Source organism: Ascaphus truei, chromosome 3 (assembly GCF_040206685.1).
Source record: "Ascaphus truei isolate aAscTru1 chromosome 3, aAscTru1.hap1, whole genome shotgun sequence".
In the NCBI taxonomy this organism is placed as follows: domain Eukaryota; kingdom Metazoa; phylum Chordata; class Amphibia; order Anura; family Ascaphidae; genus Ascaphus; species Ascaphus truei.
Genome location: NC_134485.1, coordinates 9,282,218 through 9,354,306, shown reverse-complemented (window position 1 = coordinate 9,354,306; position 72,089 = coordinate 9,282,218). Strand labels below are relative to the sequence as shown.

The 72,089-nt window shown below is 47.3% G+C and overlaps 1 protein-coding gene across 2 annotated transcripts; it reads left to right on the top strand.

The window, feature by feature from the left end:
* Nucleotides 1–22,732: 22,732 nt before the first annotated feature.
* On the top strand, nucleotides 22,733–60,241 carry CREG1 (cellular repressor of E1A stimulated genes 1). 2 transcript variants are annotated; one of them, XM_075593616.1, is made up of 4 exons: nucleotides 22,737–23,054; nucleotides 49,881–50,000; nucleotides 56,521–56,705; nucleotides 59,549–60,241. In XM_075593616.1, coding segments are annotated over exons 1-4 (582 nt in total). In that variant the 5' UTR covers nucleotides 22,737–22,778; the 3' UTR covers nucleotides 59,550–60,241. The 2 variants fall into 2 exon arrangements, with proteins under 2 accessions (XP_075449732.1, XP_075449731.1); XM_075593617.1 differs by lacking the exon at nucleotides 59,549–60,241 and having other exon boundaries at nucleotides 22,733–23,054; nucleotides 56,521–56,706.
* Nucleotides 60,242–72,089: the final 11,848 nt, after the last annotated feature.

Genomic DNA, 72,089 nt, shown 5'->3' with positions numbered 1-72,089 from the left:
TACATTGTGGGATTACCCCGGGGTGGCGCTTGCTGTAATAGTAGTAGTTACATTGTGGGATGACCCGGGGTGGCACTTGCTGTAATAGTAGTAGTTACATTGTGGGATTACCCGGGGTGGCACTTGCTGTAATAGTAGTAGTTACATTGTGGGATGACCCTGGGTGGCACTTGCTGTAATAGTAGTAGTTACACTGTGGGATTACCCTGGGGTGGCACTTGCTGTAATAGTAGTAGTTACGTTGTGGGATTACCCCGGGGTGGCACTTGCTGTAATAGTAGTAGTTACATTGTGGGATTACCCGGGGTGGCACTTGCTGTAATAGTAGTAGTTACATTGTGGGATTACCCCGGGGTGGCGCTTGCTGTAATAGTAGTAGTTACATTGTGTGATTACCCGGGGTGGCACTTGCTTTAATAGTAGTAGTTACATTGTGTGATTACCCCGGGGTGGCATTTGCTGTAATAGTAGTAGTTACATTGTGGGATTACCCTGGGGTGGCATTTGCTGTAATAGTAGTAGTTACATTGTGGGATTACCCTGGGGTGACGCTTGCTGTAATAGTAGTAGTTACATTGTGGGATTACCCGGGTGGCACTTGCTTTAATAGTAGTAGTTACATTGTGTGATTACCCCGGGGTGGCATTTGCTGTAATAGTAGTAGTTACATTGTGGGATTACCCTGGGGTGGCATTTGCTGTAATAGTAGTAGTTACATTGTGGGATTACCCCGGGGTGGCGCTTGCTTTAATAGTAGTAGTTACATTGTGGGATTACCCGGGGTGGCACTTGCTGTAATAGTAGTAGTTACATTGTGGGATTACCCGGGGTGGCACTTGCTGTAATAGTAGTAGTTACACTGTGGGATTACCTGGGGTGGCACTTGCTTTAATAGTAGTAGTTACATTGTGGGATTACCCTGGGGTGGCGCTTGCTGTAGTAGTTACATTGTGGGATTACCCGGGGTGGCACTTGCTGTAATAGTAGTAGTTACACTGTGGGATTACCCCGGGGTGGCGCTTGCTTTAATAGTAGTAGTTACATTGTGGGATTACCCTGGGGTGGCACTTGCTGTAATAGTAGTAGTTACATTGTGGGATTACCCCGGGGTGGCGCTTGCTGTAATAGTAGTAGTTACATTGTGGGATGACCCTGGGGTGGCACTTGCTGTAATAGTAGTAGTTACATTGTGTGATTACCCCAGAGTGGCACTTGCTGTAATAGTAGTAGTTACATTGTGGGATTACCCTGGGTGGCACTTGCTGTAATAGTAGTAGTTACATTGTGGGATTACCCCGGGGTGGCGCTTGCTGTAATAGTAGTAGTTACATTGTGGGATTACCCTGGGGTGGCACTTGCTATAATAGTAGTAGTTACATTGTGGGATTACCCCGGGGTGGCACTTGCTGTAATAGTAGTAGTTACATTGTGGGATGACCCTGGGGTGGCACTTGCTGTAATAGTAGTAGTTACACTGTGGGATTACCCCGGGGTGGCACGTGCTGTAATAGTAGTAGTTACATTGTGGGATGACCCTGGGGTGGCACTTGCTGTAATAGTAGTAGTTACATTGTGGGATGACCCTGGGGTGGCACTTGCTGTAATAGTAGTAGTTACATTGTGGGATTACCCCGGGGTGGCACTTGCTGTAATAGTAGTAGTTACGTTGTGGGATTACCCCGGGGTGGCGCTTGCTGTAATAGTAGTAGTTACATTGTGGGATGACCCTGGGGTGGCACTTGCTGTAATAGTAGTAGTTACATTGTGGGATGACCCTGGGGTGGCGCTTGCTGTAATAGTAGTAGTTACATTGTGGGATGTCCCCGGGGTGGCGCTTGCTGTAATAGTAGTAGTTACATTGTGGGATTACCCCGGGGTGGCACTTGCTGTAATAGTAGTAGTTACGTTGTGGGATTACCCCGGAGTGGCACTTGCTGTAATAGTAGTAGTTACATTGTGGGATTACCCTGGGTGGCACTTGCTTTTATAGTAGTAGTTACATTGTGGGATTACCCCGGGGTGGCACTTGCTGTAATAGTAGTAGTTACGTTGTGGGATTACCCCGGGGTGGCGCTTGCTGTAATAGTAGTAGTTACATTGTGGGATTACCCTGGGGTGGCACTTGCTATAATAGTAGTAGTTACATTGTGGGATTACCCGGGGTGGCACGTGCTGTAATAGTAGTAGTTACATTGTGGGATGACCCTGGGGTGGCACTTGCTGTAATAGTAGTAGTTACATTGTGGGATGACCCTGGGGTGGCACTTGCTGTAATAGTAGTAGTTACATTGTGGGATTACCCCGGGGTGGCACTTGCTGTAATAGTAGTAGTTACGTTGTGGGATTACCCCGGGGTGGCGCTTGCTGTAATAGTAGTAGTTACATTGTGGGATGACCCTGGGGTGGCACTTGCTGTAATAGTAGTAGTTACATTGTGGGATGTCCCCGGGGTGGCGCTTGCTGTAATAGTAGTAGTTACATTGTGGGATTACCCCGGGGTGGCACTTGCTGTAATAGTAGTAGTTACGTTGTGGGATTACCCGGGGTGGCACTTGCTATAATAGTAGTAGTTACATTGTGGGATTACCCCGGGATGGCGCTTGCTGTAATAGTAGTAGTTACATTGTGGGATGACCCTGGGTGGCACTTGCTGTAATAGTAGTAGTTACATTGTTGGATTACCCCGGGGTGGCACTTGCTGTAATAGTAGTAGTTACATTGTGGGATGACCCCGGAGTGGCACTTGCTGTAATAGTAGTAGTTACATTGTGGGATTACCCCGGGGTGGCACTTGCTGTAATAGTAGTAGTTACGTTGTGGGATTACCCGGGGTGGCACTTGCTATAATAGTAGTAGTTACATTGTGGGATTACCCCGGGGTGGCACTTGCTGTAATAGTAGTAGTTACATTGTTGGATTACCCCGGGGTGGCGCTTGCTGTAATAGTAGTAGTTACATTGTGGGATTACCCGGGGTGGCGCTTGCTGTAATAGTAGTAGTTACATTGTGGGATGACCCTTGGTGGCACTTGCTGTAATAGTAGTAGTTACATTGTGGGATTACCCCGGGGTGGCGCTTGCTGTAATAGTAGTAGTTACATTGTGGGATGACCCGGGGTGGCACTTGCTGTAATAGTAGTAGTTACATTGTGGGATTACCCGGGGTGGCACTTGCTGTAATAGTAGTAGTTACATTGTGGGATGACCCTGGGTGGCACTTGCTGTAATAGTAGTAGTTACACTGTGGGATTACCCCGGGGTGGCACTTGGTGTAATAGTAGTAGTTACGTTGTGGGATTACCCCGGGGTGGCACTTGCTGTAATAGTAGTAGTTACATTGTGGGATTACCCGGGGTGGCACTTGCTGTAATAGTAGTGGTTACGTTGTGGGATTACCCCGGGGTGGCGCTTGCTGTAATAGTAGTAGTTACATTGTGTGATTACCCGGGGTGGCACTTGCTTTAATAGTAGTAGTTACATTGTGGGATGACCCTGGGGTGGCACTTGCTGTAATAGTAGTAGTTACATTGTGGGATGACCCTGGGGTGGCGCTTGCTGTAATAGTAGTAGTTACATTGTGGGATGTCCCCGGGGTGGCGCTTGCTGTAATAGTAGTAGTTACATTGTGGGATTACCCCGGGGTGGCACTTGCTGTAATAGTAGTAGTTACGTTGTGGGATTACCCCGGAGTGGCACTTGCTGTAATAGTAGTAGTTACATTGTGGGATTACCCTGGGTGGCACTTGCTTTTATAGTAGTAGTTACATTGTGGGATTACCCCGGGGTGGCACTTGCTGTAATAGTAGTAGTTACGTTGTGGGATTACCCCGGGGTGGCGCTTGCTGTAATAGTAGTAGTTACATTGTGGGATTACCCTGGGGTGGCACTTGCTATAATAGTAGTAGTTACATTGTGGGATTACCCGGGGTGGCACGTGCTGTAATAGTAGTAGTTACATTGTGGGATGACCCTGGGGTGGCACTTGCTGTAATAGTAGTAGTTACATTTTGGGATGACCCTGGGGTGGCACTTGCTGTAATAGTAGTAGTTACATTGTGGGATTACCCGGGGTGGCACGTGCTGTAATAGTAGTAGTTACATTGTGGGATGACCCTGGGGTGGCACTTGCTGTAATAGTAGTAGTTACATTTTGGGATGACCCTGGGGTGGCACTTGCTGTAATAGTAGTAGTTACACTGTGGGATTACCCTGGGTGGCGCTTGCTGTAATAGTAGTAGTTACATTGTGGGATGACCCTGGGGTGGCACTTGCTGTAATAGTAGTAGTTACACTGTGGGATTACCCCGGGGTGGCGCTTGCTGTAATAGTAGTAGTTACATTGTGGGATGACCCTGGGGTGGCACTTGCTGTAATAGTAGTAGTTACATTGTGGGATGACCCTGGGGTGGCGCTTGCTGTAATAGTAGTAGTTACATTGTGGGATGTCCCCGGGGTGGCGCTTGCTGTAATAGTAGTAGTTACATTGTGGGATTACCCCGGGGTGGCACTTGCTGTAATAGTAGTAGTTACGTTGTGGGATTACCCGGGGTGGCACTTGCTATAATAGTAGTAGTTACATTGTGGGATTACCCCGGGATGGCGCTTGCTGTAATAGTAGTAGTTACATTGTGGGATGACCCTGGGTGGCACTTGCTGTAATAGTAGTAGTTACATTGTGGGATTACCCCGGGATGGCACTTGCTGTAATAGTAATAGTTACATTGTGGGATTACCCCGGGGTGGCGCTTGCTATAATAGTAGTAGTTACATTGTGGGATTACCCCGGGGTGGCACTTGCTGTAATAGTAGTAGTTACATTGTGGGATGACCCCGGAGTGGCACTTGCTGTAATAGTAGTAGTTACATTGTGGGATTACCCCGGGGTGGCACTTGCTGTAATAGTAGTAGTTACGTTGTGGGATTACCCGGGGTGGCACTTGCTGTAATAGTAGTAGTTACATTGTGGGATTACCCCGGGGTGGCACTTGCTGTAATAGTAGTAGTTACGTTGTGGGATTACCCCGGGGTGGCGCTTGCTGTAATAGTAGTAGTTACATTGTGGGATGACCCTGGGGTGGCACTTGCTGTAATAGTAGTAGTTACATTGTGGGATGACCCTGGGGTGGCGCTTGCTGTAATAGTAGTAGTTACATTGTGGGATGTCCCCGGGGTGGCGCTTGCTGTAATAGTAGTAGTTACATTGTGGGATTACCCCGGGGTGGCACTTGCTGTAATAGTAGTAGTTACGTTGTGGGATTACCCGGGGTGGCACTTGCTATAATAGTAGTAGTTACATTGTGGGATTACCCCGGGATGGCGCTTGCTGTAATAGTAGTAGTTACATTGTGGGATGACCCTGGGTGGCACTTGCTGTAATAGTAGTAGTTACATTGTTGGATTACCCCGGGGTGGCACTTGCTGTAATAGTAGTAGTTACATTGTGGGATGACCCCGGAGTGGCACTTGCTGTAATAGTAGTAGTTACATTGTGGGATTACCCCGGGGTGGCACTTGCTGTAATAGTAGTAGTTACGTTGTGGGATTACCCGGGGTGGCACTTGCTATAATAGTAGTAGTTACATTGTAGGATTACCCCGGGGTGGCACTTGCTGTAATAGTAGTAGTTACATTGTTGGATTACCCCGGGGTGGCGCTTGCTGTAATAGTAGTAGTTACATTGTGGGATTACCCGGGGTGGCGCTTGCTGTAATAGTAGTAGTTACATTGTGGGATGACCCTTGGTGGCACTTGCTGTAATAGTAGTAGTTACATTGTGGGATTACCCTGGGGTGGCACTTGCTGTAATAGTAGTAGTTACATTGTGTGATTACCCCGGGGTGGCACTTGCTGTAATAGTAGTAGTTACATTGTGGGATTACCCGGGGTGGCACTTGCTGTAATAGTAGTAGTTACATTGTGGGATTACCCGGGGTGGCACTTGCTGTAATAGTAGTAGTTACATTGTGGGATTACCCTGGGGTGGCACTTGCTGTAATAGTAGTAGTTACACTGTGGGATTACCCCGGGGTGGCACTTGCTGTAATAGTAGTAGTTACATTGTGTGATTACCCCGGGGTGGCACTTGCTGTAATAGTAGTAGTTACACTGTGGGATTACCCCGGGGTGGCACTTGCTGTAATAGTAGTAGTTACACTTTGGGATTACCCCGGGGTGGCGCTTGCTGTAATAGTAGTAGTTACATTGTGGGATGACCCGGGGTGGCACTTGCTGTAATAGTAGTAGTTACATTGTGGGATTACCCGGGGTGGCACTTGCTGTAATAGTAGTAGTTACATTGTGGGATGACCCTGGGTGGCACTTGCTGTAATAGTAGTAGTTACACTGTGGGATTAGCCTGGGGTGGCACTTTCTGTAATAGTAGTAGTTACGTTGTGGGATTACCCGGGGTGGCACTTGCTGTAATAGTAGTAGTTACATTGTGGGATTACCCCGGGGTGGCGCTTGCTGTAATAGTAGTAGTTACATTGTGGGATTACCCGGGGTGGCACTTGCTGTAATAGTAGTAGTTACATTGTGGGATGACCCTGGGTGGCACTTGCTGTAATAGTAGTAGTTACACTGTGGGATTACCCCGGGGTGGCACTTGCTGTAATAGTAGTAGTTACGTTGTGGGATTACCCGGGGTGGCACTTGCTGTAATAGTAGTAGTTACGTTGTGGGATTACCCCGGGGTGGCGCTTGCTGTAATAGTAGTAGTTACATTGTGTGATTACCCGGGGTGGCACTTGCTTTAATAGTAGTAGTTACATTGTGTGATTACCCCGGGGTGGCATTTGCTGTAATAGTAGTAGTTACATTGTGGGATTACCCTGGGGTGGCATTTGCTGTAATAGTAGTAGTTACATTGTGGGATTACCCTGGGGTGACGCTTGCTGTAATAGTAGTAGTTACATTGTGGGATTACCCGGGGTGGCATTTGCTTTAATAGTAGTAGTTACATTGTGTGATTACCCGGGGTGGCACTTGCTTTAATAGTAGTAGTTACATTGTGTGATTACCCCGGGGTGGCATTTGCTGTAATAGTAGTAGTTACATTGTGGGATTACCCTGGGGTGGCATTTGCTGTAATAGTAGTAGTTACATTGTGGGATTACCCCGGGGTGGCGCTTGCTTTAATAGTAGTAGTTACATTGTGGGATTACCCGGGGTGGCACTTGCTGTAATAGTAGTAGTTACATTGTGGGATTACCCGGGGTGGCACTTGCTGTAATAGTAGTAGTTACACTGTGGGATTACCCCGGGGTGGCGCTTGCTTTAATAGTAGTAGTTACATTGTGGGATTACCCTGGGGTGGCACTTGCTGTAATAGTAGTAGTTACATTGTGGGATTACCCCGGGGTGGCACTTGCTGTAATAGTAGTAGTTACACTGTGGGATTACCCCGGGGTGGCACTTGCTGTAATAGTAGTAGTTACATTGTGTGATTACCCCGGGGTGGCACTTGCTGTAATAGTAGTAGTTACATTGTGGGATTACCCGGGGTGGCGCTTGCTGTAATAGTAGTAGTTACATTGTGGGATTACCCTGGGGTGGCACTTGCTGTAATAGTAGTAGTTACATTGTGTGATTACCCCGGGGTGGCACTTGCTGTAATAGTAGTAGTTACATTGTGGGATTACCCTGGGGTGGCACTTGCTGTAATAGTAGTAGTTACATTGTGTGATTACCCCGGGGTGGCACTTGCTGTAATAGTAGTAGTTACATTGTGGGATTACCCGGGGTGGCACTTGCTGTAATAGTAGTAGTTACATTGTGGGATTACCCGGGGTGGCACTTGCTGTAATAGTAGTAGTTACATTGTGGGATTACCCTGGGGTGGCACTTGCTGTAATAGTAGTAGTTACACTGTGGGATTACCCCGGGGTGGCACTTGCTGTAATAGTAGTAGTTACATTGTGTGATTACCCCGGGGTGGCACTTGCTGTAATAGTAGTAGTTACACTGTGGGATTACCCCGGGGTGGCACTTGCTGTAATAGTAGTAGTTACACTTTGGGATTACCCCGGGGTGGCACTTGCTGTAATAGTAGTAGTTACATTGTGTGATTACCCCGGGTGGCACTTGCTGTAATAGTAGTAGTTACACTGTGGGATGACCCCGGGGTGGCACTTGCTGTAATAGTAGTAGTTACATTGTGGGATTACCCCGGGGTGGCACTTGCTGTAATAGTAGTAGTTACATTGTGGGATTACCCTCGGGTGGCGCTTGCTGTAATAGTAGTAGTTACATTGTGGGATGACCCTGGGGTGGCGCTTGCTGTAATAGTAGTAGTTACATTGTGGGATTACCCCGGGTGGCACTTGCTGTAATAGTAGTAGTTACATTGTGGGATTACCCCGGGGTGGCACTTGCTGTAATAGTAGTAGTTACATTGTGGGATTACCCCGGGGTGGCACTTGCTGTAATAGTAGTAGTTACATTGTGGGATTACCCTGGGGTGGCACTTGCTGTAATAGTAGTAGTTACATTGTGGGATTACCCTGGGGTGGCACTTGCTGTAATAGTAGTAGTTACATTGTGGGATTACCCCGGGGTGGCACTTGCTATAATAGTAGTAGTTACATTGTGGGATTACCCCGGGGTGGCACTTGCTTTAATAGTAGTAGTTACATTGTGGGATTACCCCGGGGTGGCACTTGCTGTAATAGTAGTAGTTACATTGTGGGATTACCCCGGGGTGGCACTTGCTTTAATAGTAGTAGTTACATTGTGGGATGTCCCTGGGGTGGCACTTGCTGTAATAGTAGTAGTTACATTGTGGGATGACCCTGGGGTGGCACTTGCTTTAATAGTAGTAGTTACATTGTGGGATGACCCTGGGGTGGCACTTGCTTTAATAGTAGTAGTTACATTGTGGGATTACCCCGGGGTGGCGCTTGCTGTAATAGTAGTAGTTACATTGTGGGATGACCCTGGGGTGGCATTTGCTGTAATAGTAGTAGTTACATTCTGTGATTACCCCAGGGTGGCACTTGCTGTAATAGTAGTAGTTACATTGTGGGATTACCCTGGGTGGCACTTGCTTTTATAGTAGTAGTTACATTGTGGGATTACCCCGGGGTGGCACTTGCTGTAATAGTAGTAGTTACGTTGTGGGATTACCCCGGGGTGGCACTTGCTGTAATAGTAGTAGTTACGTTGTGGGATTACCCCGGGGTGGCACTTGCTATAATAGTAGTAGTTACATTGTGGGATTACCCCGGGGTGGCGCTTGCTGTAATAGTAGTAGTTACATTGTGGGATGACCCTGGGGTGGCACTTGCTGTAATAGTAGTAGTTACATTGTGGGATTACCCTGGGGTGGCACTTGCTATAATAGTAGTAGTTACATTGTGTGATTACCCCGGGGTGGCACGTGCTGTAATAGTAGTAGTTACATTGTGGGATGACCCTGGGGTGGCACTTGCTGTAATAGTAGTAGTTACATTGTGGGATGACCCTGGGGTGGCACTTGCTGTAATAGTAGTAGTTACATTGTGGGATTACCCCGGGGTGGTACTTGCTGTAATAGTAGTAGTTACGTTGTGGGATTACCCCGGGGTGGCGCTTGCTGTAATAGTAGTAGTTACATTGTGGGATGACCCTGGGGTGGCACTTGCTGTAATAGTAGTAGTTACATTGTGGGATGACCCTGGGGTGGCGCTTGCTGTAATAGTAGTAGTTACATTGTGGGATGTCCCTGGGGTGGCGCTTGCTGTAATAGTAGTAGTTACATTGTGGGATTACCCCGGGGTGGCACTTGCTGTAATAGTAGTAGTTACGTTGTGGGATTACCCGGGGTGGCACTTGCTGTAATAGTAGTAGTTACGTTGTGGGATTACCCCGGGGTGGCACTTGCTGTAATAGTAGTAGTTACGTTGTGGGATTACCCGGGGTGGCACTTGCTATAATAGTAGTAGTTACATTGTGGGATTACCCCGGGGTGGCACTTGCTGTAATAGTAGTAGTTACATTGTGGGATGACCCCGGAGTGGCACTTGCTGTAATAGTAGTAGTTACATTGTGGGATTACCCCGGGGTGGCACTTGCTGTAATAGTAGTAGTTACGTTGTGGGATTACCCGGGGTGGCACTTGCTATAATAGTAGTAGTTACATTGTGGGATTACCCCGGGGTGGCACTTGCTGTAATAGTAGTAGTTACATTGTTGGATTACCCCGGGGTGGCGCTAGCTGTAATAGTAGTAGTTACATTGTGGGATTACCCGGGGTGGCGCTTGCTGTAATAGTAGTAGTTACATTGTGGGATTACCCCGGGGTGGCGCTTGCTGTAATAGTAGTAGTTACATTGTGGGATGACCCGGGGTGGCACTTGCTGTAATAGTAGTAGTTACATTGTGGGATTACCCGGGGTGGCACTTGCTGTAATAGTAGTAGTTACATTGTGGGATGACCCTGGGTGGCACTTGCTGTAATAGTAGTAGTTACACTGTGGGATTACCCTGGGGTGGCACTTTCTGTAATAGTAGTAGTTACGTTGTGGGATTACCCGGGGTGGCACTTGCTGTAATAGTAGTAGTTACATTGTGGGATTACCCCGGGGTGGCGCTTGCTGTAATAGTAGTAGTTACATTGTGGGATGACCCGGGGTGGCACTTGCTGTAATAGTAGTAGTTACATTGTGGGATTACCCGGGGTGGCACTTGCTGTAATAGTAGTAGTTACATTGTGGGATGACCCTGGGTGGCACTTGCTGTAATAGTAGTAGTTACACTGTGGGATTACCCTGGGGTGGCACTTGCTGTAATAGTAGTAGTTACGTTGTGGGATTACCCCGGGGTGGCACTTGCTGTAATAGTAGTAGTTACATTGTGGGATTACCCGGGGTGGCACTTGCTGTAATAGTAGTAGTTACGTTGTGGGATTACCCCGGGGTGGCACTTGCTATAATAGTAGTAGTTACATTGTGGGATTACCCCGGGGTGGCACTTGCTTTAATAGTAGTAGTTACATTGTGGGATGTCCCTGGGGTGGCACTTGCTGTAATAGTAGTAGTTACATTGTGGGATTACCCCGGGGTGGCACTTGCTGTAATAGTAGTAGTTACATTGTGGGATGACCCTGGGGTGGCACTTGCTTTAATAGTAGTAGTTACATTGTGGGATTACCCCGGGGTGGCGCTTGCTGTAATAGTAGTAGTTACATTGTGGGATGACCCTGGGGTGGCATTTGCTGTAATAGTAGTAGTTACATTGTGTGATTACCCCAGGGTGGCACTTGCTGTAATAGTATTAGTTACATTGTGGGATTACCCTGGGTGGCACTTGCTTTTATAGTAGTAGTTACATTGTGGGATTACCCCGGGGTGGCACTTGCTGTAATAGTAGTAGTTACGTTGTGGGATTACCCCGGGGTGGCACTTGCTGTAATAGTAGTAGTTACGTTGTGGGATTACCCCGGGGTGGCACTTGCTATAATAGTAGTAGTTACATTGTGGGATTACCCCGGGGTGGCGTTTGCTGTAATAGTAGTAGTTACATTGTGGGATGACCCTGGGGTAGCACTTGCTGTAATAGTAGTAGTTACATTGTGGGATTACCCTGGGGTGGCACTTGCTATAATAGTAGTAGTTACATTGTGGGATTACCCGGGGTGGCACGTGCTGTAATAGTAGTAGTTACATTGTGGGATGACCCTGGGGTGGCACTTGCTGTAATAGTAGTAGTTACATTGTGGGATGACCCTGGGGTGGCACTTGCTGTAATAGTAGTAGTTACATTGTGGGATTACCCCGGGATGGCACTTGCTGTAATAGTAGTAGTTACGTTGTGGGATTACCCCGGGGTGGCGCTTGCTGTAATAGTAGTAGTTACATTGTGGGATGACCCTGGGGTGGCACTTGCTGTAATAGTAGTAGTTACATTGTGGGATGACCCTGGGGAGGCGCTTGCTGTAATAGTAGTAGTTACATTGTGGGATGTCCCCGGGGTGGCGCTTGCTGTAATAGTAGTAGTTACATTGTGGGATTACCCCGGGTGGCACTTGCTGTAATAGTAGTAGTTACGTTGTGGGATTACCCGGGGTGGCACTTGCTGTAATAGTAGTAGTTACGTTGTGGGATTACCCCGGGGTGGCACTTGCTGTAATAGTAGTAGTTACGTTGTGGGATTACCCGGGGTGGCACTTGCTATAATAGTAGTAGTTACATTGTGGGATTACCCCGGGGTGGCACTTGCTGTAATAGTAGTAGTTACATTGTGGGATGACCCTGGGTGGCACTTGCTGTAATAGTAGTAGTTACATTGTGGGATTACCCCGGGGTGGCACTTGCTGTAATAGTAGTAGTTACATTGTGGGATGACCTCGGAGTGGCACTTGCTGTAATAGTAGTAGTTACATTGTGGGATTACCCCGGGGTGGCACTTGCTGTAATAGTAGTAGTTACGTTGTGGGATTACCCGGGGTGGCACTTGCTATAATAGTAGTAGTTACATTGTGGGATTACCCCGGGGTGGCACTTGCTGTAATAGTAGTAGTTACATTGTTGGATTACCCCGGGGTGGCGCTTGCTGTAATAGTAGTAGTTACATTGTGGGATTACCCGGGGTGGCGCTTGCTGTAATAGTAGTAGTTACATTGTGGGATGACCCTGGGTGGCACTTGCTGTAATAGTAGTAGTTACATTGTGGGATTACCCCGGGGTGGCGCTTGCTGTAATAGTAGTAGTTACATTGTGGGATGACCCGGGGTGGCACTTGCTGTAATAGTAGTAGTTACATTGTGGGATTACCCGGGGTGGCACTTGCTGTAATAGTAGTAGTTACATTGTGGGATGACCCTGGGTGGCACTTGCTGTAATAGTAGTAGTTACACTGTGGGATTACCCTGGGGTGGCACTTTCTGTAATAGTAGTAGTTACGTTGTGGGATTACCCGGGGTGGCACTTGCTGTAATAGTAGTAGTTACATTGTGGGATTACCCGGGGTGGCACTTGCTGTAATAGTAGTAGTTACATTGTGGGATGACCCTGGGTGGCACTTGCTGTAATAGTAGTAGTTACACTGTGGGATTACCCTGGGGTGGCACTTGCTGTAATAGTAGTAGTTACGTTGTGGGATTACCCCGGGGTGGCACTTGCTGTAATAGTAGTAGTTACATTGTGGGATTACCCGGGGTGGCACTTGCTGTAATAGTAGTAGTTACGTTGTGGGATTACCCCGGGGTGGCGCTTGCTGTAATAGTAGTAGTTACATTGTGTGATTACCCGGGGTGGCACTTGCTTTAATAGTAGTAGTTACATTGTGTGATTACCCCGGGGTGGCATTTGCTGTAATAGTAGTAGTTACATTGTGGGATTACCCTGGGGTGGCATTTGCTGTAATAGTAGTAGTTACATTGTGGGATTACCCTGGGGTGACGCTTGCTGTAATAGTAGTAGTTACATTGTGGGATTACCCGGGGTGGCACTTGCTTTAATAGTAGTAGTTACATTGTGTGATTACCCGGGGTGGCACTTGCTTTAATAGTAGTAGTTACATTGTGTGATTACCCCGGGGTGGCATTTGCTGTAATAGTAGTAGTTACATTGTGGGATTACCCTGGGGTGGCATTTGCTGTAATAGTAGTAGTTACATTGTGGGATTACCCTGGGGTGACGCTTGCTGTAATAGTAGTAGTTACATTGTGGGATTACCCCGGGGTGGCACTTGCTGTAATAGTAGTAGTTACATTGTGGGATTACCCCGGGGTGGCACTTGCTGTAATAGTAGTAGTTACAATGTGGGATTACCCTGGGGTGGCACATGCTGTAATAGTAGTAGTTACGTTGTGGGATTACCCTGGGGTGGCACATGCTGTAATAGTAGTAGTTACGTTGTGGGATTACCCGGGGTGGCACTTGCTGTAATAGTAGTAGTTACGTTGTGGGATTACCCCGGGGTGGCACTTGCTGTAATTGTAGTAGTTACATTGTGGGATTACCCCGGGGTGGCGCTTGCTGTAATAGTAGTAGTTACATTGTGGGATTACCTGGGGTGGCACTTGCTGTAATAGTAGTAGTTACGTTGTGGGATTACCCCGGGGTGGCATTTGCTGTAATAGTAGTAGTTACATTGTGGGATTACCCTGGGGTGGCACTTGCTTTTATAGTAGTAGTTACATTGTGGGATGACCCTGGGGTGGCACTTGCTTTTATAGTAGTAGTTACATTGTGGGATTACCCTGGGGTGGCGCTTGCTGTAGTAGTTACATTGTGGGATTACCCGGGGTGGCACTTGCTTTTATAGTAGTAGTTACATTGTGGGATTACCCCGGGGTGGCGCTTGCTGTAATAGTAGTAGTTACATTGTGGGATTACCCCGGGGTGGCATTTGCTGTAATAGTAGTAGTTACATTGTGGGATTACCCTGGGGTGGCACTTGCTTTTATAGTAGTAGTTACATTGTGGGATTACCCCGGGGTGGCGCTTGCTGTAATAGTAGTAGTTACATTGTGGGATTACCCCGGGTGGCATTTGCTGTAATAGTAGTAGTTACACTGTGGGATTACCCGGGGTGGCGTTGCTGTAATAGTAGTAGTTACATTGTGGGATGACCCTGGGGTGGCATTTGCTGTAATAGTAGTAGTTACATTGTGGGATGACCCTGGGGTGGCATTTGCTGTAATAGTAGTAGTTACACTGTGGGATTACCCGGGGTGGCGCTTGCTGTAATAGTAGTAGTTACATTGTGGGATGACCCTGGGGTGGCACTTGCTGTAATAGTAGTAGTTACATTGTGGGATGACCCTGGGGTGGCATTTGCTGTAATAGTAGTAGTTACATTGTGGGATTACCCTGGGGTGACGCTTGCTGTAATAGTAGTAGTTACATTGTGGGATTACCCCGGGGTGGCACTTGCTTTTATAGTAGTAGTTACATTGTGGGATTACCCCGGGGTGGCACTTGCTGTAATAGTAGTAGTTACATTGTGGGATTACCCCGGGGTGGCGCTTGCTGTAATAGTAGTAGTTACATTGTGGGATTACCCCGGGGTGGCACTTGCTGTAATAGTAGTAGTTACACTGTGGGATTACCCCGGGGTGGCACTTGCTGTAATAGTAGTAGTTACACTGTGGGATTACCCCGGGGTGGCACTTGCTGTAATAGTAGTAGTTACACTGTGGGATTACCTGGGGTGGCACTTGCTGTAATAGTAGTAGTTACGTTGTGGGATTACCCCGGGGTGGCACTTGCTGTAATAGTAGTAGTTACATTGTGGGATGACCCTGGGGTGGGGTGGCGCTTGCTGTAATAGTAGTAGTTACATTGTGGGATTACCCCGGGGTGGCGCTTTCTGTAGTAGTTACATTGTGGGCTGACCCTGGGTGGCACTTGCTGTAATAGTAGTAGTTACATTGTGGGATTACCCTGGGGTGGCACTTTCTGTAATAGTAGTAGTTACGTTGTGGGATTACCCGGGGTGGCACTTGCTATAATAGTAGTAGTTACATTGTGGGATTACCCGGGGTGGCACTTGCTGTAATAGTAGTAGTTACATTGTGGGATGACCCTGGGTGGCGCTTGCTGTAATAGTAGTAGTTACATTGTGGGATGACCCCGGGGTGGCACTTGCTGTAATTGTAGTAGTTACATTGTGGGATGACCCTGGGGTGGCGCTTGCTGTAGTAGTTACATTGTGGGATTACCCCGGGGTGGCGCTTGCTGTAATAGTAGTAGTTACATTGTGGGATGTCCCTGGGGTGGCGCTTGCTGTAATAGTAGTAGTTACATTGTGGGATTACCCCGGGGTGGCGCTTGCTGTAATAGTAGTAGTTACATTGTGGGATGTCCCTGGGGTGGCACTTGCTGTAATAGTAGTAGTTACGTTGTGGGATTACCCCGGGGTGGCACTTGCTGTAATAGTAGTAGTTACATTGTGGGATTACCCCGGGGTGGCACTTGCTATAATAGTAGTAGTTACATTGTGGGATGACCCTGGGTGGCGCTTGCTGTAATAGTAGTAGTTAGATTGTGGGATTACCCTGGGTGGCACTTGCTGTAATAGTAGTAGTTACATTGTGGGATTACCCGGGGTGGCACTTGCTGTAATAGTAGTAGTTACATTGTGGGATTACCCCGGGGTGGCGCTTGCTGTAATAGTAGTAGTTACATTGTGGGATTACCCCGGGGTGGCACTTGCTGTAATAGTAGTAGTTACATTGTGGGATTACCCCGGGGTGGCACTTGCTGTAATAGTAGTAGTTACATTGTGGGATTACCCCGGGGTGGCGCTTGCTGTAATAGTAGTAGTTACATTGTGGGATTACCCCGGGGTGGCACTTGCTGTAATAGTAGTAGTTACATTGTGGGATGACCCTGGGGTGGCACTTTCTGTAATAGTAGTAGTTACGTTGTGGGATTACCCCGGGGTGGCACTTGCTGTAATAGTAGTAGTTACATTGTGGGATGACCCTGGGGTGGCACTTGCTGTAATAGTAGTAGTTACATTGTGGGATTACCCCGGGGTGGCACTTGCTGTAATAGTAGTAGTTACATTGTGGGATGACCCTGGGTGGCACTTGCTGTAATAGTAGTAGTTACACTGTGGGATTACCCTGGGGTGGCACTTGCTGTAATAGTAGTAGTTACATTGTGGGATGACCCTGGGTGGCACTTGCTGTAATAGTAGTAGTTACATTGTGGGATTACCCCGGGGTGGCACTTGCTGTAATAGTAGTAGTTACATTGTGGGATGACCCTGGGTGGCACTTGCTGTAATAGTAGTAGTTACACTGTGGGATTACCCTGGGGTGGCACTTGCTGTAATAGTAGTAGTTACGTTGTGGGATTACCCCGGGGTGGCGCTTGCTGTAATAGTAGTAGTTACATTGTGGGATGACCCTGGGTGGCACTTGCTGTAATAGTAGTAGTTACACTGTGGGATTAGCCTGGGGTGGCACTTTCTGTAATAGTAGTAGTTACGTTGTGGGATTACCCGGGGTGGCACTTGCTGTAATAGTAGTAGTTACATTGTGGGATTACCCCGGGGTGGCGCTTGCTGTAATAGTAGTAGTTACATTGTGGGATTACCCGGGGTGGCACTTGCTGTAATAGTAGTAGTTACATTGTGGGATGACCCTGGGTGGCACTTGCTGTAATAGTAGTAGTTACACTGTGGGATTACCCCGGGGTGGCACTTGCTGTAATAGTAGTAGTTACGTTGTGGGATTACCCCGGGGTGGCACTTGCTGTAATAGTAGTAGTTACATTGTGGGATTACCCGGGGTGGCACTTGCTGTAATAGTAGTAGTTACGTTGTGGGATTACCCCGGGGTGGCGCTTGCTGTAATAGTAGTAGTTACATTGTGTGATTACCCGGGGTGGCACTTGCTTTAATAGTAGTAGTTACATTGTGGGATTACCCCGGGGTGGCACTTGCTGTAATAGTAGTAGTTACAATGTGGGATTACCCTGGGGTGGCACATGCTGTAATAGTAGTAGTTACGTTGTGGGATTACCCTGGGGTGGCACATGCTGTAATAGTAGTAGTTACGTTGTGGGATTACCCGGGGTGGCACTTGCTGTAATAGTAGTAGTTACGTTGTGGGATTACCCCGGGGTGGCACTTGCTGTAATTGTAGTAGTTACATTGTGGGATTACCCCGGGGTGGCGCTTGCTGTAATAGTAGTAGTTACATTGTGGGATTACCCCGGGGTGGCATTTGCTGTAATAGTAGTAGTTACATTGTGGGATTACCCTGGGGTGGCACTTGCTTTTATAGTAGTAGTTACATTGTGGGATGACCCTGGGGTGGCACTTGCTTTTATAGTAGTAGTTACATTGTGGGATTACCCTGGGGTGGCGCTTGCTGTAGTAGTTACATTGTGGGATTACCCGGGGTGGCACTTGCTTTTATAGTAGTAGTTACATTGTGGGATTACCCCGGGGTGGCGCTTGCTGTAATAGTAGTAGTTACATTGTGGGATTACCCCGGGGTGGCGCTTGCTGTAATAGTAGTAGTTACATTGTGGGATTACCCCGGGGTGGCATTTGCTGTAATAGTAGTAGTTACACTGTGGGATTACCCCGGGGTGGCACTTGCTGTAATAGTAGTAGTTACATTGTGGGATGACCCTGGGGTGGCATTTGCTGTAATAGTAGTAGTTACATTGTGGGATTACCCTGGGGTGACGCTTGCTGTAATAGTAGTAGTTACATTGTGGGATTACCCCGGGGTGGCACTTGCTTTTATAGTAGTAGTTACATTGTGGGATTACCCCGGGGTGGCACTTGCTATAATAGTAGTAGTTACACTGTGGGATTACCCCGGGGTGGCACTTGCTGTAATAGTAGTAGTTACACTGTGGGATTACCCCGGGGTGGCACTTGCTGTAATAGTAGTAGTTACACTGTGGGATTACCTGGGGTGGCACTTGCTGTAATAGTAGTAGTTACGTTGTGGGATTACCCCGGGGTGGCACTTGCTGTAATAGTAGTAGTTACATTGTGGGATGACCCTGGGGTGGGGTGGCGCTTGCTGTAATAGTAGTAGTTACATTGTGGGATTACCCCGGGGTGGCGCTTGCTGTAGTAGTTACATTGTGGGCTGACCCTGGGTGGCACTTGCTGTAATAGTAGTAGTTACATTGTGGGATTACCCTGGGGTGGCACTTTCTGTAATAGTAGTAGTTACGTTGTGGGATTACCCGGGGTGGCACTTGCTATAATAGTAGTAGTTACATTGTGGGATTACCCGGGGTGGCACTTGCTGTAATAGTAGTAGTTACATTGTGGGATGACCCTGGGTGGCGCTTGCTGTAATAGTAGTAGTTACATTGTGGGATGACCCCGGGGTGGCACTTGCTGTAATTGTAGTAGTTACATTGTGGGATGACCAAGGGTGGCGCTTGCTGTAATAGTAGTAGTTACATTGTGGGATTACCCCGGGGTGGCACGTGCTGTAATAGTAGTAGTTACATTGTGGGATTACCCCGGGGTGGCGCTTGCTGTAATAGTAGTAGTTACATTGTGGGATTACCCCGGGGTGGCGCTTGCTGTAATAGTAGTAGTTACATTGTGGGATGTCCCTGGGGTGGCACTTGCTGTAATAGTAGTAGTTACATTGTGGGATTACCCCGGGGTGGCACTTGCTGTAATAGTAGTAGTTACATTGTGGGATTACCCCGGGGTGGCGCTTGCTGTAATAGTAGTAGTTACATTGTGGGATGTCCCTGGGGTGGCACTTGCTGTAATAGTAGTAGTTACGTTGTGGGATTACCCCGGGGTGGCACTTGCTGTAATAGTAGTAGTTACATTGTGGGATTACCCCGGGGTGGCACTTGCTATAATAGTAGTAGTTACATTGTGGGATGACCCTGGGTGGCGCTTGCTGTAATAGTAGTAGTTAGATTGTGGGATTACCCTGGGTGGCACTTGCTGTAATAGTAGTAGTTACATTGTGGGATTACCCGGGGTGGCACTTGCTGTAATAGTAGTAGTTACATTGTGGGATTACCCCGGGGTGGCGCTTGCTGTAATAGTAGTAATTACATTGTGGGATTACCCCGGGGTGGCACTTGCTGTAATAGTAGTAGTTACATTGTGGGATTACCCCGGGGTGGCGCTTGCTGTAATAGTAGTAGTTACATTGTGGGATTACCCCGGGGTGGCACTTGCTGTAATAGTAGTAGTTACATTGTGGGATGACCCTGGGGTGGCACTTTCTGTAATAGTAGTAGTTACGTTGTGGGATTACCCCGGGGTGGCACTTGCTGTAATAGTAGTAGTTACATTGTGGGATGACCCTGGGGTGGCACTTGCTGTAATAGTAGTAGTTACATTGTGGGATTACCCCGGGGTGGCACTTGCTGTAATAGTAGTAGTTACATTGTGGGATTACCCTGGGGTGGCACTTGCTGTAATAGTAGTAGTTACATTGTGGGATGACCCTGGGTGGCACTTGCTGTAATAGTAGTAGTTACGTTGTGGGATTACCCCGGGGTGGCACTTGCTGTAATAGTAGTAGTTACATTGTGGGATGACCCTGGGTGGCACTTGCTGTAATAGTAGTAGTTACACTGTGGGATTACCCTGGGGTGGCACTTGCTGTAATAGTAGTAGTTACGTTGTGGGATTACCCCGGGGTGGCGCTTGCTGTAATAGTAGTAGTTACATTGTGGGATGACCCTGGGTGGCACTTGCTGTAATAGTAGTAGTTACATTGTGGGATGACCCTGGGTGGCACTTGCTGTAATAGTAATAGTTACATTGTGGGATTACCCCGGGGTGGCGCTTGCTGTAATAGTAGTAGTTACATTGTGGGATGACCCTGGGGTGGCACTTGCTGTAATAGTAGTAGTTACATTGTGGGATTACCCGGGGTGGCACTTGCTGTAATAGTAGTAGTTACATTGTGGGATTACCCCGGGGTGGCACTTGCTGTAATAGTAGTAGTTACACTGTGGGATTACCCTGGGGTGGCACTTGCTGTAATAGTAGTAGTTACATTGTGGGATGACCCTGGGTGGCACTTGCTGTAATAGTAGTAGTTACATTGTGGGATTACCTGGGGTGGCACTTGCTGTAATAGTAGTAGTTACATTGTGGGATTACCCCGGGGTGGCGCTTGCTGTAATAGTAGTAGTTACATTGTGGGATTACCTGGGGTGGCACTTTCTGTAATAGTAGTAGTTACGTTGTGGGATTACCCCGGGGTGGCACTTGCTGTAATAGTAGTAGTTACATTGTGGGATGACCCTGGGTGGCACTTGCTGTAATAGTAGTAGTTACATTGTGGGATTACCCCGGGGTGGCACTTGCTGTAATAGTAGTAGTTACATTGTGGGATTACCCTGGGGTGGCACTTGCTGTAATAGTAGTAGTTACATTGTGGGATGACCCTGGGTGGCACTTGCTGTAATAGTAGTAGTTACGTTGTGGGATTACCCCGGGGTGGCACTTGCTGTAATAGTAGTAGTTACATTGTGGGATTACCCGGGGTGGCACTTGCTGTAATAGTAGTAGTTACATTGTGGGATTACCCTGGGGTGGCACTTGCTATAATAGTAGTAGTTACATTGTGGGATTACCCTGGGGTGGCACTTGCTGTAATAGTAGTAGTTACATTGTGTGATTACCCCGGGGTGGCACTTGCTGTAATAGTAGTAGTTACATTGTGTGATTACCCTGGGGTGGCACTTGCTGTAATAGTAGTAGTTACATTGTGGGATTACCCCGGGGTGGCACTTGCTTTTATAGTAGTAGTTACATTGTGGGATTACCCCGGGGTGGCACTTGCTGTAATTGTAGTAGTTACATTGTGGGATTACCCCGGGGTGGCACTTGCTGTAATAGTAGTAGTTACGTTGTGGGATTACCCTGGGGTGGCACTTGCTGTAATAGTAGTAGTTACATTGTGGGATTACCCCGGGGTGGCATTTGCTGTAATAGTAGTAGTTACATTGTGGGATTACCCTGGGGTGGCACTTGCTGTAATAGTAGTAGTTACATTGTGGGATTACCCTGGGGTGGCACTTGCTTTTATAGTAGTAGTTACATTGTGGGATTACCCCGGGGTGGCACTTGCTGTAATAGTAGTAGTTACATTGTGGGATTACCCTGGGGTGGCACTTGCTTTTATAGTAGTAGTTACATTGTGGGATTACCCCGGGGTGGCACTTGCTGTAATAGTAGTAGTTACATTGTGGGATTACCCCGGGGTGGCACTTGCTGTAATAGTAGTAGTTACATTGTGGGATTACCCTGGGTGGCACGTGCTGTAATAGTAGTAGTTACATTGTGGGATTACCCCGGGGTGGCGCTTGCTGTAATAGTAGTAGTTACATTGTGGGATTACCCCGGGGTGGCACTTGCTGTAATAGTAGTAGTTACATTGTGGGATGACCCTGGGTGGCACTTGCTGTAATAGTAGTAGTTACATTGTGGGATTACCCCGGGGTGGCATTTGCTGTAATAGTAGTAGTTACATTGTGGGATTACCCCGGGGTGGCGCTTGCTGTAATAGTAGTAGTTACATTGTGGGATTACCCCGGGGTGGCATTTGCTGTAATAGTAGTAGTTACATTGTGGGATTACCTGGGGTGGCACTTGCTGTAATAGTAGTAGTTACATTGTGGGATTACCCCGGGGTGGCGCTTGCTGTAATAGTAGTAGTTACATTGTGGGATTACCCCGGGGTGGCACTTGCTGTAATAGTAGTAGTTACATTGTGGGATTACCCCGGGGTGGCGCTTGCTGTAATAGTAGTAGTTTCATTGTGGGATTACCCCGGGGTGGCACTTGCTGTAATAGTAGTAGTTACATTGTGGGATTACCCCGGGGTGGCATTTGCTGTAATAGTAGTAGTTACATTGTGGGATTACCTGGGGTGGCACTTGCTGTAATAGTAGTAGTTACATTGTGGGATTACCCTGGGGTGGCACTTGCTTTTATAGTAGTAGTTACATTGTGGGATTACCCTGGGGTGGCGCGTGGCCCAGTTTTGCAGCGTGTATATTTATGCCCCATATCTCATACACTGAGAGCCTTAGCACTCGCTCAGCGATCTGATTGGCTGTAGCAGCAGAGAAATGCTGTCTATCCAACGCAAAAGCCAATCAAATGACGACCGATGATTAAAGGTCTCCGCCCACATATCCTCGTGACTCCAACGGCTTGTTTACAACGGTATGTAGTCCCCGCCCACGTCCCTCCCTCGGCGAGTTCCCATAGGCTGGATGTCGCTGAGGCGCGCTCCGATTGGCCCGCGTGCATGCTGGCTCCTCCCTCTCGGCGGTGGGTATATCTCCGTGTGCTCGCGCGGCCTTTGTGGGAGTCTGCGCCATGTCCTCCCGCCTGCTCCCGCTGTGCCTCCTTCTCCTGGGGGTGCCGGGCTCCGTGTCCCTCCACATCCCCCCGCACAATGAAACGGCCCGGGTGGCCCGCTTCGTGGCGCACCACTGTGACTGGGGGGCCCTGGCCACCATCTCCAGCCACGAGCCGGTCAGAGGCCAGCCCTTCGCCAACGTGTTCTCCGTGAGTGACGGGGCCCCGGGGGCCGGCAGCGGGGTGCCTTACTTCTACCTCACCGACATGGAGATCTCCGTGCAGGACCTGCAGGTGAGGAGCGGCGCGCAGGGGCCCTGGCGGCTGCCGGGACAACGTGACACACTGTGAGGCGGATACCATGGCAACATGACACCTCAGGGGTCAGGTGAACGGTCAGTGATGCTGTTACCATGGCAACGTGACATGCCCGAGGTCAGGTGACCCTCAGTGATGCTGTTGCTATGGCAATGTTGCACGTCAGAGATCAGGTGACCTTCAGGATGCTATTACTGTGGCAACAAGACACCTCAGAGTTCAGGGGAGCCTCAGTGACCCTGTTGCTATGGCAACAGGGTATTCGGGGGGGCCCTCAGTGATGCTGCTACTATGGCAACACGTCATGGTCAGAGGTCAAGTGATGCTGTTTCCATGGCAATATTAAACCTGCGTGTTAAGGTGACCCCACACTAATGCTGTTAGGGTAACAGTGATGCTCCGTGATGCTGTTACTGTTGGGTTTTTGGGACGGGTAACATTTGGAACGGCAATCAGGCATATTTGGTCTTGGGACCGTCGGTGATTTGGTGGTGTTACTATGAGAATACAGCTCCTCAGTGGTTGGGTTACCCTGTGTGGTGCTATTGCTTTGGTGCAGCTTCGATGTTAGGTGAAACTTAGTCATTGATCTATCTTGGTATAATAATATTGTACAGCACACAAGGCATTGGGCTATTGCCCGTTATATGCCATCTTTGGGACTCGGTTGTCAAAAAATAATGTGTAGCTGTACTGGTTATTTCATATGAGAACAAAGGAACATAAAAGTTACAAATATAGGAAGCCTGATGCCGTTTCCTGGACCAACAAATGGTTCTTTTGTTATTCAGAAAGTGAGAAAATCAATACATTGGGCAGGGAGATGATTACAGCGGAGATGGGGGGTTAGAGCGGGGGCACATTTGTTCCTAGCAGTGAAGGAATAAGTGATATTGTCTGTCATACACACACACACACACACACACACACACACGTACATTCAGGGGTTTGTATCAAGGACTAATGCACCAACATTTCCGGCTCTTCATTGGATTCAAATATTGGTGTATATGACCTCAATATAATACATTTATCTTCATTTATATTGACGTTCTGCCAAGATTGATTTCACATATTGTGGATATCCAGCAATATGAGCAAGTTCCTGGCTGGAACAATCACTTACTTGTTATCTCAGTTGCAGTGTTGACATTTTATCTCTGGTTCATTCCTACAATTACATGTGTAATTGGTGTGTATCAAAAGCAGTATGTGTTCTATTTCCAGTGTGATGTTTCTTTTACTGCGCTGGTTGTAGTTGGGCCAGTGTGTAATTTGGTAAGACTCATAATCATGTCTTCGTAGTATATGAAACAACTATAAAAAGTAACATTGAGGGCATTGCTTTCATGAATGTGTCATTTTTAGAAGTTAAATTAAATTAAATGGACAACAGTCCTGTTTAGGTGTCATAGAAATTTATATAATGAATACAAATGAAGGGCTTAACCCAGACGTGCAGGAACTATTTTTGGGTGTGGGTGCTGTACATATCAAACCAGTAACCATTAATAATACATTTTATAATATTGTAATACATTATCATAATACACTTTTAAACCTTGGGGTGTGGTTAAGCAGCCCCTTGTTGCAGCCCCCATGGTTTAAGCATATGACCAAACTATCTCTGCACTTTTTCCAGTTTGCAATGTTATCTTACCAATTATTTCACATTTAAGGGCTACCTGTTCTGTTACCATTAGTAATACACACTACGACTATAATGTGGTGTTAACATTATTCTGGAAAGGGGTGCGCAAAGTGGGGGGGTCGCGACATTTTTTTTTGGGGGGGGGGGGTGCGGTGGTTACAGGGGCCCCGCGCTCTTCCCCAAGGCTTTTAAATGAAATGCCGGGGAGGCGCGCGGCCTCTGTAAATTTCCCTTACCTGGTCTGAGCTGCCTCTTCGGCGACGCGCTGCCATGACAACGCGGGGTCAAATGGCAATGCGTTGCCATGACAATGCAGCATCGCATAACGTCATATGACGCCGCAAAGCTCAGAGCCAGTATGGCAAGGGGGCCGTGAGCAGGGGGGACAGCTGACAGGGGGGGACGCAAACAGAAAAGTTTGCGCACCCCTGCTCTGGGACACTGTGCTGTATTTTACACCAGGGGTGCACAAACCTGGTGCCTTACCTTATCTGGTCTGAAGCGTCAAATGACATGGAGCGACCATGACGTCAAGACACATGACCCTGCAGCGTCATTTGAAGACGCCTCTACAAAGCCGACTGAATTACGGTAAGTCTAGTTGCAGAAGCCATCGCATTCCTCCGGCATTTCATTTAAATGCCTTGGGGAATAGCGTGGGGCCTCTGCAACCGCTGTGTCTTCCCCTCCCTACCCCCCACCCGCCAAATCTATGCTCACCCCTGTTTTACACAACAGGGCAATAATATGCGATTACTAATAATCTCACGCACTAGGGACGTACCATGCGTTACCATTCAATTCATGCACCAGAACCAACATGATCTTGTCACTAATCGCACACAGAAAAGGCTCCCTTGATCACCTCAGCCCACGCTGGGACCATTCAAAGTGCGATCTTTCATTAAAATCAAAGTGCTGTAAAAAATATGTCAGAGAGATGGCCCAGTTTGCTTCACAAACGTTTCATGAATGTTTATTAGCTCACGAAAAGATACAAACTTTGTCAAGTATGTAAGGTGATAATGGCTTACTGATTGATGCCCTTTTATTGTCTCTGGAAAGTAAGAGGAGTTTAAGCAAACTTGATGCAGGTGCCCATTTTTTCGCCACATTTACCTGCATTGATGTCAGTGGAGATGAGTGGTTTTAATTTTCTGAATTTTGGCGTTTTTACGGCACATGAATGTTCGTTATTTGCCATATTCACCAGAATATATTGTACCCTTGTGTTCGGCAACCTGTATGACTATCGAGTGCTGTCCAACATTTTCAGGTGACTTTGGAGCACAATATGAGCCAGAACCCCTCCTTGGCAATTCCATGTTGGGGTCCAAATTATAAAGCTATGCAGCATGATAATTGCAGAAAAATATAATTTCCTTCTCTTGATACATAGTGTCTCAAATGTGCATTATACTAGGCTTTTTATCAAAGGCTACCTACTGCAACATTGGAACAGTACTGCACTTATAAAGAAAAGTGCAACTAGTTGATTTTTTTTGTTATAGAGAAAAAAACGCTACTGGAAGTGAACTGGCTCACCCGGCTCCTTACGTCAGCAGGGATTTATTTCTACGTTGCATATAACGGTGTGATCTTGGTTAGAATTTAATCTGTTCCTGAACCTGCACCTGATTTGGAAGTGTTGGGTTTCTGGGCAAGCCCGTTCTTAGACGTCACAGTAATGGGGTCATTCTTTATACTTCAGTGCGGCCGTTAGGGCTTTTACCTGCCAAAAATAGCTGTTATAGTCAATAGGAGCTTGCACCCGAAAATGACCAAATGGAGCTTCAGTTTTATAGAATTTCCCCCTTTGTATCACACCACCAATGGTATAGATACAACACATTATGTACCACTGTCTCATGATTTAGGTTTAACAAACAGGAACTTTTTACATACTGGTAATATTCATGCCACGGGTTATGCAAATCCCTTGGAGAGGATTGGAGGGGAAGAGTTGAGCAGCCTGCTTATCTCTGTGATTTTCCTGACTGTGCGGCTTATTTGAACATTCCAACGCAGTGACAAGGAATGCAGTGTGAAGTAATGGGCCTCGTCTTTCTAACCTTGGGCTGTGCAATATGTTTCAGGCCACTCCAGCATTGTTATAGGAGCAGTCCAAGCGGACGTTTTTTTTTTTTTTTCAACCAAAAGTTTTTTTATTTTTGTTGAGTGCATGGTACAATAATCACATTTTCTTCCAACCCATTGTCTTATACAAATGTATCCACAACAACTCATATTATAATTATACTCACAAAAGACATACTGGGGATACGAACAGACCAACAAGACGTACCGACATACTACACCAGGGGGGGGGGAGGTAGGAAGGGGGGGGGCGGGGAGGGGGTTGCCATCGAACGATTCCAGTTCAGCTGGGCTCCACATAGGGGTTGTGGTTCTCGCTGCTTCCCGGACTTCTTGGGCTTATAGGACAGCCAATCCGCAAGATCTCACAGTGACTGCTGTCGTAGCGTTGGTTGCTGAACTCTTCTGGATTATCTTGGCCCTTGTCTATCCTTTTCTCTGCCCCTTTTATTTATCTCCTTGTTTTGATAATCGTCTATGTCTCCCTGTCTTCTACACTCCATCCAAGGAGAACGCGTCTACAACTATTAAAGCAGTATATTGGAGGCGTTGACCCCAGGGATATCGTTCAGAGCTAGCCATGGTGACCAGACTTTGAGAAAATTTGTGCCGGTGTCGTTAACCAGACTTGTTAACTGTTCCATCCGGCAAACGTGCCAAATTCGATTTCTGATTTTTGGGATGTTTGGTATGTCCGGTTGCTTCCACAATGCTGCGAGTTCGCACCTCAGGGCGGTTGCAAAATGTGCAATTAATTTGTGCTCCGACCTGTTTAGCCCCTGAGTGCGTCTGGCCAGCAGAAACAACCAGGGGTCCAAAGGGATCGTGCAGTCGAGAATTCTCTGAAGCCAATTTCTGATCTCCTCCCAGATTGGGAGTACCTTGGTGCAGCCCCACAGCATGTGTAGCAAGTCTGCCTGCTCCCCACATTGTTTAGGGCACAATGGGGGGTAACCTCTGACAAACTTTGATAATCGTGTTGGAGTCAGATACCACCTCATTAGGACTTTATACGCGTTCTCCTTTAATGTCGTGCAAATCGAGCTTTTAGCTGCCGCCAAGCTAATTTGATCCCAGTCTTTGTCCTCTAATGTGTCTCCTAGATCTCTTTCCCACCTGTTCCTATATTTTAATGTCACGTCAGCGTCAGGAGTCGGACAGACCACCGCTTTATACATTGTAGAGATAAGTCCCTTGGTTCCTGATCCAACAGAACAGAGCTGCTCAAAATTAGTGCGTTTAGCGCGGATGGGAAATTTGTCATAGAAAGCTCTTAGCTGGAGGTATCTAAAGAATTCTGAATTTGGAATTGACTTTTCTGACTTAATTTGCTCAAACGATTTAATCGATATTCTACCCTCCAGGTGTCGAAGGCGAGTATAACCCTTCTGTGTCCATGTAATAAAATCTTTCTTCTGCAGGCCCGGAGCGAAATCAGGGTTCCCCAAAATTGGGGTCATCAAGGAGTGTTGTCTCATCAAGACGTGCTTATATTTGCTTTTGTCCCAGACTGCCAAAGAGCTGACTACCGCGGGGAGCGGGTTTGTGAAGTCCTTGCGGACCTTGTTTGGAAGCCATATCAGATCCTGCAGTGCCACCGGGGCACAGCAGGCCGCCTCCAGCGCTACCCATCGCCTCTGGATAGGGTGGGTATGCCACTGGATGATTTGGGTTAATTGGGCCGCTCTATAGTACGACAACAGGCAAGGTACCGCTAGTCCTTCTTTTGTAGTGGGTCGAATTAGTATACTAGTTTTGATACGGGGGGTTTTATTACCCCAGATAAATTTCACCATTGCGGACTGTAACCGTAGGATCTCCTCCCTATTTATTGGGACCGGAAGAGTCTGAAATAGGTATAGTATCCTGGGTAGGAGATTCATTTTCAGTGATTGGATCTTCCCGATCCAGGATATGTTGTACCCTGCCCATTTCCGGAGATCTTCCTTCAGTGTCCGAATTAATCTGGGGTAATTCGCTTTATAAAGGGTATCTGATTGTTTTGTGATATTTATTCCTAGATATTTGATGCAGGAGGCTTGCCATTTGAATTCAAAATTTAGTGTGATCAATTTCTCAGTGGCCTTAGGTAAATTGATATTCAGTGCCTCTGATTTTGCCTGGTTAATTTTAAATCCCGATATTGTGTTAAATTCCCCTAGTAATTGGAAGACGTTCGGCAGAGAGGTGAGGGGCTGTGATAGAGTGAGTATCACGTCATCAGCATACAGGGCCACCTTGTGTGGCTGGTCACTGATTTGGATACCTGTTATATTTGGGCTGAGACGGATGTGTGCCGTCAGGGGTTCAATACAAAGCGCAAAGAGGAGGGGTGACAGGGGACAGCCCTGTCTGGTGCCGCTCTTTATCTGGAATTCTTCCGAAGGGAAGCCCTGGTGTCGGACCTTCGCCGTCGGTCCCTGATACAAAGCGAGAATTGCCTCTATCATTCTCCTTCCCAGCCCGAACGCCCCAAGCGTCGCCCTCAGGTAGGGCCAGTCTATTCTGTCGAACGCTTTTTCAGCATCTAGACTAAGCACCATAGACGGGATATGTTTTTTCTGCGCCAGATCAATTAAGTCAATAATCCGTCTGGTGTTATCAGCTGCTTGTCGACCACATATGAACCCTACTTGATCAGGATGGACCAACTTGGACAACACCTGGTTAAGGCGGTTAGCTAATAGTTTGGAAAAGATTTTTATATCCGAGTTTATTAACGAGATGGGTCTGTAGCTTTTACAGTCCGCTGGGTCTTTTCCTTGTTTGTAGATTACAGAGATTGACGCCTGGAGCATCGAGCTCGGGATAGGGGCACCATCCAGAAAGGAATTACAAAGTTTTAGTAAATGAGGAGCTAGTATTTTACGAAATTTCTTATAATAGAGGTTGGAAAAGCCATCTGGGCCTGGGGCCTTGGCTGCTTTCAATGACTTCATTACCTCTAGGAGTTCCTCGCTAGTAAATTCTGCCTGGAGTGCGTCCCTCTTCTCTCTGGTTACTGTAGGCAGCTGTGCCTCAGTCAAGAACGTCTTAAGCCGTGTTTGTGTGGTTGGCGTGTGAGCCACCTTCGCCCCATCGTATAGGGTCTCGTAATATTCCTTAAATTCATTGACTATTTTTTTAGGGTCCGAGGTCAGGTCCCCGTGTTTTGTTCGAATTGTATGAATTTGGGAGACCTGGTTTTTGTCTCTTAGCTTATTGGCAAGTAGGGTATCTGGCCTGTTTGCTTTTTCAAAATATTTCCGCTTAGTCCATGTCAGCTCTTTTTCAGCCCGGGAGGTTAACAAAATATTCAGTTTGGTTTTGGTGTCTAGCAACTCCTTAAGGGTCATCGCGTCTTTATTCTTTTTGTGTCGAGTTGAGAGGACTGCTAATTCTGCTTGTAAGTGATTGATTTTTTTGTCCTTCTCTCTCTTTCGCCTGCTTGCAATCCTCATGAGCTCTCCTCTCAGAGTCGCCTTATGGGCCTCCCATAAGATAGCCTGCGAAGTCACACTTCCTATATTCTCCTGAAAATATTCCCTGATCTTGTCCCCTACGTTTTGACCATTTACTTATTAGATATTTATCCATATATATTTAGGCACTGTACCGTGTATGAGTCTCACTAGATGTGCTAAAAACTGAGCTTTGTCTGTGTTTTATGTTATGTCTCTGGTTTTAACCCCTACGTTTTGTGCAATTGCGGGGATCTTTAGTAAAACTTCATTTAGTTTCCAGTTCGCTCCTGGTCTGTCCAGACTAAAATTAGTGCACCGTAGCTCAATCGGTGCATGATCTGACCACGAAATATCGTGGATGCCCGTGTGGGAAATCTGTGAAACCATTCTACTTGATACAAACAGGTAGTCTATCCGACTGAATCTGTCATGGGGATGCGAGTAGAATGTGAAACCTTTATCCTGGCGGTGCTGTTCTCGCCAAATATCTAGTAGGTTATTGGAATGTAGCCCTCTATTCCAAGTTTGTCTTATCTTAGAGCTATTTTTACCGCCCGGAGTGCATCTGTCCATTATAGGGTCTAGGGTTTGGTTGAAGTCGCCCCCCAGTATTACACAACCTTGCGCTACTCTCCGGAGTACAGCGAAAAATCTGTCTAAGAAAGCTTCCGTGCCTTCACTTGGAGCATAAACATTTGCCAGCGTGATTGGTTGACCTCTTATTTCACCGACTAAAATGAGAAATCGGCCGTTGTAGTCTTTTTTAATGGTCGTGATCGTCAGGGGCAAACGGTTATGCACCAGAATGGCTACTCCTCTTTTTTTTTTTGTGGCTGAGGCTGAGAACCAGTTCTTATATCTATGGTCGATAAATTTTGGGGAGTTAGTTTTAGAAAAATGAGTTTCCTGTAAGAGGATGATGTCAGGGTCTGTTTTTTTATAGTCAGCTAAAGCTAGTCTGCGTTTCCCTGGATTATTAAAACCTTTAACGTTATGTGAGATAATGGTAATCCCTTTATTCATGTTTGTGGTTCCCAACCTTTACTCTTGCGGAAGCAGCCGTCTGAGCCTCTGGTGACAGCGATGTGGGTGGCGGGAGTTCCTGTGCTGGATTCTGCTTGTCCGCAGTCTGGAGCCATGGCATAGGGGTACAGGGGGAAACACACTGGGGAAACATAAAAAAACACAGTTCAACAAACATTTCAACACATATCAACATTCCGGGGACTGGGCGAGAGCTAGCTCCCCCAATCTCCTTCTCTGCCCTTCTCAGGCGTGCAGCCTGGATGGAGTACGGGATGGCCCTCCTTCCCCCTCTCCCATCCTTCTTGGCTGGCCTAAGTGGGACTTTCATGGGCCTCTCGTGGGTCGTCTCTCCCACGCCCATGTGGAGACTCATGCTCAAAGCCTTCGCGAGGGGCAGCGCTCCCCCCCTCCTCCCTTATCTAAGCAACGTAGTAGTGAATTAGTGTAACGGCCACTTTGTGTAACTTTGCGTGCTACCTGTAAGTGCAGCTTAATACTTTAACTATTGGAGTGTAACTGTTAACTTGTACAAAATAACTGTTTGCCCCTGTTTGCTATCCTTTCTTGTACTTTCCTGCCTGTCTCCGTGTCTATGTACGTTCCAACCCTCTGTTGTGCTGGGTACTATATTGCTCGTTAGTGGTGTATGGTAGGCTATGACTGACTAGCCCTTCATGCTATGCCCCCGCCTCTCTGCTCTCCTGCTAAGTGCTGGTGAATCAATTGGGTCTCCCCTCCCTCCGCCCCTCCGATTCCCGGATAGAATCATTATTCCCTGCTTCCGCTGCGGGGTAGTGTCTTTGCCCGTGTTTGTCTGTTCATGCCGCCATTCGTGCTGTTAGCGCCTTAAGTCCTCGAAAGCGGTGGTGCCCCTCTTCCATTGAGTGCTGTGCTCTTCCGGTGCTTGCCGGTGCTTCTTTCCGGCGTATCTGCTCCTCTGCCACCTCCAAGATGGCGTCTGGTCCACTTCCGGTGACGTATTTCCGTCGGCCGCCATTTTCCTTCAGTCAGCCCGCGGAGAAGGACGTCTCCTCACCTGTTCCCGCGCCTGGAGGCCCTCCACTTCCGCAACGAAGCCATGCTGTGAGCCGCAGTCTGGGGCACCATGTTGGGCGTCTTGCGTTCCATCTCAAGTCGCCATTTGCAGCATCAGGTAAGGTTTTGGGTTTTCTTTTCCAGGCAATCCGAGAAGTCCTCTTAGTGGTATTACCGGCAGGGCAGCGATATTGACAGATATCTTGGCAAGTTCTTTGAGTGGCAAACTGGTGTGGGAAGCTTTGCTCCAACTTTTAAACTGTAATTGTAGTCAACTGGACTTAGTTGGTTTCAGGAAACTGGGGGGTTCAACGGGCCTCGGGGGATTTTGGCGCTCCCACGGTGCTCCATTCTGGATCCTCCCGTGCCTCTCTTCTGGGGCTTTGTGTCTGGCCCTCCTTCAGTCCCAGTTTATGCAGGAATTCTTCGCTTTCTCCTGGGTCTTTTATAGATATGGCCCTTCCGTTCCGTATCACCATCAGGCCAAACGGAAAAGTCCAGCGGTATCTCACCGCTCGGTCTCTCAGCAGCTTGGTGACCGGGTGTAGTGCTCTCCGTCTCGTGAGGGTGATCGGGGATAGATCCTGGAAGAGCTGGATAGCGATTCCCTCAAACCGGCATGCTCCCTCCATTCGTGCGCATTTAAAGATCGCGTCTCTGGTTTTAAAATAGTGCAACCTTGCAATTATGTCCCGCGGTTGATCAGCTGCTGCCGGGTGGCTTCGGAGGGCTCTGTGGCAGCGGTCCATCACTCTTTCTGCCGCAGGGAGATCGGGTAGTATGGATTCCAGCCATCTGGATATAAAGTCCTCTGCGTCTGTAATCGTTTCTGGGACGCTGCGCACCCTGATATTGTTTCTGCGGTCCCGGTTTTCAGCATCCTCCTGTCTGTCTAGTATCTCTGTAATTTGAGTTTGCATATATGTGATTTTTTTTATCTGCTTTTATATGTTGTTTAGAAGCGGCCGCCATCTTTTCCTCTAGGGCACCCGTTCTCTCCCCCAGCCCCTGAACCTCTTTTTTCATGTCCTGCAGTCCGACATATATCATATCTTTCATGTCCTGGTATAAGCGATCAAAATCGCATATCCGGACAGGCATCTGGGTGGGCTGATGCAGTGGGGGGTCTTCTTCCCTCTCTGAGTCTGATCCTGCTGCTGACTCTGGCGGTCCCGCTGCGGCAGCGCCTCGTGGGGTAGAACGTCCCAAATAACGCCTTAAATCGCCTTCCTTTTTCTTTTTCGCTGATAGCGGAGCCATCCTGGGGGTATCTCTTGCTCTTTTCCTGCTTTTATTTGTGGGTTTTTTCAGTGATTATTGCCGTTTTTATGACTTTGTGGGAGGTGGGGGATGGAGCTCTAGGTTTATGCTGCCATCTGCTCCAGCCTCGCGCATGCGCCTCCTCGCGGACGTTTTTTATGAATGTGTTTTTTGTCTTTCTTTTTACACAAGATTGACGCAGGGGGTCCCCGGAGCTGAACACCTTTAATTTCAGCTCAGGGGACCCTCTGTTTCCAGGGTTCCGCCCCTCGAAAGGGGGTGCTGGTACCTTGTGCAAGTTTAAAGCTCCCGCATCATGTGGGCTAATGGGAAGCCACAGCGGGTGACGTTCCTATGGGCCACGCAAGACGCGGGAGCTTTGAAAAAACAGTCATTTAGATGAGCCCCGGCTAGCAAGCAGGAGTGGCTACTGGCATCTACTATGGAGGTAAGTATCTCCGGAAGCATGGAGTCCCCAGAGTTTAACTTAATGGGGTTCAGCTATGAAGCCCCCCCCCCCCCCCCCCGGTCAATCCTGGGTTAAAAAAAGAGTAAAAATCGGCTATCTTGGGCTGACATTTTTAAAGATCACGGTGAAATTGGGAGTTCACTGTTGGAGAGCATTTGTGTCAAAATTTCTGCATGCAAGTGCCCCATATCCGTATAATATACAGGGGCCACTACGGAGATTGCATGAGAGCCACTGACAAACAGCACAGCAGAGGATTCGTATTGTTCCATTCTTGCTTTGCCAGCTTGTCTCTAAGTTACTATAGAGTGTTCTGTGTAGCTGTCTCGTGTTCATTCTTAAGCTGCGCTTATAATGCCGGCGACGGCGGGCTGCGGTCGATGAAAAATCAAATAGAGATGACTTCCAGCGATCGCGACCTCCCCCCAGAGCCGACTCCTCCTCCACCTTTTTAACTTGGGAGGTCTTTTGACTTTGCTGCAAGAACAGGACCTATTATGGTTATTTTCCCCTCATACAGAGGTAACGGGAAGGGTTCACAGTGTACTGTAGGACCTGCAGTATTGGTTATACCTTGACGTTTGGTATGCAGGCTTATAACACTTTGGCCAAAGGGTTTCACTAAATAACCAAGAGTAAACAACACTGTATAGTGCTCTAACACAGACCTGACCATTTGCTGGATAATGTGTATGAAGACATAATTCCAAATCCTTGAAGTGTCCCACGATTAATTACCCTTTGAAGCATCACACCACTTCCATTGCATCAATAAGCTGGAAGAGCAACATCCCTTGATTGATGAATACTCACACTTGCTTGTGTCCAGTCTCATACATTGAATAGGATTTCTGTGGTGTAAAAGGAGCAAATCACTCACTGTTAGATGGGTCTTCTGTGGGTCTTTTCTTCCATGGACGTGTGCTGCCTGTTCTCCAGGATATTCAGAGGTTTGATGAGGAGAGATGGAGCACTACAGGAAAAAACTGCTAGAGAGTGTGTTCCCAATAAAAAGGTTTATTGGATCAGAGCATAGCACACAAAAAATGAGCCCTGGGGCCCCCACCAACGCGTTTCGAGCTTGCGCTCTTTCTCAAGGTGCATACCCTCTGGCAAATCCCCTTACCTGATATAGGTTCATTTTCCCGCCTTTCCTCGCCACTAACCCGTCGCTCAGTAGCGTCACAAGGAGCGCGCCATGTTGCCATGGCGCCCCATGAGTCGCGCCGTCGCGCTGGGTAGAGTGGTGACGTCAGCGCGTCTTTGAACCGCAACAACAGCTTTATTTCTGTCACCTAACGAACACTAATAAAAAAACTTAAAACAACTTTATTGAACATTTTGATTATGAACAGTATACACTCTCCGTTCTCCACGAAGTGTGTATCTAAGGAAAACATTATAAAAACAACAAAAGTATTAAAACAATCCTTGGTAATTAGTGATGTTCTTTCTCTCTTTCTTGGAATACCTATATGTGACTTTTATGAATGATTTCAGTTAAGCACAAACTGTTACGCCGATGCTCGCCACAAACCGGGACCGGACCGCGGGGCTGAGGTGGGGTTATATAATCACCGACCTGAGTCCACGCAGACTGATCCGGAGTGCGCAGTTCGTAGTCGTACATCGCAGGGTCAGGATTGGAGAAGGCAGCATCGTCGTTATGGAAGCAGGAGTTCGGCAACAGGTAGTCAGGATTTCCCCGCTTCAGCTTAGGAGCGTGAGCGCGGGGGTGGCTTCTGCGCGAGGAGCGGCCTCGGCCCATGACGCCGATCTCAGCAGGAGGAGACAGCAGGCTGGCCGAAGTTCACCGCAGGGCAGCGTCGGGAAGAACCAACGCTTCAGCGCAGAAGTCCAAGGCAGGTCACTGCAAGAGGATCGCAGCAAGCCGCAGGAAAGGAAGGGTAGCCACTGCTAGGAGGGAATGCAGCAGGTACCGGTGCTGGCAACACGCTTCAGCACAGACGTCCCGGGTAGGCTACTGCAGGAGAATAGCAGCAGGCCAGTGCTGGCATCAACGCTTCAGCACAGACGTCCAGGGCAGGCCACTGCAAGGAGATAGCAGCAGGCCGCAGGAAAGGAAGGGTAGCCACTGCTAGGAGGGAATGCAGCAGTACCAGTGCTGGCATCAACGCTTCAGCACAGACGTCCAGGATAGGCCACTACAGGAGAATAGCGGCAGGCCACAGGACAGGAAGGGTAGCTACTGCTAGGAGGGAATGCAGCAGTTACCAGTGCTGGCATCAACGCTTCAGCACAGACGTCCAGGGTAGGCCACTGCAAGGAGATAGCAGCAGGCCAGTGCTGGCAACAACGCTTCAGCACAGACGTCCAGGACCAGGCCTCTGGATACTCAGGAACTTGGAAGGTAAGAACGCTAGGAGAGAGGCCTGGGGTGGTTTGTGGCAGAGACAGTAACATAGAGGTAGGAATAGTTATGCTCGGCGCTGGTTCAGAGCCAACGCCTAGAATATAAAGGGCGGAGATCCAATCACAGGAGGAGGGTGTGTGAGAATTCCTCCAATGAAGTAGCACAGGGCAGAAGTTGCAATGAGAGGCAGCACCTGTGCCATAGATTGTCAGAGGAAGCTTGCAACTGCACAGGTCTGCACGGCAATAGTCAAAGCCAGTAGTGGATTCCTTACAGTACCCCCCCCTTCAGGTGAGACCTCCGGACGAACAAGATCCATCACAGATTTGGGGGACATGGAATTGTTCCTAAACCTCCTTAGGCGAGAGGTGGCGTTGAAAGCCCATAGTTTGTTGGGATTCCTTACAGTACCCCCACCACTGGGTGAGAAGCCTGGGTGAACAGGACCATTCATAGGTCTGGGAGACATTGAGTTGTTCCTGAAGTGTCTCCGGCGAGAATTAGGTCCACAATCCAGATGTACATTGGCGAGTGCCATGAAAGACAGCGGTGGTACTGCAGTTCTTGGTACATGGACAATGGGACCTGAGGGCTCCGGAATGGGAACATCGGAAGGACAGTAGCCAGGTGTCCGGTGCATAGTAATAGTCCAAGAGTATGGGACACAGGACACAGATTGTTGGACAAAAATGGCAGAGGGACCTTCAGAGAAGGCAATGTCTTTGGTGAAATCAGCACGGAGGAAGTTGCGAGAGTCTTTAGCTTCCAAGGAATTCCGGGTGGTTGTTAGCAAGGGAATGGGGCGGGAGGGTTCACTACACACTATTGCAGCGGTACTTTTGATACCAAGCAGGGTTGCTATCCCAAGCAATTTGCGAGAGTCTGTAGCAGTGTGTATGCAACTCATGGTACTGGCAGTTGAAGAAGGATCCGCTTCCTTTGGTTTGTGATCTTTAGAGAGAATCAAATCCGAAATTGTGGCCTTGGCGAAGGACATAATAAGCATGTCTATACCCATAGTGGACCCATAGAGAACAGGAACGGACGCTTCAGGTAAAGCGACGAGGTCCAGTAAGGGTGTCTTCGTCTTAGGGAGAGGCCAATTGCCATACAGAACGGGCACTTTGGGCACCGCACAGAGACCTGCGAGTAAGGAGTCTGTTTGAAAGGTGAGAAAACAGATTTTATCCAAAAAACAAGGCAGGCGGTTAAGCGGTGCATCGACCTTAGGGAAAAAAGTCTTGGGGTTAAAGCTGGGTGCCTCCAACACAGAGAAAGAAGACAGAGAACTAGAGCTTGGCTTCAGAGTGGAGGTCCCAGGTACCCAGGTCTCACATGATACTGTGGGAGAAGCAATGCAAATTGTTACTGTTTTAAACATAGGGTTTTTAACATCGGTAGCTCCAGGCACCTTTTTGAGAGGTAACCCTAGTCTTGGGACAGGACAGTCAATAGCAAGTACCCCAAGTATTGTGGAAGACACAGAGAAATATAAGTCCATTTTTAAGACGGTATCTTCTGAAAAAAGAAAAAGTTCCAAATGCGATACCCCTGAGTTCGTGGTAGTAGACATACAGTCAGTAGTGGATACCCCGAATACTGTGGGCGAATCAGCGTGAAACAGTATTATTGCAGGAATGGGCATCCCAGACTTAAAGTCATTTTTGATCATCCCGGAGGCTGTGGCATGATCCGTGAGAGAAACTGGGTAAAACTCTTCAACAGACACAAGGGACATCTTGCTTGTTACAGAATTGGGTCCCTGAGAATCCCTAGTGAGGGCATCAGACTCCATGGGAGACTTAGTGACAGGGGTTTTGGAACTGATAAAAGGAATTGCAGGTATCACAGATTTAATAGGAGAAATACCTTGCAAAACAGAAATTTTAGTAAAGGTGATAGGCATCACAGATAGGACAGACAGAAGTAAGCTAGGCAAGGTTGCTTCTATAACAGAAGATTTGACAGCGGCAAAGCTTAACTCAGCGGCTGCTGGAGAACTTTTAACTACAGTGAGAAGGGGCTGCAGATTTACAAAGTCAGGGATAAAGGGAGTCTCAAACTTGAAAGCCTGATCCTTCAAAAAGAAGGGCCCTAACTTTAATGGTACTGAGGGAGCAACAGCAGATACGCTGATCTCAGAAGGGGTCACTTGGAAAGGAGCATAATATGTACTGTTCGCTTTAAACCCTAGGATTTGAGAAAAGGAGAACTCAGACAGTGCAAGTGGGGCAACCACGACTGTGCTGGCCTCTGAAGTGGGTATTTGGGAAAGAGTGTCTGGGACTTCAGAAGCGACAACAGATTCCACGAAAAGGGGTCTATGCTCAGAAGCAGGGGTCTCAGCTCTCTGAGTGGCAGACGGGGTGAGTGAAATACCTAGGAGTAGGGATTCTGCGAACAGGTTTAGAGAAACAAACGGCTCCAGAATACTTTTTACTGGAGCCAGTATATTTGCCGAAAGTTCAGGGGGCATAGCCCCGAGAATTTTAGCCGAGTCAGAGGACAAAAGGGGTTGATCCTCTGAGGCTAAGGAGGTGTCCCTGACTGACGAACTAAAGGGATCTACCAAGGAAGGTTCACAGGGCTGACCTGCAGGGGTTAACATAGGAAAAACCCCAAGGGTTAAATTACTCTGTACCTGAGAATCAGAGAAATAGAAGCTAGTCTCCGAGAGTGGGGTCATAGGGGGTTCTGCCTCTTGCCCTAGGGACCTATCATTAGACTGCGGAATACTAGGGTTAGCAGTAGGAACCTCACAGAGCAGACTAGCAGGGGTTAATACAGAAAAAACCTCGGAAACAGAGCTTAGAATTTTTGGTTTAGGAAAAGAGGGCAAACAGGATTCATTCTCTGGTGCTAGGGAAGACACACTGACCTGGGTACTGCAGGGATTTACAGTGGGGAACGCATAAGCCTGACTAGCAGGGGTTAAGACCGAAATAACCTCAGGGACAGAACTTAGGGAGGTTAACTCAGGATTAGGGAGCGTGGCAGCTTCTTCCTTAGCGGGCAGCGACAGAGAAATGGTTTGACCATTCTTAGGAGAGAGAGGTAACCCCACAGGTTTAGTAACAGGACTGGCAGCACAGAGAATCTGCCAAGCAGCAGCATAGCTGGCAAGGAGGGGATCCTGTTCTATTATGTGAGTGTCTAGTGTTGAGGAAAGTACATGGAGTGTATCTTGAGACTGGGCCAACATGAGGAGGGCGCTCTGTTCTACTAGATGAATGTCCAGTGATGAGGCCAGGGCATAGATTGCCTCTTGGGCGTCGGCCAGTTCCATAGGGTTCACATTATCCCAGGTTAAAGGGGAATCAGGGGAGCGAATACATTCGGCTAGAGACTGTTTTAAGTTCAGGATACAGTAAGCCTTAATAAAGAGATCACAACGGCATTGTCTTTGCAAAGGGGTTAAACCTTCATAAGTCCACAGTTCATCAATCAGGGGTAGTACTTCACACAAATACTGGCCTTCATAGTGGGACTGATACGCAGGACGGGACATAACTTCAGTTGGAAAATTGCCATCCCCCGCCACGGCGCGGTCCGGTTTTAACGGGCCGAGCATACTGTTACGCCGATGCTCGCCACAAACCGGGACCGGACCGCGGGGCTGAGGTGGGGTTATATAATCACCGACCTGAGTCCACGCAGACTGATCCGGAGTGCGCAGTTCGTAGTCGTACATCGCAGGGTCAGGATTGGAGAAGGCAGCATCGTCGTTATGGAAGCAGGAGTTCGGCAACAGGTAGTCAGGATTTCCCCGCTTCAGCTTAGGAGCGTGAGCGCGGGGGTGGCTTCTGCGCGAGGAGCGGCCTCGGCCCATGACGCCGATCTCAGCAGGAGGAGACAGCAGGCTGGCCGAAGTTCACCGCAGGGCAGCGTCGGGAAGAACCAACGCTTCAGCGCAGAAGTCCAAGGCAGGTCACTGCAAGAGGATCGCAGCAAGCCGCAGGAAAGGAAGGGTAGCCACTGCTAGGAGGGAATGCAGCAGGTACCGGTGCTGGCAACACGCTTCAGCACAGACGTCCCGGGTAGGCTACTGCAGGAGAATAGCAGCAGGCCAGTGCTGGCATCAACGCTTCAGCACAGACGTCCAGGGCAGGCCACTGCAAGGAGATAGCAGCAGGCCGCAGGAAAGGAAGGGTAGCCACTGCTAGGAGGGAATGCAGCAGTACCAGTGCTGGCATCAACGCTTCAGCACAGACGTCCAGGATAGGCCACTACAGGAGAATAGCGGCAGGCCACAGGACAGGAAGGGTAGCTACTGCTAGGAGGGAATGCAGCAGTTACCAGTGCTGGCATCAACGCTTCAGCACAGACGTCCAGGGTAGGCCACTGCAAGGAGATAGCAGCAGGCCAGTGCTGGCAACAACGCTTCAGCACAGACGTCCAGGACCAGGCCTCTGGATACTCAGGAACTTGGAAGGTAAGAACGCTAGGAGAGAGGCCTGGGGTGGTTTGTGGCAGAGACAGTAACATAGAGGTAGGAATAGTTATGCTCGGCGCTGGTTCAGAGCCAACGCCTAGAATATAAAGGGCGGAGATCCAATCACAGGAGGAGGGTGTGTGAGAATTCCTCCAATGAAGTAGCACAGGGCAGAAGTTGCAATGAGAGGCAGCACCTGTGCCATAGATTGTCAGAGGAAGCTTGCAACTGCACAGGTCTGCACGGCAATAGTCAAAGCCAGTAGTGGATTCCTTACACAAACATAGAACAAGAAACAGTATAGGCATGCATATAACCCTGATGTTATAATTTATGATTAATTACAAAAGATTACTATTCATCTGTTAAACCCATACCTGTCTATTCTTTAAACTATGAAAAGAAGTCACATATACAAAATTTCTTGTGATCCATACATGTGTAGAATCGCTAGATGTTTGAACCGTGATGTTATATATTATAAACCAATACTTTATTTGTTTGCACATAATTGTATTTTATTTTCTATTATGTATTATATTTATTTTAGTATTGGATAAGTTGATAATTGATATTGATTATACAGTGGTTTTCTTGGACTAAATGTATCACCACTACAAAGGGTGACCTGTTATGAAAAATGATTATGACAATAAGTTCATTTTTAAGAAGGGATTACAAAAGATACCGTGTTGTAAAAAATAATAATGATTGACAATTCATTTTAGAAAGGGATTTAGATCCCACTCTGAATTTAACCCAAACGGAATTCTCGTGTTTAGGGTAGAAATCCAGAAGAGTTCCCTTTTATCCAGTAAGTCCAGTCTATTGCCTCCCCTATAGGGTTTCTCAATATGCTCAATTCCTCTATATTTAAGTTTGGAAATGTCTCCATGTTTGCAATTTGTAAAATGTAGAGATACAGGGTGTGTCAGATCTCCTTTTTTAATTAGTCTAATGTGCTCCCTCATCCTGATTTTTAATGCTCGTGTGGTACGTCCTACGTACTGTTTGCCACATCCACAGTCCAATAAATAGACTATGAATGTGGCATTACAGTTTATGAATGATTTGATGGGGTATGACTATCCTGTATTGAAGGATACAAAGTTGTGTGACTGCATCATATAAGCACAAGATATGCATTTAAGACATTTGAAACATCCTTTAGGAAGATATTCCTTTGCATTAGAACATGAGGATGAAAAGAGGCTTCTTGAGATATGATTAGCTATTGTTTTGGCTTTTCTGAAAACAAAGCGAGGGCCTTCTCTATATACTTCGTTTAATAACGGATCTGCAGACAAAACATTCCAGTGTTTCTTCACAATGTCTTTAATGTTATTCACTTGAATGTTATGTTGTGTGATAAAGACTGGATTATTTGCTTCCCATTTGTTTTGACGGGTTAATCGATTTCTTTCTTTAATCAAGAGATCATCCCTATTCATGTTCCCCACCTCCTCTAGGGACCTTCTGAGGTTTAGACTAGGGTATCCCCTCTCTTCAAATCTTTTTAATAAGTCATTCGCTTGAATTATGAAATCTTCATTTTTTGAACATATTCGCTTTAGACGTATTAGTTGTCCTTTTGGAATTGAATTTAGGAGGGGTTTTGGATGACAGCTGTCAAATCTTAAATATGTGTTCCGGGAGTTTGTTTTTCTATATACATTTGAATTAATTTTCCCATCCATATCAATGAATAAAAATAAATCCAAATAATGTAAGTGATGATAATCAAAAGTGTGGGTGAATTTTAAATTTAACTCATTGTGATTAAGGTGATTGATGAATGATAAAAGTGATTCTTCCCCTCCTTCCCAAATAAATATTAAATCATCTATGAACCGTCTGTAAAACGTGATACAGTGTCGATAAGGGTTGTTATCTCCAAACACGTGCAGGCTTATAACACTTTGGCCAAAGGGTTTCACTAAATAACCAAGTAATTATTATTAAAGTATTTGAACTTTGTACTTATTACCATAACGTATTACGTGTATTTAAAGTTTTTTTTAATCTGCGAGTACCATTCTCATTGGGATTGGGAAGAATTAACTTCACTATACTTCACTATAAATTTCTGACTGGTAACAGATATATTACTATATGGCAGTTGTGAATATAGTGCCATGAGGCCTGTATCAGAATGTATCCGCTGCTGGGATCCCCGCTGCCGGCTCCTTTTAAGGTAAGTTTTTTTTTTTATTACTGGTTTTTGTAGGGGGTTAATGTAAGGGTTTTTAGGGTAGGGGGATTTAGTGTAAGGCACTTACCTTAGCAGCCGGCGGCGGTGTGTGGCACAGCGCCGGCGACCATTAGGTCCTAGACTGTCCTGTACACTTTATTTACAACTGTCGACTATCCTTCAACCAATGTCTTATCCATTAAACCATCTTAGAATCTAAACCTCACAACCCGTTTATCGGCCTGTGGGAGAGTGTGAAAGACCTTACTAAAATCTAGGTACACAGCTCCACTCTGATCTATTACCTGAGTCACAAGAGCCATCGGATTTAGTTTGAGGTTTCTTCCTCCCTCCCCCAGTAAATCCGTGCTGCCTGGGATTTTGTCAGTCGTTAGACTTTTTAGATCTTTAACCATTCTTTCTTTCAGCGGTGTTTGCACTATTTCCCCACTACTGACGTCCGGCAGCTACCAGCCTCGTCCCTACTTCTGCTTTTGGCGTGCGCCTACGCTTGTTATTCCCCAACCCCCTAGAACTACACTTGTTAATAATCCAATTTGTAGCACTCTCTCACCCAGGTGGATGATTAATGTGTTAATTTAAAATAAATTATTAGGAACAAACGATGATAAAATACAGGGCTATAAAAAAAGAAACAATTGAATAGCACATTGTGAATCCAGTAGGAGTATGTTAACCCCAGATAATTGGTGTTGATAATTGGTATCGAGCATCCTAAATACCCTACATTGCATCCTTATTGGTTGTTGCTTGGTACAGTGTATGAATGATAAACACTGTCCTTGGTGATATCTATTTGAAAGAAATCCACGAGGGAGGGGGGTGGAGGAGGGAGATATTACTAAAATACCATGATTAAAATGCCAGCAGCTGACCGGAGTAACTAATTGGTGCACAATATAAGAACCCTAATTAGTAGGTAGACGTATGTATGCAGTACACAGTAGACGTCCCCCCTTTTTAATTTACAGCATGGGAATCAGGAGCCTCCCTGGAGCAGGGCTGCACTATTTCCAGCTCGGGTACCCCTCTGTTCCTGAGATGCAAATCGTATGGCGTAGCCGCGTCCCATTGGCCCGTGTGACTCTGGAGATTTAAACCCTCGTGTTTCCCCAGGACACAGCACAGATACCTGTAACTGGGTAAAAAAACAATGAGCAGGAGAAACTACGGTGTAAAATAGCTCTGTTGCCGTTCCCTGACCCTCCAACCTCTTACTATCCTTGGGTGCATCCCGTCTTGCACCAGTGACTTTTCCACTTTCCGTTTTGGAGGTTCTAGTAGGACGTTCTCATCTGTAAGTGGACTTGCTCTTCTCCTTTCCATTCATGTTCCTAGCGGTAGTTCCCCTCCCCACCCCCCACTTCACCTTCTGCTGTGAAGACTGTGCAAAAATGATTAAAGTGGTTTATTACTGTATACATTTGTCTCCCTAAACATGACCCTCCTCTTCTGTCTTTAGCTTACTATTCCTCCTTTCATGCATATAGTTAAAACAGGTTTGTTCTTCTTTACTGACTGGGCTATATTCTCTTGTGCGTGTTCCTTTGCACATCTGATTACTTGCTTAGTCACCTTCTGCCTGACCTGATCTAGTTCCTTATCGTTCTTCCTCGTCTGCCTATGTCTCTCTTTTGGCCTTCACAATACCGGCCACCTCCTTAGAGAGCCATAGTCCGAACTCTTAAAATGTAAAATCTTTGTTTTTCAGTCGTGTGACTGATCACTGGAACCTAAATTCCCAAGCACAATTACTTCTGACACTTGATCCCATTTGTAAGAATGAAGCCTAGTATTGCTTCCCTGCGGGTGGGCTCCCTCACCAATTGATTGAAATGCCCCCTGCAAGGAATCCAGGAGGCCCCTGCATCTGGCTGAGCCTGCACCAGAGCCACTGCAGTCCGCATCGGGCAGATTAGCCTCCCATTACCATCATTGGTTTGCTATATAACCGTATGTATGGTGCTTACGTTTTTCACATACTGGATATGGATTATTTTATTTGCATTCCTTGTTAGTTCTGCCTGAATGTCGCTCACTGTGAGAGACCATGTAAACATTCACTCCTTTTGGCAACAGTTCTTTAAATCATACGATTTAAACCACAAGGCCACATACCCAGGCCACGTTAGTTAGGAGGGAGTATGGAGCGGTTCTAAGTGTGCTACGGTTCCTGGGTGCCTGCCAGCCAAAGTTGTTTTCAGGCTTAGCGGGTAATTCCTATATACCATGAAGCGACAGTTTGGGCCGCTTTCAGCTGAACATCCCCATAGACTTCAACGTCCGCTTTGCCGCATGCAGAATAAGGCCTTTATTACCTGGCCTGCATATGCTCTGTAGAATTAACCATCTTATCGAGTAACAAAGGAGGGAGTGGGTGTTATGATACCTTTTTATTGGACCAACACGAAGTGGATATGTTACAAGCTTTCCTACCTCTCGGGGTCGTTCATCGGGTCCTACGCCTACCCTGAGAGGTTCGAAAACTTGTAACACATCAGCTACGTGTTGGTGCAATAAAAGGTATCATACCCCCCTACTCTCTCTCCTTCCTGGGTTACTACAGGGAAGAAAGGACCAGCACGGCTCCCCACCCTGCTTTGCCATCTTATCGAGTGGCTCTGCAGCACTATCTGAGGGGCTGTTTTGCTGATCTTAATCTACAATGCTGGATTCTGGTAGAAGAAGATATGCTAAATCATAGTGACTCTGCAACTTTTTTTATGCTGTTTTTACATTTCGAGTGAGTGCAAATAACAGTAACCCATGTATTTACAGCAATTTTGAAAGATAAGCGGACGTTACACAATATCGTGAAACCACAGACACCATAGCAGCTGAAATGACCACTTTCCTTGTGATTTCCTTATTCCCTATTTTTATGCTTCAAAGAAAAACATATTTCTGTTGTGAAATTGGTAAACCCGTGTTTAATATTCATGATTCAGCAAACCCATTATTGCACATCAGCCTGTTTAATACTGTACTGTACACACTCTGAACATGGAACATCATTATCTCTAATGCTTCTTTCAGGTCTCTTTAAAGCAGCGTAACAAGTTGCCGTTTTTGTGTTCTATGATTCAAGCAGGGGTCTCTAAAGCTGAACCGCGTTAATGTCCGCTCTGGGCACCCCCTGCTAGCTCCGGGCACCCCCTGCTATCTCCGGGCACCCCCTGCTATCTCCGGGCACCCCCTGCTATCTCCGGGCACCCCCTGCTATCTCCGGGCACCCCCTGCTATCTCCGGGCACCCCCTGCTAGCTCCGGGCACCCCCTGCTAGCTCCGGGCACCCCCTGCTAGCTCCGGCACCCCCTGCTAGCTCCGGGCACCCCCTGCTTCCCGACATTTTTGCCTCCGTAGGGGGTGCCGGTATCCTGGCGGGTAGCAACTCCTGGGCTTGTTGGGGCTAACATAATGGCGATTTAAATGTCCTACGTCTTGCGGGCCTATAGGAAGCCATGAATTCATGGCTTGCGGCTTCCTATTGACCCGCATGACATTTTAAACAGGAAGCGGATCCCGGCACCCCCTACGGAGTTAAGTAATTAAGGAAGCAGGGGTCACCGGAGCTGAAATTAATGCGGTTCAGCCTCGGAGACCACCTGCTACAATCCTATCAGAAAAAAAGTAAAGAAAACTACCATTTGTTGCACTGCTTTAAATGTGACAAAGACCTAAAAGCTTTGCTCAATAACTTGAACATCACAGAATATACCGGGGGTGCTGGTGTTCTGGTGCTTTGCACAGTATGGATTAGACAGATAAATCTTGTTTAAAATTCTGTATTTGAAATGCTGTTTTGCAACTAATGTGCATAAAACCTGGGCAGAGCGCGCCTGGTGCGGGATAGAGGGCAGAGCGCATGCACGGTGCGGGATAGAGCGCATACGTGGCGTGGGATAGAGGGCAGAGCGCGCGCCTGGTGCGGGATAAAGCGCATACGTGGCGTGGGATAGAGGGCAGAGCGCGCGCCTGGTGCGGGATAGAGAGCAGAGCATACATGGCATGGGATAGAGGGCAGAGCGCATGCACGGTGCGGGATAGAGGGCAGAGCGCATGCACGGTGCGGGATAGAGGGCAGAGCGCATGCACGGTGCGGGATAGAGGGCAAAGAGCATACGCGGCGTGGGATAGAGGGCAAAGAGCATACGCGGCGTGGGATAGAGGGCAGAGCGCATGCACGGTGCGGGATAGAGCGCATACGTGGCGTGGGATAGAGGGCAGAGCGCATGCACGGTGCGGGATAGAGGGCAAAGAGCATACGCGGCGTGGGATAGAGGGCAGAGCGCATGCACGGTGCGGGATAGAGAGCATACGTGGCGTGGGATAGAGGGCAGAGCGCATGCACGGTGCGGGATAGAGGGCATACGTGGCGTGGGATAGAGGGCAGAGCGCATGCACGGTGCGGGATAGAGCGCATACGTGGCATGGGATAGAGGGCAGAGCGCATGCACGGTGCGGGATAGAGGGCAAAGAGCATACGTGGCATGGGATAGAGGGCAGAGCGCATGCACGGCGTGGGATAGAGGGCAGAGCGCATGCACGGTGCGGGATAGAGCGCATACGTGGCGTGGGATAGAGGGGAGAGCGCATGCACGGTGCGGGATAGAGCGCATACGTGGCGTGGGATAGAGGGGAGAGCGCATGCACGGTGCGGGATAGAGGGCAAAGAGCATACGTGGCATGGGATAGAGGGCAGAGCGCATGCACGGCGTGGGATAGAGGGCAAAGAGCATACGCGGCGTGGGATAGAGGGCAGAGCGCATGCACGGTTCGGGATAGAGGGCAAAGAGCATACGCGGCGTGGGATAGAGGGCAGAGCGCATGCACGGTGCGGGATAGAGGGCATACGTGGCGTGGGATAGAGGGCAGAGCGCATGCACGGTGCGGGATAGAGGGCAAAGAGCATACGTGGCATGGGATAGAGGGGAGAGCGCATGCACGGTGCGGGATAGAGGGCAAAGAGCATACGCGGCGTGGGATAGAGGGCAGAGCGCATGCACGGTGCGGGATAGAGGGCATACGTGGCGTGGGATAGAGGGCAGAGCGCATGCACGGTGCGGGATAGAGCGCATACGTGGCGTGGGATAGAGGGCAGAGCGCATGCACGGTGCGGGATAGAGCGCATACGCGGCGTGGGATAGAGGGCAGAGCGCATGCACGGTGCGGGATAGAGGGCATACGCGGCGTGGGATAGAGGGCAGAGCGCATGCACGGTGCGGGATAGAGGGCATACGTGGCGTGGGATAGAGGGCAGAGCGCATGCACGGTGCGGGATCGAGGGCAAAGAGCATACGTGGCGTGGGATAGAGGGCAGAGCGCATGCACGGTGCGGGATAGAGGGCATACGTGGCGTGGGATAGAGGGCAGAGCGCATGCACGGTGCGGGATAGAGGGCATACGTGGCGTGGGATAGAGGGCAGAGCGCATGCACGGCGTGGGATAGAGGGCAGAGCGCATGCACGGTGCGGGATAGAGGGCAGAGCGCATGCACGGTGCGGGATAGAGGGCAGACGTGGCGTGGGATAGAGGGCAGAGCGCATGCACGGTGCGGGATAGAGCGCATACGTGGCGTGGGATAGAGGGGAGAGCGCATGCACGGTGCGGGATAGAGGGCAAAGAGCATACGTGGCATGGGATGGAGGGCAGAGCGCATGCACGGCGTGGGATAGAGGGCAAAGAGCATACGCGGCGTGGGATAGAGGGCAGAGCGCATGCACGGTGCGGGATAGAGGGCATACGTGGCGTGGGATAGAGGGCAGAGCGCATGCACGGTGCGGGATAGAGCGCATACGTGACGTGGGATAGAGGGCAGAGCGCATGCACGGTGCGGGATAGAGCGCATACGCGGCGTGGGATAGAGGGCAGAGCGCATGCACGGTGCGGGATAGAGGGCATACGCGGCGTGGGATAGAGGGCAGAGCGCATGCACGGTGCGGGATAGAGCGCATACGTGGCGTGGGATAGAGGGCAGAGCGCATGCACGGTGCGGGATAGAGCGCATACGCGGCGTGGGATAGAGGGCAGAGCGCATGCACGGTGCGGGATAGAGGGCATACGTGGCGTGGGATAGAGGGCAGAGCGCATGCACGGTGCGGGATAAAGCGCATACGCGGCGTGGGATAGAGGGCAGAGCGCGCGCCCGGCGTGGGATAGAGGGCAGAGAGTGCGGGATGGGGGGGGGACAGAGCGCGCACCCGGCACAAGATGGAGGGGGGGCAGAGCGCGCGCCCGGCGCGGGATGGGGGTGGGGCAGAGCGCGCGCCCGGGATGGGGGTGGGGCAGAGCGCGCGCCCGGCGCGGGATGGGGGTGGGGCAGAGCGCGCGCCCGGGATGGGGGTGGGGCAGAGCGCACGCCCGGGATGGGGGTGGGGCAGAGCGCACGCCCGTGCAGGATGGGGGGGGCAGAGCGTGCGGGATGGGGGGGTCAGAGCGCGTGCCCGGCGCGGGATGGGAGGCAGAGCACATGTAGTGATATACGCAGGACTGCCATTTCCCTGTCTGTTGGCCTATTACTTTAGCTGTATTTTCACATCACAGAATGGGAATCGGGCTCTTTTTGTGTATTTTAATTCTGCATGTTGTCTTTGGCTATTGCATAGTAAAAAATGTTTTATATTGGTTTCCAGATCGGCAGTTTTGAGGTATGTTTAAATCTAGTTTACCGTTTGGTTGACAAAGTAGCTGTTCAAAATGTAACGTTGTCAGAGGAAACGTAGAAGTATTTTATTTCTACCAGGTATCTGTTTTTTCCTTTTGGCAAAAATATGACCACTTGATTTATTTTCTCTCTCGTTTAGGTGAACCCCAACGCGTCTCTCACAATGTCTTTGGCGCAGACGTCTTACTGCAAAAAAGAGGGGTACGATCCACAGAGCCCACTATGTGCTCACATCATACTCTCTGGGAGCATTCAAAAGGTGCGTGATGTTTGTATGTTGAGAACTCCACTGTCGGCAATTGTCATACCAGCTACATGTATGTAGGTCAGGTTCAACAAGCTAAACACACAATGTAAGTATCATGACAAGGGCTTCAGCCGTGTCCGAGCTATGTCCTGTAGTTACTACTTCACCACACACTTGCCTATGTGAGTCCATCATATTCACAATGCCATCAGATAATAATGAAACGCTGATATGTAATGCTTAAGGTTAAATGGCAGGTAGTTTCTTCCAGCCACGGTGTAAACTGATAGCAGGGACATTTTATTTAGAGGACAAGTTCAGATGCCTTACAATTGCCTGTTTTTGTAAGTTGTGTTTATTTTTTTCCTGCCATTTTTCAGTGTTGTCTTGCAAACAAAGAGAACCTGAAACTCGGGAGGTGTGCTGTTTCTGTTACCGTTTCTGTAGAATAAGACTCTGTTGAAGGGGATAGTATATCCGAATCACAAAGTGTCTCTCCTTTCTCCATTCCCTTATCCCATGGGTGGCCAACTTCAGTCCTCAAGGGCCACCAATAGATTAGTTGTTCAGGATATCCCTGCGTCAGCACAGGTGGCTCAGTCTTTGACTTAGAGGGCCACCCCTGCTTTATTCTGTTTGGTTCTCTGTCTTGGAGTTGGACACTGTGAAAAGGAAAGATCCAGCGCTCCACGGATTTGCAAAAGTATCAAATTTATTGTGCCATACACAACGGTCGTTTCGACCTTCGTAGGAAAAGGCCTTTTCACTTGAAAAAGACGTACTAAAGTCGAAACGGTCGTTGTGTATGGCGCAATAAATTTGATACTTTTGCAAATCCGTGGAGCGCTGGATCTTTCCTTGTCACAGTTCAAGCTTGGATATTTGTGACAGGTATCCCTTTGAACCAGCAGCACCGGTAATACTGTCTTGTTTTTGACTAATGGTGTGCAGCATATCGCTGTTCATTTGGAGCTGGACACGGCATATTGCCACCATTTCATTTATTTTCCTAAAGGAAAGCTTCATTTTCAAAGTGGACAAAAAAATAACATTTTAACTTTAAGGGGAAATTCACTGGTATAAAGAGGTGTTTATATTGTCAAGTCATTTAAATATTAGTTTTTGCGATCCAAGCTGAGCAGCACCATCTGCTGTAGTGGATCACCAATAGTGGATTGAAACCCATGTTTGCATTGCCACTTTACCTCGTTCCCTTTCAGCGGTTTAATTTGCGAGAGGAGCTCTCTCACGTGTTACGTGGGGTTCCTCAAATATTGTCCTCCTCAAAATTAAGTGATTCATTAGTTGATTCCCTCTTTCAAAAAAAAAATCCACAGAGATCCATGGTCCACCCTACTGGGTCAGCTACCGGCCGGCATTTAAAGCAAGATTTAAATAGCCTCTCATATAATGCTAACCGTAAGCTGTGGTATTGTATCATGCTGGACATCACTAGCAGTAAGCTGTGGTATTGCCTCATGCTGGACATCACTAGCTGCAGATGAAGAGGAAAGTATCTTGTATAATGCTGGCTCCTCCGGATTGCATTTCTTTAGCTGCCTCCTCACACCATTTATTGGCTCTGTGTTCCAATTTCTAATCTCCCAATCTGCCTTAGACGGGTCATTATTGCTACATTATACCACCTCTGTTTCCTCTTACTTCTGTCTTGCATCATTGAACAATGCCTGTTTCTCTGGTAACCTCTCCTTTCTTCCCTCCCCACCCATTTTCTTCTTCTCTGTATGTCTGCCTCCTGGTTTTTTTTTTCCTTGCCACTTTGGTCCCTCTCTCTCCTCCTGTAATAAAATATTATTATCATTATTATTAAACTGGTGTGTCCTCCAGAGATATTTTCACTGGTAACTAGACCACTAAGTTCTTGGTAAGTGGGGTTCCCAAGAGTTTAAACTAGAGGGGTTCAAAATATAATACTGCTTGGGCCAATGAGAGAGAGAGAGAGAGAGAGAGAGACCGACCCTCCACAGGAAAGCAAATACAACTGTATGCTCATCTGCATGTCTTAGGCAGGTCTGCAACCCCACCTTTCCCCATTATCATACAGCACTTCCACTGCAGCAAGGGATTCTGGGAAATGACATGCAAATGAGTACACAGTGAAAGGTGGGGTTGCAGACCTGCCTAAGACATGCAGATGAATATATATATATATACAAGACATTGTCACGGTAGCTTGTGACAGGTTGTAATTTACACCAAAACTATATATAAATATATATATACCTGGGTTTGAACTGGGACGAGACTTAAGATATAATAAAGTTATTCATTTTGATTTTCTGCTGGGGGTGGCCCCATCAATAAAACCTTTTGAAGTAGGCTTGTAGCTTCTCGCATAAACAATTAGGTCATTACCTGTTGATCACTAGGTGTCACACCTCTCTGTTGATATACACTTCCAGTGAGGAAGCTTGCATATCAAACGTGAATAGACTCATATGAGGCACCATTTGGTCCTGGTACGCATTACAAAGGCAGGCAGAGGTAGTTAGCATTTGGCCTGTACCTTGTAAGACTGCAAAAAGTCACTTTATCAAAAATATATGTTCCTCTTATGACAGTTATATTTTTAATATGTGTGTACTTGGGGGTGACCCGGAGGCTGTACCCCCAAGGCTCAGGGTCCTGGCTTACTCCGTTACCAAATTACCAGTTTTCAGGTAACTGTTTATTCAGCACTGCATATAAGATTAACCCCTTAAATCCCAGTGGGTGGGTTATGCAGACACTGACCCAGCAACAATACATTTTACACAGGGGAATAAGCATTTTCATGTTATAACAAGGGTTAAATCACATTTCTGGACCTCAGCCCACTAAACCCCTTGTCTCCCTGGCGAGGTTAGTGGGGGGCCCTTGGGGAGTAACCTCGTTAATCCCGGGCCAAACCCTCACTATCGTCACAGACATGTATCGAGATAATAAATTATTATATATGCTTATTAGGGGAAAAGAACTAGGTATGAGTATACCACTAGAAGCCATATCAACAACCCCCTCTAAAAGTTCAATTTGTACTAATACAAAAGAGAATGGATATAAAATCTTGCTCCGTTGGTACCTAGTTCCAGATTACATAAACTATATCCACAATATTCCAATAGATGCTGGAGAGCATGTGGTGAAGTTGGTACGATGTCTCATAACTGGTGGTCTTGTCTCAATATTTCCTAAACTGGGTCCCAGATATTTGATTTTAATCAAAGAACTAACCCATGAAACAATTTCAAGAGATTCCTTTACAGAATTATTTTATACAAAATCCCAAAACATACCTAAACATTTCCAAATATTGACTTCACACATATTATTGGCCACCAGATGCACTCGAGTTCACTTCTGGAAAAAGGAAGAATCTCCACCAATGACCCTGAATTTAATACAATTAAAAGACGTTAATAATAGACGACACCCCTCACCCCTTATTCCTATATTCGATAATCCAGATTTTCCCCCGGGTTGTGTCCCCAGGGACTTTAAGCAATTCCGTGAATTGGGTATAAAGACAGCATCGGACTTACTTAACAAGGGGTCTCTGATGTCATTCTTGGAGTTACAGGACAGACACCCCTTGGTAAAACTTCCCTTATATGGATTCCTCCAGATCAGACATTTCCTCCAAGTGGCGTCCCACAAATCCAAATTTAAAAGCCTCACGACTTTTGAAAAAAAATGCGCCGTAGGAACTTACCAAAGAGGTTTGATCTCGGGAATCTACCTGGGACTAGCACGTTCCCTGATACCCGCCAACCACAACTATATGTTGAAATGGGCTGAGGACCTAAACGTAGACATAGATAGAGATGACTGGGAGGACATTTGGGAAGCTGCAGCCAAAACATCCATTTGTACTACTACCAAAGAGAATATATACAAAATTCTATTTCATTGGTACCTGTCCCCGAGAAGGCTGAGCCGGATCTTCCCTGGCCAGCCAGATATGTGTTGGAGAGGGTGTGGTCAGGGTGGAGATCTGGCACATATACTATGGACCTGCCCGAGGGTCCAGATTTTCTGGAATATGATCCGCTCTATGGCGGAGGAAATAGCGAGAGAGGAGATCCCTCTGGACCCCCTGGTGTTCCGACTAGCGAAACCAACTGACTCAGCCCCAGCTTCTACGAGAAAACTAATCTCACACTTGTTCACAGCAGCTCGCTAACGGCCAATTGGAAACAAATAAAAACCCCGTCCAAACAGATGGTTCTCCGCCGAACAAACGAGGTTAAATCGATGGAATACTTGACGGCCCTCCTGAACCAGAGCCTAGACCGGTTTAACAAGGTCTGGGACTTATGGCCCTACAATTAAGATTAAAACACTCGCATCTCCAGATCATTGCGCCTTCCCCCCCCTCCTACCCTACCCCCCCCTCTTCACCCTTTTCTTTTTCTCTTTCTCTATCTGCTCCACCCTATCCTCATATTTCTTCTTTAAAATAAGGAGGAGTTACTGTTTATTCCTGCAAAGCTTCCTTGTCTAGGTTTTGTAAGATTGCCCGCCTTAATGTATGTACAAACGGTTGTAAACACACCTCATGTAAATTTATTGGATTGTTGCCTGTAACCCTCCATGAAAACCAATAAAACTGTTTGTTAAAAAAAAAAAATAATAGACGACAACATTTAAGGTTATAAATGGAGACCAAACCCAAGGGAAGATCCAATACAGGATGGGACGGTACTGTAGCTATTAAATGCCGGACAGTTTGAGTCAATTAAATGCCTGGGTAACCAGGGCTTGAGCCTGTTTTAATAATTCCCAGAGAGGGGGCCTCGGGGACAGTCTGCCTTGTACAGTTCGAGAGTGGGAGCAGTGTTGTTAAAAGCTCGGGCCCCAAAGGAAGTCCCAGAGATTCTGGGAACTGTTGGGGGTCCTTCACCTGCACATGGAAGTGAGCGAATGGGAGTGTAGGGAACTAGAAGCTTTCAGATAGCTGGGCATGTAGGGCTTTGAATGTCAGCAAGCCGATGTTGAAATAAAGAGAACGGAGAGCAGGTGTTACTTGCTCTTTACTGACCTCCAGTGGACATTCGCTGGGAATTTCGTTTGTTACTGTTAACTTGATCTTCCACACAAACATTCAAGGTTAAATAATGTTCAGCATTAAATACAAATCCAGCATTTTACAAGAGACCATACAATGTTTTAAAACCGCAGTTCCCTTACTACTATACTATGCTACTATAAGTCCCTTTTATTTTACATAGGTGGGGAGCAGGGATTCCGCAGAGCTGAAAAGCATTAATTGCATCCCCAGGACCCCCTGGTCCCAGAGATATATAACTGTAAATATGGCGTCGGTGTGTCACCTCCAGGGGAAACAAAATGGCGGTTTAAATTTCCTGTTACGCTGGTACTTTAAATTACCAGGAAGTACGGCATCCCCGAAACCCAGGGGTCCCCAGAGTTTAAATTAATGTGGCTTAGAACTGGGGACCCCTACCGCTTCATCTGTTACAAAAATGGAGCCTAAGGAGGAGGAAATGCTGCTTTAAAACAAACCCTTTTTTTACTGTAACTTGTGGGGAGTGCCAAGATCACAGGATATTACTGTTTAATCTGTCGGTAACAAAACAAAAAAGCAACATGGAGGCTGTGGTTTCCCAATACAAAGCTGCCACAGCATGTTCTAGCGCAGGGGGGTGCAAACTGGGTGTGCAAGATTTGGTAGGGGGTCACGTCGCCATGACAACGTGGCGGCAAATGCAAATCGTTGCCATGGTAACTACGTCATGATGCCGCCCATGCCAGAGAGCAGTTAAGTGGGTTAAGAACGCCTGCCCTAATTTAAAAATAAATAAATAAAACGATCGATCAGCAATTTTGTCAGTGTGCAGATTGTACTGATGCACATATTAAAGGATGGATTTTTTTATTTATTTTTAACGGTAGCTTGATTGCTGCTATAATAGTCCCTTTCAGTCTTATTGCTAGTGTGTGCAAACTAATAAAAAGAATTCAAGTAAGCCATGCATGGTGTCATTTTGTTTAATGTGATATCTATGTGAATAGTAGGTCGGAGTTCTAGCAGCCGAGCTGGTCCTGAGAAGGGTAGATTGTGTGTGTGAAGACCAAGAGTTCTTCATCGTGTACAGAGCTATAAAAACCTCACGAGGCGTGATGTTTAGAAAGCTCTATACACTAGAGTTCTTCACAGTCGAAAATTCAATGTTGGTTCGTTGAAAGGTTTCCCAACTTATAATGGACCCATTGGAACAAAACCTGTAAGGTCAGAAGAGCTGGAGACGGGTGAACAAATGTAGAGAACATCCAGGCTCATTACACCCCAGACTGCAAACATGTGATCAAGAAACACCTTTAAACTGTATGTACTCTCTTGCAAGAAGGGATCTTTCTGCAAAAGATAAACGCACACGAATAATAAAGAGATCACAGCCAGTGGGTGAGCGAGAGATGGGCACGGGGGTCTCCTCAGCGAGACAAATGTGAACGATAAATGTGTTTGCAATGACGTTCTGAAATGACCTTTGTGTTCCTTTATACAAAGGTGGACAGCACCGAGACGGACACGGCAAAGTTGGCGTTGTTCAGCCGTCACCCTGAAATGGCCAGCTGGCCTCGGGACCACAGCTGGTTCTTTGCCAAACTCAACATCACCAACATCTGGGTGCTGGACTATTTTGGTGGAATTAAAACTGTGACGCCAGAAGATTATTACAATGCTAAACCCTAGTAAGTGACTCCCTTCCTGTGTCAAATGTAATGGTTCAAATTAGTTGGCAAAATAACTCCAATGCTGATTGGGGGGGAAATAAAATGTTGTTATGTTTCCTAAATGCGAAATACTTTTAAGGAGAAAATGATTTTGAAGTTGAAAACCGCGACCTGCTTAACACAGCAACCCATTCTGCGCTCCATAACGGGGGAGGACACAGTCTCCCCTAGAAATGAGCGCTCTACAGGCTTGATGCATCCCACAGCGTCGTGGCACCCTGGAGTGCCCAAAAACACGGCGTTGTGGCAACCAAAGTGTGACCAGTCCAAATGTTAAGATGGATATTTGGCAATAACAGAACAGAGTTATGACAATCTTTACACCCTCTTCTGTAATATTAACAACTCTTGAATTGCAAATCATGCAGAACCCCAATAAGCTCATATTGAACCCCCCAAAATAACCACTATAAATATATATATCATAATACTGAGTTAAGTTATGGTGAGTAAAAAAAAGTGACAAAAACCCTCCACAGGAAAGCAAATATGCAAATACAACTGTATGCTCATCTGCATGTCTTAGGCAGGTCTGCAACCCCGTCTTTCCCCATTATCACCCAGCATACAGCACTTCCACTGCAGCAAGGGATTCTGGGAAATGACATGCAAATGAGCACACAGTGTCACTTTTTGCCTCAAAAACCATTTTTAACATGGTTCCCTATAGGCTTAAGCTTGCCAGGGTTAAGGTGCATACCCAGAAAACCCACCCACAGACAGCTGTTTCGACCTTGATGGGTCTCATCAGTGTGGGGTTGATTTTAACTGGGTATGCATGAGAGGCTATGGGATAGGCTATACCATAATACTGAGTTAAGTTATGGTGAGTAAAAAAAGTGACAAAAACCCTCCACAGGAAAGCAAATATGCAAATACAACTGTATGCTCATCTGCATGTCTTAGGCAGGTCTGCAACCCCGCCTTTCCCCATCATCACCCAGCATACAGCACTTCCACTGCAGCAAGGGATTCTGGGAAATCCCATAGCCTCTCATGCATACCCAGTTAAAATCGACCCCACACTGATGAGACCCATCAAGGTCGAAACAGCTGTCTGTGATTGGTTTTCTGGGTATGCACCTTAACCCTGGCTGTGCTCAAAGCTGTGACCATGCAGCAAGCTTAAGCCTATAGGGAACCATGTTAAAAATGGTTATTGAGGCAAAAAGTGACACTGTGTGCTCATTTGCATGTAATTTCCCAGAATCCCTTGCTGCAGTGGAAGTGCTGTATGCTGGGTGATGATGGGGAAAGGCGGGGTTGCAGACCTGCCTAAGACATGCAGATGAGCATACAGTTGTATTTGTATATGTATATATGTATGTATGTATATATGTATATATGTATAGGTATATATATATATATATATATATATATATATATATAGGTATATATATATATGTATGTATGTATGTATGTATGTATGTATGTATGTATGTATGTATGTCAAAGAGGAGTGCTACTGAGCATGGCAATATATATTTAAAACCAGAGACAGAACATGAAACACAGACAGAGCTCAGTGCTACATCCATTAACACAGATACACGGTACAGTGCATATATATAGATAGATATAAAGATATATTTTGAATAAAATGGTCTTTTACTTTAACTCTTTGGCCAAAGTGTTGTAAGCCCTTGAGCCCCTCCAAGGCAGACCACATCTCAAGGGTCCCAACACTAAAATAGTTTATAATTCCGTTCAGCTGGTCCTAGCTGATTTTGGAGGGTGGCTCCTCCTTCCCAGGTTTGAAGCTCACTTCCTCCCACTTTTAAATGGTTAAAAGCTCACCTCCACTCATGGGAACCTGCATACAGTTTGATTGCGACAAATCTAATACAGAGTGCTTTTCCTGGTAATGTACAGGTTAATAAGAGCTTCAATCAGACTTAAAACTATGCAACTAATTTTGACAGATTTATTATAAATCATTCTTCCTGGTAATGTACAGGTTATTTTAGTGTTGGGACCCTTGAGATGTGGTCTAGCTTGGAGGGGCTCAAGGGCTTACGACACTTTGGCCAAAGAGTTAAACTAAAAGACCATTTTATTCAAAAGATATACACACACACACACACACACACACACACGCACACACACACGCACACACACACGCACACACACACACACACACACACACACTGTACTGTGTTAATGGATGTAACACTGAGCTCTGTCTGTGTTTCATGTTCTGTCTCTGGTTTTAAACAACTCTTGGATTGTACTGGGTATAACTGGAGTCTGGCTGGACATGACACACACACACACACACACACACAACAACCTGAGCTTGTTTTCTCCAACAACGAAATAACTACACGTATGATCCGCTGCTGTATAATCCGCTATAGAAGCATCTGCATTATCACGTAGAAATGTTCCCTTGGTGCTAAAGAATATCTCCCTGTGGGGCGGGGAGCACAGTGTGAGAGGGGAACCCCTGCAGCGGAATATACTGCTCCGGTTCATATTGCATTGCAACTAAACTTGCACTGTGCCCAACGCCAAAGAAACTCTGGGATAAAAGTTCAAGGAGCAGTTTGAGTTACTGTGCAGTTTCTTTGATGCGTAGCCAAGTTACTCATACAATTCAGGAGGCTTTCTCTGTGCCCCCTATTCATAGTTATTCTAAATTGTGCCAGGGATTTCTGCGGGCCTGCTCAGTCTGTAGTGTGCTAACGCTATTTATATAAAAACTTCAAGTACAGGGCTTCTCGTTACTGATTATTTACCAGCGTATCCCTGAGTTTGTCTGAATAATGCAGCTGTTAAATTGAATATTCTCTTTCCAACAGGTATCCTGCAGCTTGGAGACTGGGACTTAACCTGCTGCCATTGGTGAAGCTATTGGACATATCCGCACACCATGCCTACGTGCCATATCTTTGATGTTTATTTTTCTAAGCCTTTCTTTAAGCATATTTGATAATTAGGTGTTGCAAGTGAAGTGAGTGTGCCTTATTTAGCGAGGAATGAAAATGTTAAACAAATAAATGCAAGGAGCATTGCTTGGGGAATTGACTCTTGGCAAATGAACACAGTGGATTTAATATAATGATTTTATAACGATCTCTACAAACTTCCAGCTCCTTCGAGGTGAAACTGCAGCTTAAAGAGCAAACCCCTGCAGAATATCCCCATCATAGAAATAATTATATTGTGCAGTGCCAATTCCTGCTGTTCTGTAACCAGCATTAAGAACCAACCAGAGTCGTCCTCTGCTGGCGTCTGGAAGGGGGCACAGGGCGTGCGGTGGGGATCCGCTGGCAGACGTTTTTGAGATCCACAATAACGTGTTTTTGGAGGCAATCATTTACAAAATAGACGTTTTTCCAGTTGGAAATATGCAATCATTGCTTTATACTGCTGAATATTTTCTTGCGCGTTGGATGTGACTGAACCCAAAGGATTTTACTGCGTTTCTAAAATGACCGTTTATTGCAGATATTGATTTTGTTTCATGGCAAATAAATATATATTTATAAATATATTGTCGGTGGTGCATTGGTTACCTATGCGAGGCTAGCATGCATGTCGGGGAGTATGTTGCATTCCTGACAGTGAGTGGTTCTAGAAGTTCATCGCAATCCCCCCCACATACAGCAGGGGGGCTCAACGTCAGTCTCCCTCCCCCCACAACAGGTCTGGTTTTCAGGATATCCCAGCTCCAGCACAGGTTGCTCAATCGGGCTCAGTCAAAGATTGAGCCTCCTGTGCTGAAGCAGGGATATCCTGAAAACCGGACCTGTTTTGGCTTGAGGACTGGAGTTGAGCCCCCCTGGCACAGTGTACCAGAAATCTGTGCTATTGATTTGGTTGATTCACAGGCCTGTGTTATTTAAAAAAATGTTTTTTTAAAGCAACAGTCCCAATATGATATCCACAAATGTGAGCAGACAACAGGTAGCAGAAATTGAACCAACGTTTTGTCACCAATGTGTGATAGGATGCCCCCTCAACATTGGGTGCTGGGTTTTTGGTCTGCTGCCCTATTACACTGGATATAAATTGTGATTTTTGTTTAAACACGTACAGGCTCATGGGCCCAGATTCTCCCCCCCCTCCCCAAATTGTCTGTGTACTCTGATTTTGATGATGGCCCCTTATTAGCACTAACCTCTGTGGTTAACTCCTATCCACAAAGCTTATTATATGCGAGAACAGCTACTTGTATTTCTCATTAGCACAGGCTTAACGCCATGTTAAGTTAGCACTGCCTCAAGTTACTTTCAATTAACAAGACTCCTCGCGTTGTCTCTTACCTAACGGTGGCGTTACTCCCAGGGCCGCAGGCAGATTTCCCGGGACCCAGGACTAGAATTACATCTGCTCCCCCCCCTCCCCCCCATTTCGCACCTCACGAGCCCCCTCTCTCTTCCCATGTATTTCTCTCCCCTCAGTCTCACTTCCTCTTCCTCGCTCGCTCACTCTCCCTCCTCCCGCCTCGCATGTATTTCTCTCCCCTGTGTCTCACTCTTACTCCTTCTTTTCCTCAATCCCTCCCACCCCCCCTCTCTCATCTCCCTCACCCCCACCTTCCGTCAATTACCCCTCTCACTCAATCCCCCCCACAAAATACATACCAAAAAACCCCACCCCCCAATACATATTAAAAAGACACCCACCCACAATACTTATAAACAATTCCCTCTCCCCTCCCCATGCATATAAAAATACCCCCCCCCAAATCTATATTAAAAATCCCCTGGCTTGCCTTGGGGATGGTCTCAGGCTGGGCATGGTGGCTACGGAGGGCCCAGCCAGCGCTGCAAGTTGGGCCCGACCGCTGAAAGGCCCGGCTGCCAGTCGCGACCGGGCTCCGGCTCTGCCTCAGCTGCCTGCAGGCCTCCCCCTCTTTTCAACGCCGACCTTTCCGACGCCGCCGGGCCTCCCTCTCATGCCGGCGCACGCCGGAAGCTGTGGCCCAGCTTACTTCTGGCGCGCTGACGTCAGAGGGGCCAGGCGCGCGCCAGCGTTTGAAGCTCGGTGTGGGACAGAGTGAGGGAGAGTGCTGCAGGCAGCTAAGGGAGAGCCGGGGCCAGGCCGCAGGCGAATCTGGCCAGAAGTCGGGCCCAACTTGCAGTGCCGGCCGGGCCCCCTGCAGCCACCGGGCCCAGGACACCTGTCCCGGCTGTCCACCCTAAAACACCCCCCACCCCCTGTCGGCGGTTCTGGTTACTCCCATCCAGACACTGAGATGGGTTTTGTGCGAGGGAAAACTGAACTCGCCATAGAGATAACTGGGGAATATGCTAATTTAACAGCAGGGGAACTCCCTGCGGTAATAACTGACCTCTGGATATGTGAAACTCTTCCATATCATTGGCACCAACTAATGCGATAGGCTATCCAGTCAAAAACAGCACTTAACACTGTGTTAGTGAGCTGTGAGGATGCACATTGGCACTTAACGAAGTTAACTAATCGTTAAGTCAATACCAGACCTCTGTGGATCTGGGCTACAGTGACTTCATATTGATTGATTGATGCAAAATATCTTTTATTGGATTTTGTGTAAATTCATCAGCTCTTACAAGAAAAAACAGAGGCAGAATGGCGCACTGAGAAGCACAAAGTTTAATAACCCCAAGAGGTGAATACAATACAATAAGCCCACAATAACTAAAAAACGCTAAAATATGGAACAAGGAGGGGTGTGAGTACCAGGGAAGCTCACTGCTGATAACCAAAGGGGGGTCCAGACCCAATCTACTTACATAGAGATAGCAGTCAGCAGGGAGACCCGCGTTCCCCGACACAACCTCTGCTGGAACAAAATCAACAGGGGCAGCTTCACGTGACACTCGTTTCGCACGTAGTGCTTCGTCAGGAGGTCACGTGATAGCTCTGCCCGTGGAGATTAAATAGCATACTGCAGCCAGTAGGCGCCTCTATGAGGGGCGAACACAATACAAGACCAGCTGCAGAAAATCATAAACATTGCTGAAGGTGGTCCTTGAAACCAGGACAGGTTTAAGCAGTTCGTTAACCAGTTAGCCCCTTTTACAATACAATAGTAATGTCCTGTATATAATAATACAAAAATGCATAAAACTTAGTAGTACAATTTTTTAAAAATGCCAATAGATAATTACACATGGAAACCAATTAGGTAAGTCTTAATACAATAAAAATACAGTGCAGTAAACCATGATTAGAAAAGATAAAAGCAAAAGTCAGACAGAGTGCTACATTATAAAATCAGATAACTAATCTTAGGAAGGGAACCAACTCTATGTAATCATTCAATCCCTGGGGATATCTGCATTGCAGAGTGTATATCCAATATTGTTCCCTTCTACTCAACCGTAATTCCCTATTTCCAAGTCTTTTATCTAGTGTAATCACTTCAATCCCCATGAATGATATATTACTTGGGTCACACCGATGGACATCCTTAAAATGTTTTAAAAGGTGGGTTAAAGGCAAATTCTTATCAATCAATTTCTGTACATTTTTGATATTTCTCATATGCTCCATGATGCGAAACTTCATGCTCCTTTTAGTTTTGCCAATGTACTGAAACCCACATTTACATTGCATCATACATCATGCATACATGAGCGGTGGAACAATTAATAAAATTGTGAATTTTGTAGCTCTGTTTGGTAGCAAAAGAAACAAACTCCTTCTTAGTCGACAGATTCGGGCACACTTTACACTTGCTGCACTTACCTCTTAATCCCAAATGTGACCTCATAGTGCCGTCATTAATGGGGTCAGGGCGTAGTTGACTGGGAGCCAGTAACCTTTTTTAATGCTGTGCTCTTTTGTATACAATTTGGGGTTTAGAATGAATGAATGTACCCAAAACGGGATCCAAAGAGAGGACATTCCAGTGTTTATTTATCGCCCTGTGAATGGCTTTATGTTTATCATTGAGCTGAGTAATGAACACTGGAAAGTTACCGTTCTTGGCCTGATGCGTGTGACATCACTTGACGTAGATGCAGTGTCAACACCATTGAATGTGTCCGTACGGCACTATTTCTTTTAGACTTTTTACCTTTATACTTTAAAAGATGCTTTCCCCGTATCTCTCCAGACAGCACCAGTGCGGAGTGACTATTTTGCCTTCATTAGCCGTTACATTTTTAAAGCACAAGTGGCAGAAAATGTCCATGTTTGGTGTAGTATTCTGTACGAAACGACTTCCAGTTTCTGGGTCTTTTTACAAACCTCAACCTGTGGAACTAACCGATCATTCGTATCATCCTATCAATTGCCCGCCAGGTCTGGCTGTTCCAGAGAACCCAATCGCCTAAATATGACATTCAGTGTATTCTTTCTTTTTTACCATTTTTTTTTATTTCAACAACAAAAATTAGGAACATATGAAGCAGCAAATAATGTCTGAGATTATCGTCTCGCCCTCTGCCCTAACTAAAAGTATTAAATAGAAGTGTTTGTCCCTTTTTGGTTTGTTTTCCCCCCAGGGTTTAGAGTATAGTGCGTTTTTAGCATTTTCCGATGTTTCTTGCCAGAGGTGATGAATCGTCCCGTTTCTCTGATTCTCCCTGGTGTGTTCCCGGAGTTCTTCAGGGTAATGCGACTTGTGGGTTGCTGTACGTGTTTGTCTTTGATCCCAAGTCCCTTTGGAATCCGGTTCCTTGTCTTACATTCTGATAGGCAGTAGACGTACTAAACGACTATCCTTAACCTTTTTCTGCCACACCAGCTGCCCACACATTGCAGAGTGATCGTTTGCCAGCTTCTGGAGTTAGGTGCATGAAATATCAAATACAAATCACTGGTTTCTAAACAAAAAAAGGAATAAGTATCTTGTGAGTGATGGACACATTAATGGCAAAGGGCATATGTTAAAGTGATGCTGTTTTTTAATTTGACTACATTGCATGTTGTAAAAAAACAGATTTTCTTTTAACATATAGTACTGGACACAATGGTGAAAGGTGTGATGTACTTAAGATGCTCCCCCCCCCCCCCCCCCCATATGCTGTTTCCTCCTTTCTTTGCTTCCCCCCAGGCACAATCAGGCTCCGGACACCTCCTGATTGGCGACATTACCCAGCGGCAGCAAATCGGGATGGAGAAATCTGCCCAGCCCCCTAGCAACAGCCCTGCTCTCTCCCTGCTCGGGGAAATCTCGCGCCCCCCCCCCCCCTCCAACCAGCCAGGTCACTATGTCCGGAGAGGTAATACCGGTATACACAAACTTGTCCAGTATTACCTCTAAAAAAAAATTACTGGACAGCGTGTCCAAATACGGGGCAGTCCAGTTCAATTCTGGACATCTGGCAACCCTACGATAGAACTAACTGCAGGGTTCAGCAGAACATGCTGGAAACATTGTGCACTCTGTAATCTTCTAAACGAACGCTAGATGGCGCCAGAGTCCTTGGGTTTTGTAACTTGGTACAATGGGTACGAGAACAATTTAGGGCGGGTATTTATCTGTCTCAGGCAGCGGCAAAACCTACTGCAAAATTGCACCTGATTTACCCAATTAAAAATGGAATTGCTTTGAATGAGAATCTTTTTCCTTGATGAGATGGGTACAGATATTTGCATCAATTTCTTTGCAACCAGTGTTTGTTAACTTACTAATTGTAGTGTACTTTAATGTTTGTTTTGCATTATTTATTAGCTATTATTTCAGTATATTCCATATGAATGCACAAAAATGGCAGCTGAAATACAGAGCAGTGATTATAATAATTGCATTGTACATGTTGGCTAAGTGCCCAATGGTTCCGGTATAATAGTATTTTGAACATTAGAAAGCTGTTATTTCTGGGTCTCTGTGCGCCTCCCTCTTTCAGGCGGTTCGGTAATATAAATGACCAATATTTAGTCGCTGGAGATCACCTACTGAGACTCTGAGAAGGGATCTGTTCAAAGGGTTTCAACATCAAAATCTTGTTTATTTAGGTCAGAGAGAAGAAAAGCCAATATTTTGGGGTCTGTATTTATCCTAAATTGCACATTTTAAGAAAAGCATTTTGAATATGTCAGTGCGGGGAAGCTATTTTGCCCCTTACTGCTAAGCTGCAAACATTTTGTTCACATTAATGAACACGCAATCCCAGCAAGCTCTAATCCCAGAACCCACCACATTGTGTGTGTGTGTGTGTGTGTGTGTGTCTCTCAAAAGGAGTGCTACTGAGTGTGGCCAAATGTATACAACAAAAGACACAAATGCCCAATGCTACATCCAATGTGACAACATATATAGTTAAATCCTTCCATGTTCAATGTGCTCACATTACTCATACTGCAATGTGCATAGTTTTAGTTTTTTGTTTTTAATTACTTTTGTTTATTTTATGTTCACCGTTTATTTCATTTTAAAGAATAACATGTTTTCGTTGTTTTCTCTATTTGATAGCTGTGCATGTTTGTGCTGTTTTGCAGTTACAAGTCCCTCCCTCCAAGACCTTACAATGTTATTCTGCTGCCAGAGAAGTTTTATGGGGCTTGCATAGATATTCAGGATTGCCTTATCTTGTTGGTGGCCCTTGAGGACTGAAGTTGGCCAGTCTTCGATTGAGCCACCTGTGCTGAAGCAGGGAGATCCTGAAAAACTGACCAGTTTGTAGCCCTTGAGGACTGGAGTTGGCCACTTCTGACTCAGTGCAGGGTGTGCAACCTTTTCCCCGTGCCCACCCCTGCCTGCTCTCCTCAGCGCTTCGCCCCCTCCCCCGGCGTCAAATGATGCTTGGGGTCATGTGATGTCACATCGCCATGGTATCGGGATATCATGCGACCCCGCGGCGTTATTTGACGCCGGGTTACCAGGACAACACGTTGCTGGAAGGTAAGTATTATAGATGCCTCGCGCGGTCCCCAGGCATTTAATTTAAATGCCTGGGGGGAGAGCGGAGGACCTCTAACTGCCACGCCCTGTCCCCCCCAGAAAATCTAGCGCCTCCCTGGGCCTCCAGTTTGCGTGCAGCTGACTTAGTGTATGCACTGTATACACCAAATGACCGTATACACGGATCACTTCTGATGTCATCCCTACATACACTGTATACACGGATCACTTGTGATGTCATCCCTACATACACTGTATACACGGATCACTTGTGATGTCATCCCTACATACACTGTATACACGGATCGCTTGTGATGTCATCCCTACATACACTGTATACACGGATCGCTTGTGATGTCATCCCTACAACAAGTTATGCCAGTAGCAGCACTTGCGGGGGGCATTTTATCTTCAGCAGACATGGAGGAAGAGCTGTCAGTTTGTGGAAAGCCAATAAAAAATATGTAATACAGACAAATTCATCCAAGCAGCAACTGGCTCTGCCCTGGGCCATTAACTTAAGTGATATTGTCTCCTCCTAGCGGGAAGGTGACCCAAAAAGGGACATTTTCTTGAATTAAGGCTAGCTAAATGTGTCCAAGGAAGCCGACAGCATGTATTTATTTACATATGTAACATTAATTTACAACGACTTGATCATTTATGGGGTTATGAAGACATTTACACGATAGCGTTCAAAAATAATGAACCTGTTCCGTCTTCAACGTAGAAGGCACCAAGGTGTGAATTAGAAACCCTAAAAGTACATATTATGCCACTTCTTTTAGAGAACAATGGAACAATTAGTCTGCAGGTAATTAGCATCTAGATTACAATTCAAAAGACTTGCAGTGCCGTGGGCCTGATCTTGTTAGAAGGGATACGAGGGGAGGATATGGGTTCACATTTCTTTCAAATAAGAGCAAAAAGATTATTAAACCTAACACAAAAACTCCTTTTGGCTTTAATGAGGAAGTGGAATTTTTTTTTAGTGTGTGTGTGTGTGTGTTTGTGTGTCTTTTTACTATTTATTTTTTTAGTGTGTGTGTGTGTGTGTGTGTGTGTTTTTTATTATTATTTTTTTTTTTTTTGGTGTGTTACTATTCCCTTTTTAGCTACTGTTTTTTTCTTGTGGTATGTTGATGATCTGGCCAAATAATAGTCCTTTTTTAACCATCCCACCATTTGTATATCTTATCAGATGTTGTGAATTGACCCAAAGCCTGCTTTTTCCCTCCTAATGTGTACATTCGATGAGGTCAGTGAGGGGAAACGACGTCTGGCTGGGTGAAGATATTTTTTTTGATGTGCGTGAAATGGAAAAAAAGTGACAGGCATGTTTGTATCTGCTGGTCTCTGTGAATGTCTCTCTGAAACCCGCCATCGGAAATTACACACTGTGCAAACATGCATCATTTTGGTAAACTATTTGACCCTACATCAGGGGGGGCTCAACTTCAGTCCTCAAGTCCCCCCCAACAGGTCAGGTTTTCAGGATATTCCAGTTTCAGCATAGATGGCTCAGTCAATGACTGAGCCTCTGATTGCGCCACCTGTGCTGAAGCAGGGACTGATTGAGCCACCTTTGCTGAATCAGGGATATCCTGAAATCCTGACCTGTTTGAGGGGGAAGAGGGAGGAGCTGGAGGACTGCCATAGATGTTTTGGATTCATGGAATGGGGGGGGGGGGGTCATTTAATTAAATTCTGATTGTGTTTGATCAGCGCCATCGCACCTGAATGACAAACTCGCGTGACTTAAATATCATACTTACATAATACATAATACAGCGAACAATGTGTTACACAGAACTACAATGTTACATAAGTCATTTGTTCTTTTTTTAATTCTTCACGCGTCATAATTGTTAACTCAAAGGAGACTTGTGTCAATGTTTCTTTCGGGCATATCTGGGGCAAAGACATGCTAAAGAAAACCCAGTTGAAGTAGAAATTGGTGCAATTTGTTTCTTATATACCTAAATAACTGATTTATTTAGAGGGGTAGGAGTGCATTGCCCCCTCCCCGAAAACAAAACACTTTGATGCAGGGGTTCAAAAGGTTATTTTGCCTGCTTCCAGATTAATAACCTTGTGAAATAAATGTCTTGTGTTTGATGCAGATCATCTGTAAGATGAGTTTACACCAAGTTAACAAGGAGTGCAATTCTGTTCCAGGAAATTAAAAAAAAAATGATACTCTGACGTTATAACGGGATATTAAATTCTGCGTCGGTGCATAACACCCCTACATTGCACACACACACACACACACACACACACACACACACACACACACACACACACACACACACACACACACACACACACACACACACACGTGACAAGAGAAGTGAAAGCCAACATGATACATTGAGAAGCTTAATTTCTACAACAAAAAGTCCATCGCCTTGCTTTATACACACCCTGTTTATTTTTGGAGTATTAACATGTGTATTAAATGCAGATTTTTTGTTTTAAATCTGTTTTTTTTTAAGTAAAAAAAAATGTTTTTTTTACCATGTAAAATTCATCTTTATATTTAAAAAAAAAAACCTTTGTAAACGTGTTTCTTGTTCACCCTGTGTATGTCTTTTGCCTGCCTCACCCCTTTTGCTGATTTGTGTTTATACCGTCGCAAGTACATTTTTATCGTGATCTTATTAAATAAACTCACCACAAACGCACTCGGAAATAAATCCTCTTTCCTCTTTTTTTTTTCTCCTTCCACTTCTAATGTTTTTTTTCATTCTTTACCGGCCACTTCAGTTTCGGGCGGATTGAGGTAGAAGGAAGTGAAAATAAAGACAAAATATATAGCAGTAGCAAGTGAGGGACCGCTGAGAGAGGGTCCGCAGACGGTAATGCAGCCTCGCGATTGCTGCAGGTTCCGAGGGACTGTTTGCAGGCTCTGATACCGCTGTTTGTGTGAAGCATTCTTTTCATGCTGTGAATATGATGTATGACAGGGGTGGCCAACTCCAGTCCTCAAGGGCCACCAACAGGTCAGGTTTTCAGGATGTCCCTTCTTCAGCACAGGTGGCTCAATCTGTGAGCCACTGATTGAGCCACCTGTGCTGAAGCAGGGATATCCTGAAAACGACTTGTTGGTTGGCCACTGCTGGTGTATGAGTTTTACAGGCTCCCTTATTCGGAGAAGATGTCGTTGTTTTTCAAAGCTTGCCTTTGGTCTAGCAGCTGAGATCCTATATTTGTATACAGTATGTGCTTATCTCCTTAGCTCTGTTTCCTGATTTTCGCTGTTTTTTTTTCCAGTGAATTCCTTTTCTAAGAATTTAACACAAACTTAAATTAAAGAGGAAATCCAAGCTGCACTTGACAAAAAATGTGTGTTAATATATGCAGCCTTATTACCTTTTATTGAAAACGAATTACCTAAGCTACCGATTGATTTGTTCTCCTGTGATCGATTTGCCAAGATCCTGCTTAACAGGGTTCAGTAAATGGCTGCCTTTCCATTTTAATCAATCCTTCAGTCAGTGTAACTCAGCAGCTACAATGTATTCTTATTTTACTAAGGTAATCTTCTTATATACTATATTAGTGAAAGCACTGTATGTTTGCCTGCCTGGATGTCCGGTGTCCCTAGGGGAAATCTCATTGGTCCCTTGGCCCGCCCGCCCCCGCACACCTCTCATTGGCCTGAGGCGGAGTGACGGGCCAAAGGACACACAGGGACACACACACTCACAGGGAACACAGGGACACACACACAGACACACACAGGGACACACACACACACACAGACACACACACAGGGACACACACACACAGGGGGACACACACACACACAGGGGGACACACAGACACACAGACACACACACACGGACACACACACACGGACACAGGGACACACACACGGACACAGGGACACACACACAGGGACACACACACGGACACACACACACACACACACACGGACACAGGGACACACACACGGACACAGGGACACACACAGTGACAGACACACACACAGTGACACACACACACACACAAACACACACACACACTGTTACATACATTAGCGGGGCTCACAGTGTTAGCAGCACCCGCGCACACCTCCTCCTCTCCCCGTGTCTCCCGCGCTTTCACCCCGACCCACCCCCTCCCCCGGCGCCGCTACAGTCAGCGGGACACACACACTATTATTACCCCTTCAGCGCCCCCCCCCCCCCACCCACCCAGTGTCAGCGGCCGTGCGAGACCCCCCCTCTATATCTCCCACCTCTCCCCCCCCCACACATATACATGCCCCCCCCTCCCCGGCGCTACAACTCACCCCTCCCCGGCGGGGGAACAGCCAGTGGCCAGGCAGGCTGCCTCGCGGCGCCGAGTGCCCAAGATGGCGGCGCCCGGGACACAGCGGGGGAGCGGCCACAACACGCTGCCTCCCGCCTCAGATCCACGTGGGACCTGCCGGATGGGTGAGTGAGCGGCCTTCACCTCCCCTCCACCCCCCCTTCACCTCCCCTCCACCCCCCCCCTCCCCTCCAGTGTCAGTGTCTCCCCGATACCCCCCCCACCCCCCGGCGCCGCTACAGTCAGCGGGGGAGCGAGCGAGCGCCCGGGACACAGCGGGAGAGCGGCCACAACACGCTGCCTCCCGCCTCAGATCCACGTGGGACCTGCCGGACGGGTGAGTGAGCGGCCTTCACCTCCCCTCACCCACCCCTCACCCCCCATCACCTCCCCTCACCCACCCCTCACCCCCCATCACCTCCCCTCACCCCCTTTCACCTCCCCTCACTCCACTTCTCCCTTCCATCCCCATTTACCTCCCCCCCTCCACCCCCCCTTCACCTCCCCTCCACCCCCCCTTCACCACCCCCCCTTCACCACCCCCCCCTTCACCTCCCCTCCACCCCCCCCCCCTTCACCTCCCTTCCACCCCCCCCTTCACCTCCCTTCCACCCCCCCCTTCACCTCCCTTCCACCCCCCCCTTCACCTACCTTCCACTCCCCCCCTTCACCTCCCCTCCACCCCCCCTTCACCTCCCCTCCACCCCCCACCTTCACCTCCCCTCCACCCCCCCTTCACCTCCCCTCCACCCCCCCTTCACCTCCCCTCCACCCCCCCTTCCCACCGCCTCCCCCCCCTTCCCACCGCCTCCCCCCCCTTCCCACCGCCTCCCCCCCCTTCCCACCGCCTCCCCCCCTTCCCTCCACCTTCCCACCGCCTCCCCCCCCTTCCCAGCGCCCCCCCCCTTCCCACCGCCCCCCCCCTTCCCACCGCCTCCCCCCTTCCCACCGCCTCCCCCCCCCTTCCCACCACCTCCCCCCCCTTCCCACCACCTCCCAGCCCCCCTTCCCACCGCCTCCCCCCACCGCCTCCCCCCACCCCTTCCCACCGCCTCCCCCCACCCCTTCCCACCGCTGCCCCCCCCTTCCCACCGCCTCCCACCCCCCCTTCCCACCGCTTCCCACCGCCTCCCACCCCCCCTTCCCACCGCCTCCCCCCCCCTTCCCACCGCCTCCCTCCCCCCCTTCCCACCGCCTCCCCCCCCCTTCCCACTGCCTCCCCCCCCTTCCCACTGCCT

Bases quoted from the DNA above. Each gene is read 5' to 3' on its own strand.
- CREG1 (XM_075593616.1), top strand. From the start codon at position 22,779: ATGTCCTCCCGCCTGCTCCCGCTGTGCCTCCTTCTCCTGGGGGTGCCG. The intron at 23,055-49,880 runs GTGAGGAGCGGC...TCTCTCGTTTAG, and splicing joins TCTCCGTGCAGGACCTGCAG to GTGAACCCCAACGCGTCTCT. The intron at 50,001-56,520 runs GTGCGTGATGTT...CTTTATACAAAG, and splicing joins TCTCTGGGAGCATTCAAAAG to GTGGACAGCACCGAGACGGA.